General features: G+C 51.5%; 10 protein-coding genes and 2 pseudogenes across 10 annotated transcripts; 6 read left to right on the top strand and 6 right to left on the bottom strand.

Moving 5' to 3' along the window:
• Positions 1-13,502: 13,502 nt before the first annotated feature.
• SAPIO_CDS8146 (uncharacterized protein) lies at positions 13,503-15,225 on the top strand (the record flags this gene model as incomplete). The annotated part of the gene is made up of 2 exons (XM_016789844.1): positions 13,503-13,602; positions 13,661-15,225. The coding sequence occupies 2 exons, from the start codon at positions 13,503-13,505 to the stop codon at positions 15,223-15,225; spliced, it is 1,665 nt and encodes a 554-aa protein (XP_016640107.1).
• An 8,225-nt stretch (positions 15,226-23,450) lies between these two features.
• On the top strand, positions 23,451-24,206 carry SAPIO_CDS8145 (Protein kinase; the record flags this gene model as incomplete). Its single annotated transcript, XM_016789843.1, has 3 exons — positions 23,451-23,732; positions 23,789-23,951; positions 24,016-24,206. 3 exons carry the CDS (start codon positions 23,451-23,453, stop codon positions 24,204-24,206), a joined length of 636 nt encoding a protein of 211 aa, XP_016640106.1.
• A 5,086-nt stretch (positions 24,207-29,292) lies between these two features.
• On the bottom strand, positions 29,293-32,318 carry SAPIO_CDS8144 (uncharacterized protein; the record flags this gene model as incomplete). The annotated part of the gene is made up of 3 exons (XM_016789842.1): positions 29,293-30,280; positions 30,436-30,657; positions 30,721-32,318. 3 exons carry the CDS (start codon positions 32,316-32,318, stop codon positions 29,293-29,295), a joined length of 2,808 nt encoding a protein of 935 aa, XP_016640105.1.
• Positions 32,319-33,257: 939 nt separating this feature from the next.
• SAPIO_CDS8143 (T-complex protein 1 subunit epsilon) lies at positions 33,258-35,176 on the bottom strand (the record flags this gene model as incomplete). Its single annotated transcript, XM_016789841.1, has 5 exons — positions 33,258-33,719; positions 33,794-34,910; positions 34,988-35,036; positions 35,095-35,112; positions 35,167-35,176. The coding sequence occupies 5 exons, from the start codon at positions 35,174-35,176 to the stop codon at positions 33,258-33,260; spliced, it is 1,656 nt and encodes a 551-aa protein (XP_016640104.1).
• A 1,002-nt stretch (positions 35,177-36,178) lies between these two features.
• On the top strand, positions 36,179-38,948 carry SAPIO_CDS8142 (uncharacterized protein; the record flags this gene model as incomplete). Its single annotated transcript, XM_016789840.1, has 3 exons — positions 36,179-37,403; positions 37,460-37,672; positions 37,744-38,948. The coding sequence occupies 3 exons, from the start codon at positions 36,179-36,181 to the stop codon at positions 38,946-38,948; spliced, it is 2,643 nt and encodes an 880-aa protein (XP_016640103.1).
• Positions 38,949-40,047: 1,099 nt separating this feature from the next.
• On the bottom strand, positions 40,048-40,638 carry SAPIO_CDS8141 (annotated as a pseudogene; the record flags this gene model as incomplete).
• A 1,605-nt stretch (positions 40,639-42,243) lies between these two features.
• SAPIO_CDS8140 lies at positions 42,244-43,014 on the top strand (annotated as a pseudogene; the record flags this gene model as incomplete).
• Positions 43,015-45,091: 2,077 nt separating this feature from the next.
• Positions 45,092-47,407, top strand: SAPIO_CDS8139 (78 kDa glucose-regulated protein-like protein; the record flags this gene model as incomplete). Its single annotated transcript, XM_016789839.1, has 5 exons — positions 45,092-45,220; positions 45,312-45,496; positions 45,583-46,047; positions 46,121-46,932; positions 47,004-47,407. The coding sequence occupies 5 exons, from the start codon at positions 45,092-45,094 to the stop codon at positions 47,405-47,407; spliced, it is 1,995 nt and encodes a 664-aa protein (XP_016640102.1).
• An 867-nt stretch (positions 47,408-48,274) lies between these two features.
• On the bottom strand, positions 48,275-50,844 carry SAPIO_CDS8138 (AMP-binding enzyme; the record flags this gene model as incomplete). Its single annotated transcript, XM_016789838.1, has 4 exons — positions 48,275-48,370; positions 48,466-49,589; positions 49,790-50,220; positions 50,405-50,844. The coding sequence occupies 4 exons, from the start codon at positions 50,842-50,844 to the stop codon at positions 48,275-48,277; spliced, it is 2,091 nt and encodes a 696-aa protein (XP_016640101.1).
• Positions 50,845-55,825: 4,981 nt separating this feature from the next.
• On the bottom strand, positions 55,826-59,170 carry SAPIO_CDS8137 (Ubiquitin c-terminal hydrolase domain-containing protein; the record flags this gene model as incomplete). The annotated part of the gene is made up of 2 exons (XM_016789837.1): positions 55,826-56,713; positions 56,936-59,170. The coding sequence occupies 2 exons, from the start codon at positions 59,168-59,170 to the stop codon at positions 55,826-55,828; spliced, it is 3,123 nt and encodes a 1,040-aa protein (XP_016640100.1).
• Positions 59,171-61,293: 2,123 nt separating this feature from the next.
• SAPIO_CDS8136 (Vacuolar protein sorting-associated protein 27) lies at positions 61,294-63,839 on the top strand (the record flags this gene model as incomplete). Its single annotated transcript, XM_016789836.1, has 5 exons — positions 61,294-61,367; positions 61,436-61,568; positions 61,645-61,929; positions 62,016-62,781; positions 62,854-63,839. The coding sequence occupies 5 exons, from the start codon at positions 61,294-61,296 to the stop codon at positions 63,837-63,839; spliced, it is 2,244 nt and encodes a 747-aa protein (XP_016640099.1).
• Positions 63,840-66,071: 2,232 nt separating this feature from the next.
• On the bottom strand, positions 66,072-69,191 carry SAPIO_CDS8135 (Serine/threonine-protein kinase MST20; the record flags this gene model as incomplete). The annotated part of the gene is made up of 4 exons (XM_016789835.1): positions 66,072-66,176; positions 66,241-66,575; positions 66,794-68,180; positions 68,418-69,191. 4 exons carry the CDS (start codon positions 69,189-69,191, stop codon positions 66,072-66,074), a joined length of 2,601 nt encoding a protein of 866 aa, XP_016640098.1.
• Between the last annotated feature and the right edge of the window lie 314 nt (positions 69,192-69,505).

The following is a 69,505-nucleotide window of genomic DNA, read 5'->3' as shown; positions in this document are numbered from 1 at the left end:
GCAGGAGGAATGTCAGAGAGACCAAGAAGAAAACCCCAGTTTTTCATCGTCAAGACGCCCGCTGAGCAAAGCTCACGATGGTACTCGACTCTGTTTTACGCATACGCCCCTTCATCATCATCCAATTTTTCTCCTTCTCCAAAGCCGGCTTTGCATCCGAATGCCGTCGGCTTCGGTTTGGGGAATGTGACAATGGCAGTTCGCTCCTAGTGGGAAGAAGACAGGGCCATCTGAGCCTAACCCATATTTGCAGTTTCGCCTCATGTACGATAATAATTAGGGACTAGTTTCTTCTATTCTCACGAGACCATCCCCTTGCCGCTTCCTTCATACCAGGGAGACGTAACCTCGGGCATGCTGGCGCCGAATTCCTGGATACGCAGGCCCTTGTCATCGATCATGGTTTTCACGACGGAGTCATCGTAGTTTACTTCGTACACGACGCTATTACTCGGCATTGGAGCATCGAAATCATCGAGGGAGCGTGTGGGGCCCTCTCAAGGCTGGGCCTGGCCTTGGCGTGCGAGTTCTCCCGAAGAGACCCACGATGGTCAAGAAAAAAAAAAAAAAAAAAAAAAGGGCAACGTCGCGTCCGCTACCCATTTCATACCGAAGGGCCGGGTTCGAGATTAATGCGGAGGAGAGGAGGCTGGTTCCCCATTTCGCTCTAGTCTGTAACAATGCTTCTGGGGTTTATGTTCACGCCTCGGGAATGAAATTCCACTTGGAATCAATGCCGGTGGGTTGAGCTGATGAGTTGTCCTGCTCCGTGACCCTTGATCGTGACTCTTCATGCTGCAGCTGTATGTACCTGCTGCGTAATCAGCCTGGACTCAGAAGGCCGAGGCTCACGCCAGTAACCCCTGGACTCGTATGTGCCTGGAATTAAGGAAGCAGCAAAAAAAAGTGCCATTTGATCCATCCTTCAGCTCGGGGTTTACGTTTCCTTCTCAATGCAGGAAGATTCGAAACGGTGATTCCTGGATTGGATCTTGAGAATCCGGGGGGTCTTGGCGAATTTAGTTTCCCTCTTGATGGGCCCCCCGGCTTCCGATACTAGATTAAGCAAAAGCTTTTTTCTGCTGCTCACAGGACGAGGGGAAAACAGGCGAAGGATCAACTAGTGGCTGGGCCATCAGCCTTGAGTATTATCATATGCTTTGTTGATAGAAAGCAACTGGAGCCGTTTGGACTGAGGCTCAACTCCGCAGCGGCAAATCAGTGTTAGTGTCAAAAAGGGTCGCAGCATCAAATCCTTTAGTCTCGTCTCGTGGTCAATCCTCCGCATGTTTGTTGGTAACTGTGTCGTTTAGTTTAGTTCTCTTCCCCGAAGGTCATGTGGGAATCCCTCCGACGTGGAGTTATCACGGCACTGAAAATGGGAACGTGAAGAGAGGGGAAAATCGCCACCCCGTTCCGACGAGATCGTAAAACTCGGCCTTTTCCTCATTCCTTGCGGCTCAATTCAGGAACGCTGGGTTGAATACGGAGGGGTAAGGGAAAGAGGCGAATGCAAACCCTTAGACGATCGCGATCACGCGGTCTTGCCCAGTTTAAGGCGATATGTCCCGATTCAAATCGCCAGAACGGGATGGACCAGATCTCTCCCTCGTCCTCTGTCCCACCCCCTCCTTTGGTGCGGTCGCCACTTTGAAGACGGGCCTTTTACGGATAATAACCCCTCTCCAGGGCTGCGAGGGATCCCCAGGTCAGGCAACGCAGCCTTAAACAAGCGAAACGTTTTATTCTGCTGGAATTCTTGTTCCCCTTTCGTCGAGATCATGTGGGCACGTCCATTCTCGGATCTAAGGCCCGAGAGCAGCCAAAAAGAAAACGCGGGGCAACCGCCTCCCTTCTTTTTGCCGCTCTTCCCATTTGTACCGCCCCCCCGCCTCCCTTGGATCGTCAAACCAGAACCGCACATGGACACACACACACTCGCACATGCACAGCACACACACACCAGGGGGGCGTCGTCATAGCCAGGCAAACACTGCCGGTAAGCGCTGGGTTCGATGTTCGAATTGAGATGTCAATTGCCGCCATCTAATAGGACAGGGTCCCAGAATAGGTGTATTCCCCAGCCCGGCGGTGGCGGAGGGTGTGGCCCGACAAAGACGTCAAGTGACCGATGAGCTGGCAGGCTGAAACGCAACCACCCATTTGCTCTGGCTGGTATTTAAAGTTTCTCCCTGCGGGATGAGGAATATAAAAAGGACAACAAATGAGGCGGTGCACGGCGTAAGAGAGGAGCAGCCGCAACGGCGCAGTGGCTCGACGGGCGGATGAATTGCCTTATTGTTGAGTCGATGATGACGAGTTTTCTGTGATCCCGTGATGAATTTCTGCTGGGGTCATCCCCTTCGCTTCGCTGTCACCCGTACAAGTCGTTTCTCGAAAGGCTCCCTCCGTAAGAGAATGCGCCTCTGTATTTCCTAAAGGGATGCATCGTTACGAAGGTTCGAATAAGGGCCGAAAATAACGTTGCAGGGAAAAGAAATCGCTGCTCAGAAAAACCGAGGCCAGAATTTACCAAGCCTGTGCAATCGACGAGGAGTAAACTCTTTATAGGATCAAGAAAGTTGACCAACAACTTCAGTTTGGGGAAAAAAGGTGTGGCAAACCCGATGCTGCATCGACAGGGGTTCAGGTGCCGGCGTGTTTGCTTCTTCTAAGCACCTAACCCACGCTACCCATCGACCACGACATATCATGAAGTTGTGAGCCGCCCCGGTCTGGGGAGCAAACCTCACCCGCCTGAGACTTGTAGGACATGTGTGAACTATCCAACAAACGCTATAACGACCCGGTGGCACAATAGTCAAATAGTTGTTGACACATTTTGTCCGAGAGGGGGGTTCCGATGAGGGGGGAAGAACCCGCAATGGCTTTTGAGTTCCTGGAAATGACTGGGGGGCGTATAGACAATGGCCGGCACTCAGGCCGTCGCCCCATCCACTTGTCTCTGATATCTCCGTATCTCCATTGATGTCTTGGGAATGTAAGTAATTGAGGGGAGGCTGTCACCTGTAGGAGCTTCGATCGCTGCGACTCATGGGTCAAAACGCAATAAAAGGAAATAAAAAGCACTTGCCATCATCTCAAAGGTCAGCTTCGTGGGCGCTGGGCGCAGTCAGATGACTGTTGTCCAATTCAGCGGCGGCGGAGATGGGCCCTTTATCAGTTTTCATGATTCAACATAGTTCCTCACTATACTCACTAATGAGTTCAACATGAAGCAAATTGTTTTGGATTTCTCTTGGTTGTATCCGAAGTAAACTATCTAATTAACACCTGCGATGCCTGCCGGCAGTCGTGAGATACGCCGCCAAGCGGCTGGGAGAGAAACCAAGACTTGCACTGGCCAAGTAATCGTCAAATGGAATATCTTGCCGTTGGATTAATTCCCGCTTGGCTGTATATTCGACCGCCTTTTCGGGGCTGCCCTCAGCTCGATATATCATGCGCCTTATCATTACATCGAGTCCCGCAATACACTACAACTGGGAGGAAGGCCTCGAAAAAGCAACAGAAACCTGCTTCACGCGAGTGCGGAGGCTGCTTCTTGAAATTGAGAGGCACGACCCCGTCCTGGAGATATCGGGGATACTATTCAAACAGGGAATAATGATAGTAATAGTTGTTGTAAACGGCGTTATTATCACACAAGAATGCTCAGCAAGCAATAACAACCTGATAAATGAGGTGGCGCTGGGGATGGTGGTGGCCTTCAGTGTTGTCTTTGCTTCTTCGGTATGCACGACAGGGTGGCTTGTGATCAGATCAAAACCGGTTTCTTGACTCTGCTTTTTTTTTTTTTTTTTTTTTTTTTTTTTTTTTGCGAAGACGGTTTAATTCGCCCTAGAGGAGTGTAAATTCGGGAAGTATAAAAATAAAATAACGTCAAGTTGAGGCTTGCTCCTTGGTTGAGTTGATGGCTTCAATGGCTTGCTGAGAAAAAGGAGGACAGTCATCCATACTTCGCGTAACCTTAACCCTAACAGGCGCGTAGCAAAATCAAACCCCGAGACTTGCATAAGGCAAGGCATCAACACCCAGCCCAAAAACTGCATCAGCAACGAGGGGATAAGCAGGAGACTAAGAAGGATCGGAATCGGTATGCTCTAGATCTGAGACAGGCCTGGCAGTCGATCATCGAATTTGTGCTCGGATTCGCAAAGGCCCAGAGAACTAATGAGGTCGCTTAGAGCATGCTGTTTTAAAGAAGCAATTGCTCCCCCGCCGAACCCCATCACGGGTGTGCAAGTGTCCAAAAAAAGAAGGGAAAAAGTAACTAAAGAAAGCCACAAAATACCAATGTGAACAGCGTCAGCGGCTTAAGCCAGCCGAACCCGTACGCATCGGCTGCAGGACGTCTAAACTACTAGTGGAACTGCGTTTGAAAGAGGGGTGTAGATTTCGTCGAGTGTCCAAAAAAGAAACAAACGAAAAAGCAATCACAGTCATAATTGTCTTGAAGCTCGGGCTTCCCCGTGCCTTTAGCGAGGCGTTCGCGCAGGCGTGGGGTTTGTATTACTTCGCCGAGTCAGGATATGTGATCTCCGTTCCCATTGCTCTGAGGAGAGGGCTGGAACATGGCGTCGCTTATTGACAAACGGCGATCATACGGAGGATTCCAGCATCGTTTCTTGCGACGGTCGGTGATGAGATTGTGTGTTCATGTTTACGACGTGGTCGAGTTTACAAGTACGGCTGGTGTATGACGGTCGGTCGGTGGACGAAGCAGGAGATGTGTGGGTAGTCCAACTTCAAAGAACCCCATGACGTTTTACATCTAACCGCCCAACGTCTATTTCGTTCCCCTGTCCCCGATGAGGATTCGCGGCTCCTCCCCCGTACGCCTCGATGTCGCGAGATTATTATGAAGTGCCAGCTGAAGCCCCAGAGGCCAACGGTGTTTGCTCCAAAAGGAAAATCCCAATGTGATAACTGTCCGTTTTACGTACAACGTACCCCCATCTAACAGCCACCCATCGACCCCACGAAGAATTCAGAGCCACACACCTGTGAACCCACCCCAGCGAGATTTGTGTGAGAAACTAATCCCCCCACCAAAAGCCCTTGCTGGATTGAGCACTGCGTGCCAACCCTCGTAAGCCCCCCTGGTCCAACGACCCTAGTCCACCGGGGAAAGCTCTCAACTTGACCCGGCCCCACCTATTCCCCATTGACGGTACGTACCTCATACACAGTTACCGGGATGAAGACACTCTTCTACCATCCAGCTTTGGCACACACAATTCATTGCTGCGGTCGCTCTGCTGCGATTGGCAGGTGTCGACAGGGGTCATTGAAGAGAAAGGTCCAGACGGTCCAAGGGTTGGCAGATAGACACTGGCACGTGTTCTCTCCCTTGGGCGAAGGAGAACGTGACCCGTGCTCTCTGTGGGTGGGTTTCGCGATTTTGGTTTCGAAGAGAGAAGGACTTCGTCTCGCTTTCCTTGTTCCCTCACCGAGGGCATCATGGAACGTCTGGAAGAAGGCAAATCCCCCATCCCCCCAACCGGTATTTAAAACTACAAAAATAGGCTACCCCAGCTGGAGCGAATGAAAGCTACACGTGACGAGCCGTTTCTCCAGACTCTGCTAGCGAAAAGCCACGACCTGTTGAGTGCGGACGGGTGAACGGAGAACTCCGTTTGGCGTTGACGAACTAAACCCGACCTGGTTGGAGGAACGCGGCAGCAGGAAGCTAACAAACTGCTTTACGACATACGAAGTCCATTGTTAGGTTGGGTAAATGAGTAAATTATACCGAGTTATATCTTGCTCATCACTTCTCTTTCCTGATCGACAAGACATTCTCCAGATTATCAATAAAATGACACCTCTAATTTTCCTCACATCTGCGCATCTTTTTTTCGAACCCCTTTTTTACGACCACGCGAATTTCATCGAGTGATTAATTGTGTCCCTCCCCACACCGAGCTGGAAGGACGCATTGTTTGCGGTTTACAGGCCCCTGTCGGATCCTCGCTCCCAGAAACCAGGGTGAGCGGTCATGTGCGTTTCGGGTTATTTCGCGTGGGGGTTTCTCGATTCCGATTCTAGGAGCCAAGCGATAATCCCAAATGAACAGAGAGAATCTCCTCGTCCTCCCTGACAGGAAGCAGCACATGCAAAAGGTGTGGCTGGAATCATTATCTTAATTGGATGTCGGGGTGCGAAACCCACGCCCCTTTGTTTGAGCACCAAGCGATATCTTTTTTTGTCTCTCTGTATTTCGTATGAAGCGTGTGGGGGTTTGTAACTATCTCAGTCGATGCTGTGGTGTACGAAGAAGGGGACACGGAAACGAGAGATGCGAAACATTGGGGATGCTGAGAAGGACACAAGTGAATCGGCATCTTGCAGTCTGTCCGATCTTTGAGATCTCTTGGGTGCTTTTTCTAGTTTATCTCGATTTCGTACGATCGGATTTCAAGAGACACGCAGGACTGAGTCAGCAAGAAGCTGTTGTGTTACCAGTCGGTAGATGAGATTTGGACTGCACTGAGTTGAAGAAAGAGGACAGAGAACCTGGTTTGGGGGACGGACGGATGAGGTGGGTGGGTTGCCAGCCGGAACCACCCTGACGGGTCTCACATTGATCCTCCAGGATAGACCCGCAGCTGTACTCCGTACTTTGACGTGATATATTCTGCCCAATCCTATCTGGCTACTTTGCACCAGGACTCGTGGAGTAAGAAGCCAATATTAACTTCGTACGGAGTACACTATTAGGAGACAACGATGAACGGTCACCGAGCAAGGGTGCCCGATTCTTCCTCCGTCCTTCATCAATATTCTCTCGCAGTGGGATATGGTGGTAGCACACACCCACCCCCTTCTCCGACGTAACGGCGAAGAAACACAGCTCGCGAGTCTCAGGCAGGAAGAAAGCCACTTGCAAGGGCTCCGGTGACCGGTTGTCAAGCACTTTCTAGGTGGATCGATATCCTGGGCCTGGTGGGGGGGCAAGGAATGGGGGGGAAGGAGATCAACCACAATGACGGGATGGACTAAGATACCGATGGCCGCAACTAGTGAAGTCTATTGTAACAGTATATCAAGATACTGCGCCATTGCCAATATCTGCCCCCGGTGGCAGTTTCCCCCGAAGACGGCATCATTTTGCCCCCAAGATGGCGGATGGCGTGCGAATACTAAACATGCTACGAGCACTATAAAAGTCACGCGAGAACCGGGGCCCTCTCTGGTGGGGGTTTTTTCGCCTGACGGTAGAGGGGTAGGGAAGGATCAATTGATGAACATTGTCCTTTCTTGGTTCGAATGAGGAGGTGTCGTATTGCATGTCCCCGTCGACGCGATTTCCAATAACCTCAGTGTCGGGAATGTGATTGATCATTTTGAGCACCGAGAAAATCCAAGTGGGCCCACCGACTCGGCGAGGATCATCGCGACTCGGCGCCTGACGAAAGAGGCCTGCTGCACCACCCTCTTTTCGACCCCTTAAAAAATATGAGACGGAAAAGCGAATAAGCGACACCCGCTCGTAAACCCTTAGCGTACACTACCGTGATGGCGTTTCTGATCAAAGAGGGAAATGGGAAAGGAAGGAAAAAAAGGCCCTGGCATGGGAGTATCGGCATGGGGCCCTTGCAACCCGGAAGCACAATCCCTTACTTGCCGGACCTGCCCAACGCACTGGGTCATGCACCCGAACGAACGCTAGCAATTAGCCTCCCTCCTCCCTGAGGCTCCTTCCCCCCGAGATCTCCCGCTCCATCCCCGTCTCTCTTTCGGCATCTCGAATTTTCTCGCTTCGGCTCGTAGTAAGTCCACCGAGACCTCGTACTTGGGCCCGGTATCCGAGCTAACTTCGTGAGTGATTGAGCAATTTCCACTCTAGATCGTTTTACCAGCCAGAGAGCAAGGACAAGTACATGGTAAAGAACTGCGGCGGTTCCCTTTGTGGAGTCTGGGGGAGGAGAGACGGTTCCTGCCGCTTCTCTCCACATATCGCGAGACTGTCAATGATATGGGGAATCTGTAACGGGATGAGACATGCATTTTTGGTGATGGGAAGTTTGCCGTGTCTCCTATGAAACCTTTTTGCCTGCCTCTGCTTCTGCCCAGAGACTGCCACATTACCACATAGTTCCCGCTTATGACCTGCCTAAAGTGAGGGCAGAAAAATGACCAAATTCTCCTATAAATCACATACATTATGCGGCTGAAGAATAATACTGTGCATTAAATATGAGAACATACAGAATCAAGCATCACCTTCCACCGGCAACTTGACCCCAGGACTCGAACAGGGACCATCATGTTCAGGTTTTCAGCTAGCCGTCTGTCCCAGACCTCCGGGTCCTGGCCCCAACCCCAGCTCCGGAATCGTGTTCGCAGCACGACCTTACCGTACCTTACAGTTCTAGTCCTGCAAAGATCCGGAGGCAGGAGGAAGGGGGTTACGGAAGAGAGTTGAAAAGAGGCAAAGCGCGGACCTTCAAATTAATCGATAACGCAGGAGTCGCTTAAACACTTCCAAGCATGTACAAATTACGAAGTACAGAGGGGCCAGCCAAGAATCCGTCACCAGAGACCCGGGAGCAGCCAAGCCTGCATTGTTAGGCGGGGAACAGGGGAGCCCAGACCCGGACCCAGCAGCTGGGAAATTTGGAAACGAATCCAAACTGCCACACCCCTTGCAAAAAAAAAAAAAGAGCCATCTTGATGGTCGTCAATGAGAAGGGGAGATCCCGGTCTCGTTTTGAAGGGGAACCTGGACTTGCCAAAGCGAAAGCGAAAAAAAAGGGTGCTCTTACGACAGGTCTCCACATGCCGAGGATTGGAGATCCGACCAGGTCTTTCGGGTCAGAGCTTTCAGAGTCGGCAATGTGGGACGGCATTGCGGAAGGAGGAGAGGGATTGTATTCAATTCGACAAGATTCGCGTCTTAAGACCTAATACGACACACTTTTTAATATTGATGGTTGCAAATAATCCTCTAAGGATTGGAGGTGGTGTCGAGATCGGCACTTCATTTTTTTTTACTGTTCGCGTGAGGAGGGCCGGAGGCGGACGAAAGCTCATGATATATCCAGTCGGCAGATTTAGACCAAGCCTCGTAAGAAGATGATGCGCACCTTAGCCTCTCCAGAGTGAACCGCCCCAGCGTCTCTTTACTCCGTACATGCATGGGGTGGATCCGGGAAATAGGAAATTTCGACAAGTCAGAAACAAAGAGGCAACAGCACTGACTTCGGGCCTGCCCAGCTGAGGAGTGTATCATAACAGCACAATCGTACGAAGCGCGACGTCGTTTACAAAGTAGCGTGCTCCGTAGTCCCAATTGGTTAGGACTACAAGTACGGAGTAGAACATGCACGAATATCAACGGGCCTCTCCGGGGTTAACTGCAAGTACGAAGTGGTCATCCAGAAGATGAGGGGCAGAAAAAAGGAAACATCAATTAAATCAGATGTTGGCATCAGATGCAATGCTGGGAATCCCGCCTCGCGCTACCACTTGCTCCGTTCGCCTTGTGCTAAAATTCTTGGGGTTTCTTTTTCCATTCGGTAAGCGAGGGTCCGTTTCTGAGACAGATGCTCACCAATGATTTGCTGAGACGCTCATAGACAAGTTGGTGCTGCTTGATGACGAAAAGGGAGCGTTTAGTTCGTTTGCCGATTGCTGTGGCGTACAGTTAATCTGGGGACCCGTCTCTGACTCGAAATTACACGAACTCAGTTGTCATTATGAATAGTTACTAGCAAACGTACAGCAAGCATTGATATAGCAATCAGCAGGGAGCTGCTGTCGGATCGTTGGTTCCGTCATGAAGAGGCGCATCGAACCGACGTTGGAAGCAGGCTGCCAACCAACGGCAGTGAGTGATTGCCAGGTGACAAGGCAGAAGAGTCAGCTGCAGCTGTGCATGAAGGGCGAAGCCATCCAGAGCCATTGAAAGCCATCCGAAGCCATGCAAACGCCAGAACGTGAGTTGGCAAACATGACATTTTGGTAATATGATCAGTCAAGCCTTCCAATCGAACTCAATTCAACCCCCACGTCTATTTTTTTGTTCATCGCTTGCCTGCTCCCAGCAAGCGAAGAAAGCAGTGGGGGGACCGTTTCCAGCAAAGCCGATTGGGGCCTTCAGAGAACCTCTCCGAACAATGCCTAGTGTTTCCAGGAGTCAATCGGGGACTAACATCGTCACTCACAATCATCTGACCCTTCTTAGTAGTCGCTGGCGATTGTCTCTGGAATAAGCGCCTCGTCTAGTTTCTGATCCGCCGTACCTGTAATACAAGCCATCGTTCAATCTCGATCGGGTCTTACACTTGGAGCACCTGAGCTGGAGTGGGTACGCTGTATCCAGTGCAACCTCTGCCTGTCTTCAAGCTTATTGTCCTAGCCATGATCCCTTAGTACCGGGGGAAGATAAGGAACAGAATGAATACACAGATAGTCATGTTTTGTTTGCGAGAACAAAATCCTAGTACTTCGCAACCCTCCTCAACATCTTGTACCTGTTCATAACGCGGGTGAGATTGAGGGGTCAAGCCACCATAACGACCTGGCAGCCAATCGATATTCTCTGGGGTCTCCAGCCACTGAGGTTGAGCGGTTCGGAGGGTTCGGAGCTCGGGCGATTGAGTACCGGGGGCACTGGTCCACAACTTCTGTCTGGGGTCTCAGGGCGGTGGCATCAGCGAGAGGTCAGGTGCTGACATAGCAGCGAATCACTGGTAGTCGCATGAGAGGAGACCCATTGATGTGCAGGCTCAGCACTGATGTAAACAGACGATAGCGCGATATTGCCTATTTCACTGGTTGATAATCACCGGGAACTGTAGGCAGCAACAAGGTTGGCCCCTACTAAGTTGATGGGGAAAAAAGGGCTTGACCATCAAGCTTATCCCCCAAGCTCGCGCTCCTTGACATAGATGCTTACGAAGTACAAGGGCAGGGCGACAAGAGGCAAGGAGGGAGTGGCTGGTAGTAATGTCACTACCGTATCACGAGGTCGTCTCTTGACCGCTGATGTCGACCACGCACGTCTCAATATCGAGGATGGACGGGATGAGAAACTGGCCCATCTGATTCGATCGCAATTGAGACTCGCCAGCAAATCACCGCTATTAAACACATTCATAGGTGATCAGGGCCGTGTCTGCGAGGGCTCATCTGCACCGAGATGACAGGAAATGGAGCAATCATCATCGCAATGCCATCCGATCACTTGCCAATTTGCAGGTGCTGGGAGGGTTGGGAAAAAGGAATAATATCCAATAGCTCTTTTGTTTCTTTTCATTCCCGTTCATCGATTTCGCCGTCTATTCCGTCGAGTCACGTTCTCTTTCCTCGCCCACAAGAATGAGCATAATGGGCAGATCGTTTCGTAGTTGGACCCCGTGATCTTCTCAACTTGTGGGACTCGGCCCTTATAGCAGGGGAAAATATAGTTTAGATTCAACGACCGTTTACTCCCGGGTCAACGGGGTCGTTGAACCAAGGGATCTCTTGATTCACTCATTCCTCCAGATTGAAGATATTTGGACGTTTGCGGGAAGACGGGACCGTCAACCACGACAAGGCCCTCGATCTTCCCCAATCGTGACCTGTTAATCAATGGGGAGTGGGAAGGTAGTCACGATTAATAAATACCCTGACTGAGGAGGGCTCAATTACGGTATAACCAACTACCCCAGACTTTGTTTGCTTGAGGCCTGGTTCTCCTCATCAGTTTCCCATACACTATTGACGACGGTGTTGTTTCTTCGCTCATTAACCAAATTACTTGGTCCTCTTTTCTCCATCACCTGCGCACCTAAACCGATGGTTAGGGCTCCGAGAGGCTTGTGCCACAGCGCCGGCGCAATTTGCTGTTTCGTCCCGCGTCCCGTGATGAGCCTTGCCTTTTCCTCCGGCCCAAGTGGTATCGATGAGAAATCCGTTCATGCCCAACTGGGAAGGGCTCAACTTTACCAAGTACGGAGTACTAAAGTGACGCGGCTGCTTTGGGTCGTAGGACCGTTTTCCGACAATCAGGAAAATAACGGTTTCGGCTGCGGGACCACCTTGTCAGGCTTGGTACCTCCTCGCCCAAGTTGGCAGCAAGTGGTTACCAAAAGAGTTGACAAACTATCGTAAACTAGTCCGAATTTGGAAACCCCCGTCAAGCGAGGTCGGTTGTTCTCCTCTTCGGCTCTTTCTTTCTCCTAAGTGAGAATAACGGTGCATTGGCTATCCTCCCTCAGCCGCGCTCAGGACCTCATCGCTTGCTTCCCCGAACCAGAGTTTGACTCGCTTTCCTTTTGCAAAGCAATACTTCGTACCCGGTATCTTCTTCCCCTCCTCCTCATACCATTACGACTTCGCGGTGAAGTATGGTTGTCGCCCCCCATCAACCCGAAAAGTTCCGCTGCGAGTCTGGGGGGAAAAAGAAGTAAAAAAAGCTCGTGTCAAAGTCCCGTTAGTCTAGTAGTAGGGCAGTTCAATTGATTCGGTTGGCTCCCCTACAAAATACTCCATACAAATATGTCCCAGCCGATCAATTCGTTTCCATTTCCTTTTTTTTGCCTTTACGGAGTTCGACAATACTACCGAGGCCCATAGCTCCACTGTTCCGAGAGATGAAGGCCCTTTAAATTTTGCAGTATCCACGTGCTTGGAGAACGGAGATACCGCCACCCAATCCGAGCATAGGTATTATCACAAGGACCACACAAACGTATTACCGTCGGGAATACTCTGGCCTAATCCCTGGAGGGGGCGTGACTCTTCAGCGTCCCACCCCGTTCTCCACCCCACCTTACGAAAAAGCCACCCCCTTCCTTTTCGACACCCCCATCCACATCCACCCCCCATCATTTCGCACACCCTACGTGTCGACATACACCCCACACACCTCCACCCCCTGTACGAAGTAGTGGGATACGGAGTTGCTAGTGACTTCCCCCTCTCCAGCACACCGCGTCTTTTCACTTCCACTCCGCCGCCCACACACCCCAGAAATAGTGGGTTCAGCTTCTGCTAGCAGATCCCCAAGATAGATAACTACCTTCCACCCCCATCTCGTTCCATATTCTTCTCCCCTCAACCCGCATACACCCAAACCACCACCTCGCTCGCGACTTGGCCAAACTGCGAAATACACATCTTTCGACATTCCCAGTCACATTCGTCGGACGATAGCATCGAATAGAGGAGCAATTCAAACTCACCGACGTGGACCCGTACCCTAATTCACTTACAACACTGGCCCTCTCTCTCCCCCTCACTACCCGCCGGACAACACAAGCGCACGACCAAGACATCGTCAGCCATTTCCCGAGATCAATCTCGAACTCTTACACTTCGCTCCGGTGCCGATATTCCCTCTGTGGAAAACGCTGCGTGATCGTTCATAACTCGATCACCTACTCACCCTTGCCTTCGAAGCGCACTCTCAATCCCAAACCACCATCACATCACCTGAAAAGCGTGCGCCTTCTGCTCGGTTGTTCGAGCAGTCTCATATCGGCAACATGCCTTTCCAATTAGATACCCCCGTCCTCACTGTGGATACAGGAATAATACACAAGGTTGACGCCGGAAACCCACAAACTCTCTACGACATGTGGATTGGTGAGTATATTAGCCCCAATGGTTAAAGTGTCATTTATATGCTAATCCATTACCACAGTTTTCTCCAGATGTGCCGACTCAGTTCAGAACGGCAGGAGATTGGAATACATGTGCTGGCGCTACTGGAACAGGGCAACCATGCTTCACCGACCTGAGCTTGCCCCGGCTGGCGTTTCCCAGAGCGCTCCCCAACCCATCCCCTCAGTCTCGTCAGTCCCCGACATGCCTCAACTGTCTAAGAGTGTCGATTCGGCACCCGATGACGAGGCTAGTGACTTCACAGCACAATCTTCCCCCGTCGACATCCGACCAAGGATATCTCGACAGGACTCTTGCGGCAGCAGGCGAGACAGGACTCCCAGATCGGAAGAGTTTGAGAAGCTCTTCGTCTCGATTATCAAGGAACAGGAGCTTCCCCTCCGCCAGAACGCACCTTCTCGGCTGCCACCAGCGGCAGCTCTCGAGCGATCGGGATCTACCACTACCGAGGAGGCGGCTTCACAAGCCTCGGAGGACGCCATCTCCGAATCCTCTCCGCAGACTTCACCCGACACATCCTTCCACACCACCACCGTTACTCGTGGCTTCCACCCAGCGACCAGCATAACGTTCGAGCAACCCAGCAGCGTTCCCCAGAGCTCACCTAGCTCAGTAATGGAGCCCACTTCGGTGCCTCACAGGAAGCACGTCGGCGCCACCTTCACCTGCGGTGCCTCTAGCTCTTCGAGCGAACACCAAAGCCTCCCCATCAGGAAGACATTGCCCAAGCCGAGGCAGCCCGTATCCTTCCAGATCGGAACTTCGGGTTCCTCTGAGGAGGAGAGTTCTCTGACCACGGCTCTTCAAAAATCCCGCTCCGGTGCCCTCTCGGGCCTGAAGAAGCAGGCTACCGTCCAACACTTCCCTAGGACTCATGAATCGAGCGCTATTGAGGATGACGATACCGAGTGCGACGACGTTGACGAGAGCGCCATCGATGATGACGAGGACGACTCTGATTGGGAAGATTCCGACGAAGTGAGTGGCAAATCGAGCATCGATGACAAGACGTATTTCAAGCGAGTAGACTCCACTGCCCAGCTCGTCTCTCGCCGCTCGCTCATTACCCTTGGTCTCGAGGCCACCGAGCGGCAAAGGCGGCTTGGCAACCCCGCGTCCCAGTCGACCTCGGCACTCCATCGCTCTCGCGGACCCCAGGCTGGCCAATGTACCATGGGATCCCCCAACGACTCCGACGAGTCCCCCTTGATGATGAAGAGGGGCAGCCGCGTCAATCAGCTCAAGCCCATCAGGGAAATCCCCAGGACGGGTGCGCAGCCCATCGTGGCTCCCCCCGCTCAGAACCACTTCCCCGCCGCCCTCTCCCCCCGAACCACCCGACGACACATGCTCGCCACCGAGTTGACTGAGTCTCTCCGCCGACACCTTCTCTGGGAACGACAACAGAAGTCGTCGACCGCTAATGCCGTGCTCAAGCGGAGGCACACATCTCACGACGTGGCGAACCTCAAGCAATACCCCGAGAAGGCCTACATGGACAAGTCGGAGGATGCGAACTCCAGCAGCTGGAACCAGTACTTCACGAAGGAGGCCTTCAACGGATACCACTCGAAGGGCTGGTAAATTTGCGCCTAATTTTCTCGCCCTCTTCTGGTCATGCCTTAAAGAGCCATGACCGTGTACATTTTCTCACGAGATGACGGGCCACGTTCCTCGATATTCCTCGAACATGCATACTCTACAGTTTAGCGTTGCATCTACTTTTATGGCGAGGCTGCATTTCAGCGACATTTTTTTTTTCCCCATTATTTTATTGGTCGTTTGGTTTTCTGTTTTTATTCGCACCTAGGTGGCGTTTATTCTTTTACCACTCTCATATGATACCACGGTCTGGGGTCTTCATGGTTTTCTTTTGCGTATCATGTTTCTTCTTTCTTTTTACCAAAGCTCAGGTCTATACGAAAGGGTCAAAGTCATTGTCTGGGGCGACATTGACAGTTGTGTCTTATTATGTGTCTTTTTTTACAAAAGAGGAAGACGGGTCATACCATCGAGGGCGACCTCGTTGCTTTTTTTCGACGAGATGGAGGATGCGTACGGAAGGGGAAAAAAGCAAATGAGGAAAAGAAAAGAGGCAAGAAAGAGGGCTTAGAGTCAGTGGATGATTCAAGAGGCAGAAAGAAAAGCGAGGAAGATACAGGGATGATGGTGATGATGATGAACCGAAGAAGAAGAAGGAAGAGGAAAAGAAAAAAAAGAAAAAGAAAAACGAACTTAAAACAAAAACCCGCCTAAAGATCAAAAAAGCCCTGAGCCCAAAAAACAATGGAAAAATGACCTAAAGAGCTATCAAAAACATGAATAAAACAATGATAAAAAGAATGTGTGCCTGCCTTCCTGCTTGTGAAGTGAAGTTAAGTGCTGACTGCAAGGACATGACGGATGAGCCAACTACAATTGTAATCACGAGGCCAGAATACAAAGGAGTCGGATTCCAGTATCCAGGGGATTTTTACATATCGGTCTGCCCTGAAATTAGTTTACAGTATAATAGTCAATTATAATTATTCTTTTTCAGTAGGCCACATGCTCCTGTCACGCCCATTCCTCTCCTTCGCAGGCGGCGGAACTCAGGACCGAAAACAGCGAAAGGATCATGGGAAGGGGAGGGGGGTGGCGGAAACTTGGGGGCGACCAAACCCCGGAGAAGGGACACGATTGAGGGGGAGGTGGATTAAGATCTTCCTTCTCCCTGGTTTCGGTAGATGATATATTGGAAGGGGGGGGGGGGGGGGGGGGGGAAAGAGGCGGGACGGGGAAAGGAAGACGACATCAATCAATTCTTGAGGGCGTGTATTAACTGCCGCGGGTGTAATATTATGGTTAAGGCGTCTTAAGAGAGGGGCAGGGAAAGGAAGGCATTTTTCGGCGCATTGCCGGGGACGGCATTGGGGGCCAAAGAATAGGCGAGGCAGAGGATTTTCCTTAGCTTCCGTCCTTTGTTTTTTGGTGGAGGCTTCTTTTTTCTGGGCGGCTTGTTAGTGAGAGGGGTGAACTGTTGGAAAGGGTGTAAGAGATGACTGTCAGGCGCGGATCCGGAATCAGGGGGACTCTGGGGAAAGCAAAGGCTCCGGCGTGAGAGCATTGCAGTGTTACTTTGGAATTTACTGAATCAATTCGATGGTCTCTTGTTTGCACGACATTTCTTCAGAGATTCAAGTCGAAGCGGATTGGTGGGAATTGATTGTGGCATCTCTGGAGATCAACGGAGTCTACTTGGGTGGTTTACAAGTACGAAGTTACACTTCCCTGAAGAGAAGGATGTCCTCGAGGCGGTTTGGGGAATGGTTGTGTCCGAATAAGGCAAAGCTGGTTGTTTCTCGCTTTTGCTCGCATCTTCCTTCTTGTTCTTCTTTTTCTTTCCTTTTCCTTGCATCTTCCTCTCTCTTGCTTTTTTCTCGTCGGATTAGGAACATGACATGACCCTGCGGACCTGCACGTCGGCTTACAGATCATCTGGGGCAAAAAAAGGCGGGCGGGAACCGGCCGGTCGCACAAGACTCGGGATCGTCCTTTGGGCTTCTCACACGTCATTGCTCACGCAATGTTAGCATAACGAGACTTCAATGCTCGGAGGTTTCCTGGGCCCCGTATGTCTTGTACGGAACGAGAGGAGACCTAGAGGTATCGGATTTGATGGGAAGGATCAAGTGGTGAGAGAATTGGCGGGATTTAGAGTACGTGCTAAGATATCACTGATGCCAAATGCAAAACAACCTCATCCCACACACCTTTACACCACGAGGTGTCTCGAGGGTTCGACCGGGGAAGAAGCAAGATGCAGCAGTGTGACGTAACGATCAACAATTAATCCCAGCTCTATCGTATTTTAGATAAACTCGATGGGTGGATGAAGGGATGCGTAGATTAGTTTAGATGGATAGACCACCACTGAGACCATGTTGGGCTTTGATGATGAAGAGAGACCCAATTGCTTACGGGCTCACGTCATAGTTTGGTTAAGATGTCGATTTAGACTCAGATGTTTCATCGGACGACCTCGAGAGACACCGAGACCCAGCGTAAGGCAAGATGGATAGCTTGAGAAAAGAGGGGACAGAGACACGCATTTGATGGTACGAAAAGCAACGACGTCGCTTCTTGTCGGATATGCAGCACTAGCCACCAATCCGCCCAGGCGAGTCGAAGTGGATGGATGGATGGATGGTTTACTTACAAGCACAGGCGAAGGCACGATGACGAAAGGTGGTGATGATAATGATGATGACAGGTGAAACCAAGGGGATTGTTTCTACGCTGCATGTGTATGTATCCCTAAGCAAAAGACAGAAAAAGCAAAGATCCGATGGCGGGCCAATTGAGCGATATGGATGGACAGCATGAATCTTCCAGGTGTTTACTTCTTCGGAGGTAAGTGTGTGTGATGATGTGTGGTGGATGGTGGATGGTGGATGGTGGATGGTGGATGGGAAAGGCCAGTTTCAGCAGCCTCGGATTGCTGATTGACATCACATTGAGCCTCGAATGCAACAAATCTTGGTCACACAGGGAGGGGATACACAGTCAGAACATGACCATTACGCCCCGTATTCCCTCTGCCTTGTTCCAGATGGCGGTGGTGATCTCATTTTGGACGGTTCCTGAATTCACTGACGCACACAAAACACAAAAACACACGCAGCGCCACGTTCCCAACCTCCGAGGAAAGTCTTAAGAGTATGTCGCACCCCTCCCCCAGTGAGCCGAAGAGGGCAATGATCAGACTGAAAATTCCAGAGAATATTCCTACACCCTCATCGTATGCATCATATGTATCATGAGGACAGATGACGACTCAATGGCATTCGTATCATGGTTCCACGTTCCTCGGGGGCGGGAAGGGGAAAAATAAAAAGAAAAATAGACAAATGCAGATTGCTCTTTCTCAGCAGATCATGTCGGCCTCTGCGTAACAGTCGACTTAAATGGGAGAGCGGCTGATTGATCACCCCAATGCAAGTGCCGTTTCCGTCCCATCTCTGGGTTGATCCTGTTCTGTCCTTGCCAGAGTTACCTCTGATCCGACAAGAAGGCAGAGGAGGGAAAATAACGACATCTCGCCACTTATCACCAGTCACAGGGATTACGTTTTGCGCGAACCAGAAAAAAAAAAAAAAAAGAATAACTCTATGCCGTCCCGCGTGAGCAAGAGCAGCCTTCAAACGTCAATGCAAACAACGGCTTTTGTTGAGAGCCACATGTTGGAAACTGATCCCGTGGTTGTGGTTGAGCCTTTTGGTTGTTGGTTTACGCCTCAGCCTAACAAATCGAGAGGGAACTAGCCAGAGGGAACAAGCCAGAGGGAACAGGCCAGGGCGAACACACCAGTGCGCAATCAACGGTACGGTCTGTCCAGCCACGGCGTGTCCTCCCCGTGGGGAAAGGGCTTTGACGAACGGGCCTCTTTCTGAACTTGGTAATGGACCGCACATTTCCACAGCCAGAAACCAGACCCATGGTCAAAAAAGCATCCAAAATAGGAGGGCCCCTGGATCGCTGGCATGGTCCATTTCCTTGATCCTCGACAAGTCCCGCCCGTTCCCCGCGCCTTGGAGGAGTCACGAGGTGGCAGATCTCCTGCCGGGGTCTGGTCTGAAGCGGTTCCAACGCGATTTTTGCTTTGCCCTGATACCGACCACCGTTTCCTTCCCCTGCCGTCTGTTCTTTTACCTCAGCTGCTTATTTATTTCGTGCCCCGGAAAAAGGAACAAGAATGCACCTTGAATGGTTTTTTGCATGTGTTTGTTCTGTCCTTGGGAGTGGTTAGTGTTTGTCACCGTTTTATATTTCGTTACTTTTTTCAATGTGACAATCGGGATTGCATCAGTGTGCCTAGGTCGCGTCGCTGCAGGGCGGTTGCGCTGTCTTCGTTCCCCTTTCCCTTTGCTGTATTGTTCGTCTCTCCTTTGCCTGAGCTGGAGTTGGCGTCAACCTGATACCTTAGTAGGGCTGGGGATGCTGAGTTGTACGCTCAACTACTTCGTACAAGGTGCAATCAACTCTTCATCACACTTCACACCATACACCCCGCACAGCTAGGCGCGGGAAGACATATACATCGTGGCAGATTGGGCGTCTACACGCCCATGATAGATAGGGCTGTGGTCACCGGCGGACACAAACTTGACGGGAGGCCAGAATGTGAAGCCAGCAAAAAATGATTGATCGAGTAAATGCCACACCCACACCCCCTCTGTATCAAGAACAGCAGAGCGGTGGGGGGGAGAAAACCACAGGACGACGTTGCTTTATCCAGAAGACCCAAGATACAGGAGTATCATCACCTGGCCAGTTGATTTTTTTCGCCTTTTTTTTCGCCTTCCTTTCCCCTCTCTTCAACACAAGAATGGAGTGGAAATATGCACACTACACTAGGGTAAGTGTACACTCAGTCCAGCATTCCGCACTGCGTCGGCATATGCGGGTCCAAGCTGGACGCAAATCCAATGCAGTGGTTAGCTGATGATGATCATTTGTGCGAAGCTATTCCCTTATCACCCACTGCGGAGCGAGAAAGTATGCACACTACTCCCCTCCAGTTCACATTTGTCATAGGGCCAAGTCATCAATCGTTGAGCGCGGCAAACAGCACTCATTCGCCCTTCCTTGATTCCCAATCTATGCCATAGCATCATCTTCACCAGTGACCAGGCTCTCAAGAATGTGTCTTCAGGCCTCACCCCCTTCCTCGAACTGACGCCCATCGATCCAAATTCTTCTTCCCACATGGCTGCCAAATTCCCGCCCGTCTCACCGCCTTCAGCCCCCCCAAAAGCGGGAGGCGGACGAGGCCATCATAGCGGGGTGGCGTAGGGGGCGTGTGCGTCTACAATGTCCAAGAACGATGGAGAAAAGCCTCAGAACGCCCCATCTTCAGCGGGTCCTTCTTCCAGAATCCTCAAGCCCCCTCAACCCCCCTCTCTCATCTTCATTGTTGTTACGTGGGAGATTTCGGAAGGCGGGGACTTTTTTTGGTTAATTTCTCGTCTGTGGCGGCGCACATGGCAATAAATTTTTGGGGTTGACGCATCTTTGATGCCTCACAGTGAAGGCAGCGATATTTTTTTTGTTCTTTTCCTTTTATCTTGCTTGGCCCTGGCAACCCCGCGTCGAGCAGGCGGGGAGAGACTGCAGCACGGGGAAAATAACGGGAACGCCGAAGGGAGGCGTCCAACGTCCAACTGCTTTCCCCCGTTTTACGTTTCGACACAGGTTTTACGTTTGGAGTTATTTTTGGCATCAGCTCCCTTACAGCCTGGAAAAAGCCTCCTGCTCCGTTGTCCCTAGTGTGCGCCACCTCTTCTTCATCTCAACTTGTCAAAGCGAGTTAAACTTACCACACAGCATTTTTTGAGTTTCGAGCTCCCTTCCCAGTCGTAGAGCTTAGTTCTCCACCACCGGTCAGCTCCGTTGCTTGTCAAGGATGAGCTAAGCCTAAGTACAAGGTAGAGGGCCACTTTGCTGGAACGAAAAGAAGAAAGACACAAGAACAATCCTTAACCGCGCCTCCGTAACTCCCCCAAGGGCACCGTTCCCGAGGTGCTCGAAACTTTTGGGTACCTACGAACGCTCTGATACGGTGCACCGACCGTCTGTTCTCACCCGCCCCCGTCCACGGGAACAGGAAAAAAAAAAAAGGCACGGGATTGATGCGAATTGATGCCGAGCGTTTCCATTTCTTCTTGCGGCAAAGAAGAAACAACGCATAAGAAAAGAACGTCTGTGAAAGAGGGGCCCTGTGGAAGGAGGTGCATCGTGGATGACTCACGAGGACTGCGCAAAGCGCTGGTTGTTTCGATGCCGAGGCGCCAGCACTGCAAGGTCTTTTCCGCATGGCTTCTAGATCTCTCTGATGGGTGTTCCTTTGTGTTAGTCCCAGAGGGGTGAGCTGAAGGGAGGGGTTTCGGCCTTGGGATGCCTGATGTGAAGTGTCATATGTAAGTGCATCTCTGAGGGGAAATGTAAGAAATATTCCAATATCCCGCCCTCTCTCCTTCGAATGAAGAGAGATTGGATAGGATATCAGGCAATCGAGTAAACGGGGCTTGAATTTAGGTCATTTGTGCCCAGATTTCCATCCATGGGATCCATTGGCATGCATTGGGTGCGATCGAGCAGAACCTGCAGGTACTCTCACACTGATCGATGAAAAATGGCTGGATAATCGAATCGCTCATGCCTCACACGCCCCTCCAAGGAATTGAAAAAAAGCCCAAGAGCAGTCGTTCATACTCCCCAGCTTGTACGAGGTATTACTTGTACCAGTAGGAATCTGTCCGCCTCCCCCTCCGCGGTCCCCCGCCAGGTCACGCAGCGGGCAGAAAAAGTGAAGGCGCTTCTCCATGTCTGTGGGCTGCCCGTTTTCTCCCGCTTTCATACCCTTCGACACGCCCCCTCCTTATTTTTTTTCCATTTCGCTCCAGCTGCAACGGACACGTCCACGTCGCCAATGTTAGGTGTTCACCGCTTTTTGTGAGTTATATTTGGTCGAGGGCGGCGGCGTGCGCTTCTGCCTTATGCTGTTGCCATGATTGTTCTCAGTGATTTGTAACAGTCTAAGATGGGTGACCACCGGTCGTTAATATACACAAGATCGGCGCCGAGAGTTCTTGTGACAGCGGAGCCGGAGGGCAAACGGAGTGGAGAGGATGCTAGACGCGGTTCCGCATAACCTGCCATATCTCAAAATTTAGAAACTGGATAGTGCTCATTCCCAGGTCGCGAAAAGTCTTGGAGCTCAATGGCCTTGATTGATACATGAATTCAATTTTTGAAGGCGGCGATATGCTTCCCGCATTACCATCAATTGATGTTCACTGCGGGGACTTTCAAGACCAAATTATAGAATTTATTGAGCGTTCAAGTTCAGGTGGGGGCTGAAGACACGACAAGGATCGATCAATTGATTAATACAAAGTGGTTCCAAACGCGCGGCTGATAAAGATCTCCAGCATCAAAATCGAATCACATTCAATACACGTTCAACGCTCGTAGCGCTTTGGCAAACCCGCCCACTCAGCGTCTTTTCTTTTTTATGTTACGGCCATTCCTCACATGGCCTCTCTCCTGCGATTTGTTTCTCGGCTCGGCCGTCGTCCATTACCACCGCGTGCATTCTCAAGCCAAGGCTTCGAACGCATCCCTCCCAGTATAAGAGTCGAGGAAGAGACGCCCCCAGACTATCTCGCTGCGCGATATTATCCAATTCGCATCGGCGAGGTCTTGGCATCTAGGTACCAAGTGGTAGGGAAGCTGGGCTACGGAGCTACTTCGACCGTGTGGCTTGCACGCGACTTGAAGTGAGTCCAGTCCTTCCACTGGCGCGGAGAAGCTATTCGTTTATTTACATTCAAATGTTGACAAATAGCACCCACGATCACGTCGCCTTGAAAGTTTTCATACGTTCAAAGTCTCTCGGAAGCCAAACGGACCATGAGCTGAACATCTACAAGAAGATGCATAATGCGCCGTCTAGGCATCCCGGCGCGACATGCGTTCGAACGCTTCTAGACTCATTTTGGATATCAGGGCCTGACGGAGAGCATCGATGCCTCGTACACCCTCCTCTGTGGGATAGCGTGAGGACATTACTTGCCCGGAACCCAATTGGTCGGCTTCCCGTACCTGTTCTCGGCATAGTTCTGAAGCGTCTGTTCCTTGCCTTGGACTTTCTGCACAGTGAATGCCAGCTTATCCACACAGGTATTGATCACTTCGGAAGGGGGCTTTACACTCTAGTGCTCTTTCAACTGACAAACCCCGTTTTAGACATCAAGGCCGACAATATCATGTTCGGCATCAAAGACGATACCGTCTTCGAAGAGTTTGAGGAAGAGGAATTGCGAAACCCGTGCCCCAGGAAAGAGGTTGAAGGAAGATGGATCTATACGTCCCGGGAACTTAGGCGTCCTAAACGTTACGGCCCTCCAGTGCTCTGTGATTTCGGCTCTACGGTCAGCGGTGAGAAAGAACGCCTGGGAGACGTTCAGCCGGACATTTATCGGTCGCCGGAGGTGATTCTCCAAGCACCGTGGCAGTACAAGATTGATATCTGGAACGCGGGCTGCTTGGTAAGCGTCGCATGGATCCTTCAGGCCATGCCGGAAGCTAAACTGTCCTGCAATAGATCTGGGACATTTTTGAAGGCGGGCATTTATTCTATGGAACGGACCCCGAGCATAAGTACCGGAGTCGGGCGCATCTTGCCGAGATAATGGCGCTACTGGGCCCACCTCCGCCGAAGCTACTTGCCGGTGGCACAATAACCGGGAAATTCTTCGCAGAGGACGGTAGGAAACGCCTCAGCTACAGAAGAAGAAAAACCGAGCTTTAATTCGCTGACTTATTACCTAGGAACATTCCAAGTCGGAATCGATCCACCGCCATCGGTCTCTCTCGAAGAGCTGGAGACCAACCTGGAAGGAGCCGAGAAGGAAAGGTTCATGATGCTGATGAGGAAGATGTTGCAGTGGTTGCCGCAAAATCGTAGCACGGCAAAGGAGCTGGCGGATGACCCTTGGATCAACGGAATACTTGGTGGTTGAGTTATTCGGCGTCGGCACGTCAAGCAGTTGACGGAGCATCTAGATGTAAAATACTGTATGTACAATGTTACGAACCCAGACGGGCATTAACTTGGTACTCTTCTCACATCCCGGCAACTTCTAAAAATAGTATCCGTCGAGACATATTGTACACGGCATCGGGGCTGTTCACGTATCAACCGTTAACATTTTAGACCGAAGCCGAAGCCGACCGTATGAGATGCCGATTACGACGTAGCATTTGGAGTCGGTCAGACCGTTTCTCGTACGAAAGCCTAAACGCCCCGAGATATCTCCAGACGCCACCCATCCGTAACCCGAGGATCAACGGTGTGCTTTGCAAACTGTATTACAGCACAAAATGACATCAATAGATAATCAGCGCCAGGTCTTACTTACCGAGTTTACCACAGGGCAGTGCTAGGGTTACACCATGTGGTTGATGGGTCCCTAGTCCATCAAGATCATCCACCCCCTGGACTAGAAGGGTTAGAAGGGCCATGCCTGCTACGGATGGTTCCCCGAGAGCAGCATTTTGGTGGGTGAAAAGATCACTGCCTACTGTAGAGACTTAAACGAAGTCGACCTAGTTCCGCCTCTAACCAGCCACTGAGAGGGAGCCCAATGATGGGGATTTGGAGCCATGAGTTTAGTTGAGTTTAGCAGTGGAGATGAGAGCCAGGATTCCCTGGAAGCTGCGTCTTCTTTCCTTACCAATACTAAACTTATAAGCACACCCTCTGTAAGACTGTTCGGCTCTCTAATACCAAGCCGGTTAGTTTGTCAAGGAGTCCACGAGCGCTGCTCCACTGCCACGGTAATCTATTAAGATTAGTGTAGTGGTGTACACTACTCCATAGTGTAGTGCAGTGAAGTGAAGGAAACTGAGTGCGAGACTTCCACGAGATGACCTGCAATGCAACGTCTTAACTGGCCCGCGTGCTTTTTAGCTAGCCATAGTGCCTAAGTAAACTAGTCTATAGTATACGTAGTTGGTGTAGTGCTGTTAATGCCTACTTTGTGGATGTCGGAGTCGATAACTCCGTTGTGGTGCTAACGGCCGAGCCAATCCATCACCGTTGCCGATATTGGCCGAAGGTTCCGAGATGTCCCGAGGCGAGAACCGACCCCGTCCAGACTTCCGGCTCCGGCTTTCTTTTTGCCAGCAATTTCTTCATTCACAGTCTCCTCTTGCCTTCCCCGCCTTTCATGGAGTCAGAGAATAGGCATCAATGATGCATACTTCGTAGTCTGCACTACTCGAGTCGGACCGGCAGAGAGGGGTGGTTGTAGAAAAGGGCTGGCACGCATTCTGGTCGTTTGCCGGCTCGACTGTCGAGGCTTCGTTTCTTCCTTCCTCAGGCGCACCACTTAGATGGACGTATCAGTCGTTATGGAACTGACATTTGCCGATGGTCTCATTGGCGCGCAAACCGAATATCCAATGAACAAGACTGGATCAACGATGACACGCCTTGCTACGATGAAAGAGGTCGCCATCTTGCGGGACTCTTAAGATGGCGGCAATAACGAACAACGACGATCCTTTTGCCTTCTTGCTCTCTCGAATCAACCATCTCGTACGTATTAGCAGGTGAGGCGTTGATGCCTCGTAGTTCCGTGCATATCCCGAAAACGGAGATCAGAGTTCTTTCCAATTTCTCCGGAGAAAACTACCCACCGTCTTCTCCGCTGCTAGTCTGGGCAGCGCCTCGCTTCGTCTTTTCCCCTGTCACTCCCCACAAAAACGCTGTGCTTGGAGAGGCAAGAATAACACGGCAATACCGATCGAAGCCTTGCAGCGTCGTAATGGTATCGAAATATCGCCGTGAGGCTATCCATGCCATCGGACCTACTCCAACACCTTCTATATTTGCCTCCCCCAGCCCTCGCAAAACCGAGATTTTGACTGACCAAAGACATCCTTGATCGGTCCTACTGGGGTGGGCTCTCGCTTCTCCAAAAAAAGGGCCTCTCCAAAAAATGCCCCGACCAGGGCCTGAATTGGAGCGCATCCACATTCCCGAAGAGAGTCCGGGCCCAGCACGCCTCCCCCCCCTTCGATGTTACGAAGTAAAGCCGAGGAGGGAAACGGCGGGATTAAGTGGATATCCCCGACCTCTCACAGCCCTTCCTTTCCCTCGCATTTTGGAGTCACCTCGGTGGGGACATCTTCTGCGCTGCGGGGATTTTGATCATTTCCCCTTTTGGGCAACGTGCATACCCTTCCTGGCAGGGTCTAGCGTAGGAAGGGTTTCGGACTTCAACAGGCTTCTAGAAGGCATTGGTTGTTCGAAAAGGGGGGTCAGATGAGGAGAGAGAGTTTTCCTTCCTTTCGGTCTGCTGCATGACGCTACGAGCATTTGCGAGGTGTGACATCTCGCGCATTAAAGTTTCAAAGGGGGATTTGATGAGAAAGACTCCTTCGGAGATGTGGAAGGAAAAATGATGTTATAATAAATGGCGTCTAGGCGTCGATGGCCTCCTTAGTGCACCTTCGGAACTACAAACAATAAGCGGGAGGTGTGAACCAGGTTAGCTTGATTGAGGCATCAATCCATCTGGACCCTAGCCCTAGTGCCATCAACTTCTGAAAAAAAACTCAAAAGCGCCTCAGTTTTAGACTCAACTCCTACCGTTTGGGCACCTGTCAATGGATAGGTGGATGGCCCTGGCCTGGCTGATGGTTGAGATTGATCGATGCAGGTGTTTTTGCCAAGAAGCTCCCCTCACAAAGGCCAAAACTCTAATGGAGCAATCCCCAGAGTCACGAGGCCATGGCTGCTCGGAGGTAAACTCCCAGGCCGGTTAACCCTGGTTCCAGGTGGCAAAGTGACGTTTGACAAAGTACGGAAGTTACTGACAAAATGGACTTCGACACCGAGCCACCTCGGTGAAGGAAGAACGAAGGATAGAATGGAAAGAATTGATGGGGAGGCAACTTGCTCCGAAGGAGGACCCGTTTTTTTGACTTGCCCCTCCCAGACCGACGGAGAAACTGGGAAGGCCCGATCGATACGGTTTTCTTTGTATGTTCATCTCAACCTCTACGAAGCGCGCCCTCGTGGCAGGAATCCACCCCTTAGCTCGAAGTTTAATGCCCCGGAGATGGGCGTAATACGGGCAAAGCCTCATTCGTTCGGGGTCCCTTTCCCTCCTTGTTACGCATACACCATGAGGGCAAAAGGAGATCTCGTTGGAGAATCAAAGGAGGGTGTCGATGTAATGATCCTCAGCTTCGGATATCGTGCGACTGCTCCCAGAGTATTACGTGTTTCTCCGTCCTCGCTGAGCTTCGGACCCTAGTTTTTTTTAGGATTCATACCAAGATTGCCAACGCATAGGAGAGAGATCAAATGACAAGGGCCGGGGGCAAAAAGACCCCAGAGAATATGGGGAAGTGGTCAGTGTTGACTCGTCCGCTATCTGATACTACGAAGTAATACGCATACACATCCCCGAAGGGCTTGGCTTCAACAGGCATGGAAATCCTTCGAAGTACGGGGTAATTAATTCGTGCGGATTCCCCGCAAAATAGCGCGGTGTTGAATTTATCGCTTGCCAGGGGGAGGGAGGGCACCGTGGCGGAAAGTCTCAATGTAAACCTCCTGGCTCAATCCTGCCATGCCATTTTGACACAGGTGAAGTCTAACTTTTACTTGCCGCGTACGGATCCGCAGCTCTGCTCGGAACCGCGGCGTTGGAGCTAAGCGAAATATCACAAGCTCTGTCGGAGAAGTGTGTGGGAGGGAAGGAGCATAGCAATATATACTTTGTAGTAATATAGTAGTAATAAGCACATGCATGTACCTTGCATGGATTTACTCTCACTTCTTCCCTTTCCGGGGATCGGCATGTGATCTAAGGCTGCATTTGATAGATCAATGTGGTACAAGTATTTCCGGGGAAGCGGGTACCGGGTGATTGGAGGAAAGGCAGGAGGTGTGCAAGACATCGACCCAAAGGGGAGGGAAGGACCCTTGGCAAACGTTTTTTTTTTTTTTTTTTTTTTTTTTTTTTTTTCGGGTGAGGGGAGCAATGAGAGAGGCGGAGGGGAAGGGTGGGATGAGATGGGATTTACTTCGTATGAGATTGATTTTAATGAGAATTCTGGCTTCTGTTATTGGCCTTCACCGGAGTTTTGTGGCTTGGAGATGTAACGTGTTGATCTGGCAGGAATCTGGGGTAAGAGAAAAGAAAGAAAGTTAAATATCAAAGTTGCACGAAGTACGTTCGATTCTCGACCGAGAGGGTGGTATACACTCCCTCCAAGTACGGCGTAGCCCGAATGGAAACTCTGAGGGATTTGATGAGAGAAAAAAACGTGGGAAAGCCACTGTGCCATGGAGAGGAGGGGGGGTGTCAAAAGAAGTCGAAAGGTGCCAGACCCTTTCCAATTGCCAGGGTCTTCGAGGCCATGCCCACTTCCCGAAAGCGAGAGCGAGCGTTCGTACACCCGACGGCCGATGATGTAGATGGCGTACACTGCTTCCTAACACTCCAAGACCGTATCCGATGCCGAACGGGTACGGGGCTTTTCTTTCTTCATGGAAGGAAAAAAGCAAGTTGCATTTTTTTTGTCCGATCTTTTTCCGACCATTCTTCGGTCTAAAGGACTTTACAAGTAACTCTATGGATTACACATTGCTGACCTTGGTCGATCGTTCCTGCATCTGCAAGCATGCATGTCATGTGCTCTATTATTCCGACGAAAGTCGTCAGACTACAAGGTGGAAAAGTAGTGTACACTACGAGGCATGTATCATTATTATTGACTGGCTGCTTTCGTGGCGTTCCTTTGGATATAATCATCGCACGATACTTGAGGACGGCTCGGCCGACTCTTACGGTAGACTTGCGCTGGACTTGTTCGGCAGGAAAAACGGGGGAAACAACCGTTCTCTTCTTCGGAGATGCGACACAGAGAAATCGTAACTAATGTGGAAATACACTTGCCCATATCGTGATCACCATCGTAATCGAGGTTGTTCGTGCGAATAAACTAATTGCAGGGCCGGGAACAGAGAAAAAAAAAAAAAAAAAAAAAAAAAAAAAAAAGAGGAGAAGAAGTAAAAAAACGCCGTCCTCATAGCCGGAGTCTCTGGGTAAGCCGCTCCAGATCTCCATCATCACCATCGTCTCTAGACCGCTTATTCCCCGCGGTTCCCATCACTCGGTCCCTCTGCCAGCGCATCTCGTTCATGAGGATGTATTTCCCGTACGCCTCGTCACCGAGAATTTCCCGCATCTGTTCTCCCTTGAAATTTTCCACCCTGGCCTCCCACTTGGCAAACTTCTCGTCCTCCTCACGTCTCAGGGCCTCATGCTGTTTGCCGAGCTTGGTTACGACGAGCGTATGAGGCGAACTGCGGACCTCAATGCTGCACTTGAACAGATTGGGCGGTAGTTGTTTCCGGAGGTGAGCGCGTCGATTCTTCTCCATGGGGAAGCGGCCAACCTGTTGGGTCTCGGACCCAAGGAACTGGTTGAGAGAGCCGCAATCCTCGCAGTCGCCGTTGGGGCAAGGAATGGATCGATGCGCCCAGCCGACCGGTTTCTCCGCGTAGGTTGGTGGCTCGGGAAGTATGTAGTCCAAGAGCATAGACGTAGCAAACTTTCTCAGGGATAGCGTCGTTGGCCTCTTATACAGCTTCAAGGGCTTAAGAAGGAAAACGAGAAGGGCTTTGTAGATTCTCCAAGTGTCCCACTGGCCGTCGTCGCTCCTGTGCTCCTTCGAGGGGATGGGTTCCTCCTTGAGAAAACGATCGCAGCTGGCGTCTATAAGCTTGGTAAATTCCTCAACGAGGCCGAGCTCGAGGCCCTTCTCGACAAAGCGGGCGAACTGATCCCAACACGTCTCCGCCAGGTAGAGTGCATCCTCCGGTGATTCGTTCGTCTCGTTGGCCAAACATATCGAGCTTGGAAGCATGAGCTTCTTGCTCCTCTGATTGAGAAAGTATTGGAACATAGTCACGGCTCCGGCAAACTCAGGTTCCGTTCGTTCTTCAGCTACCGTTTCCAGAAACACATAGAGCAGGTCACGCGAGGCTCGTGATTTAAGGGTTGGTAGAAGACTAAAGACGCCCAGCGAGTTAGAGAGAACCGAGATATTCCTCGGGGATATTGGGAAATAGTCACAGTCCGGCTCCCAGTTCAAAGACCGTGAGATATGGACGGAGGCAAGATGTACTGGGAATAAGTCACCGCGGAATAAGAGGAGATCACGTACACATCATCGATCCAGCCGCTTTCGTCGTACCGTTGACGCACCATGTCAAGGACGAAGTCGAGATCCTGAAGTCCGAGCTTGGGGCGGTATTGAAAAGCCTTGTCTAACGCCCAAGTTGTGAAATTATCGAAAGACTCCCAAGTATAGCCGTCTTCTATGAGTGTTGAGACATATTCGAGGTCTTCCCTCGGCGAGAGCGATGCCGACACAACTCCACCAAACCTAGAGGTGTAGCCAATTAGTCCTTGTCACTGGCAGCATAGAGGTAGAAAGAAAATAACATACCACTTTTCCCAATCGAAGTGTTCCTCCTCGTCCGATTGGTAACGTATTTCCACAATATTCCAGAGTTTTTCTAGTAGTGGCTTCCGAGTACTCCAGTTAGTGATGCCCTTGGTAACTGCTGCCATGAAAACGTCATGTCTGCCGAGTTCCACAGCCTGGTATGCAATTACGCCGGCCGCGTTCCATGCCGTACCGGTACTAATCGCATCGAGAGCATCCAGGAAAAAGTCTAGGATGATGGACGTCGTACGCTGAGAGCAGGAGGGACTATTGATCTTGTCACAGGCTAACGACACGAGACGGTCAATACGGGTATCGGCGTCCGGGTAGTCAAGTAGAGAGCTGAGGCCCTCCACGCGCACAATGATGATAGCTGGGTCGCGGTAACGGAAGGTATCTGGCCTGCTCGTGTTCTCGGTGGATTCGCTTTCGTCCATATTGTCGAGCTCTTGCTCTAGGAAACGATCGACCCCGAGAATCTCAGAATCGTCGAGTGTAAGCCTGCTCATGACAAAATCTCTGGAGCAGGTCAAAACCTCGTTGGCAACCGTGTTGGTTTCTTCTAACCGACCCTCGTCAACGTCCATGTTGGTGCGCGTCATGTTTGCAAGAAGCATGATAAATCCATCCAAGGCACAAGCTCTGCGCAGGGTTACGGCAACATTGCGGTTGCGGCCAGTCAGATCTTCAAAGGATAGGTACCCGTCATCTTTGAGCACGCGGGATAGTGGATAGGCGATCTTGGTAGGGCCCGTTGGCCATGCCAAAAGTTGGCGGCGTACTATTTGCACATCCTCTGTTATAAGTTCTATATCGGCCATTCGTTGGCGTTCGGCGGTCTCAATTTGGAAAAGGTCATAGACCAAGATGAGGCGGTAACCCTGCGTCAAAGGTTTGATTTCGTGAGTAGCGTCGACGTGCCAGGCCAGCACCGTAATGTCGGACTCGGACCCCAAGGTAGTGCGAAGGACAACCTTCTGGTCGCCAGAAGACAGATGAAAGTCTCCATCGCTATGCTGAGACGGAAAGCAGACGGCCAGAGTGCCTAGAATACGACTGCTTGGCCAATCTATTTGACTCTCGGAGAAAGACCCCTCCCCGTGGAGGAGAAGCTTTTGCAGCACAGCTCTAACGTCCCATAGATCTAGTTGCTGAGCGATGCGGGGAACAATGGTGTTTCCCAGAAATCCTTCCCAGTCTGGGTTCGCCAATTCGAAACGGCGACGGTCCAGCTCCCAACTTTTCTTCTGCAAATTGTGACCGATAGGCCCCACCTTTGCAGACCTCCAAGTCTCCGTGTTCCACCTCAGGCCCTCCCAATCGTCTAGCTCCTGTGCGTTTCGGTGGAGTGCCTCGTTCCCTCTTTCAACGGGAGCTGGGCTGCAAAAACGCCTGATAAGTTCGACGTCATCTTGGCCAAGAGGAAGAGAGACTCGTTGGCCTCCGAGCTCGAGCCAAGGATCGACGAAACCCTTGAATTTCTCGGACGTGGCAAACTTGTTGGTACTTCCGACTTGGTTCAGGTAGCCGAGCAAAGTTGAGCTCCAGGTTTGGAAGTCTCCGGGGCTGTCATCATTGGCATCTTGGTCGATATCCATCTTCTGGAGCTTGGCTTGGGTCCGCTGGGGTGGGTTATTCTTTTCTAGAAATCACAAATGAGGAGATAGATTATAGGATCTAGCCTGGGAGCAAATTAGAAGTAGAGAGTTCAGCAGAGTTGTCCCAAGATGCCGTGTCACGTAAGAAGGCTTTGTGATGTTGATATTTTCATTCTGGACCCTGACATGTGAGCGGAGAAGGTTGCTCTTTCCCCCTTGTTGCTTCTGGTCTGTGGTGACTTTTGACTTGAAGAATAAGGTAACTTACTTGTTTCGTTCTTTCCCTTTTGGAGTGCCTGCAAGTCATGCTTAAGAGTGACTAGAATTGTAAAGCAAATTCTGGACTGACCCTGCAGACTTGGGAGAGGTCGACATGTTTTAGGAAGATAAAACACCTTGGATATAAGATACACGGGTGTTGAAACAGAGGATGGTGATTGATAGGATTGGTAGGGACAAACTCCCTCCCTGCCGCTGAGTCTGGAGATAGCACTGAAGGATATTTGGTTAACAGACCTGATCCTTTCCCTTCCTATAAGGCAACGGAGCCCTCGGGATGGAAATAGCACATACCTCAACCTCGCCAGCGAACCACCACTGTTGCCGCCGAAAAACGAGTGCCGGGGAGGGTCATGAAATTACTAGCATCTCGATTTCCACCGCCAAAGAGTCGCGCCGATTTCGACAGACGAAAGCATTGATATATCCTTGGAGCAAATGTCACTCGGCAGCTCCGGATCTCGCACTCGCACCGCCAGCCTTCCGAAAGAACAAGAGTCCCTTTTACATTGATTCATCATCTATCTCTTTTTCTACACCCCATATCCGGCGCCTCCTCCCATGAATGGTATAAGATTCTCCATGATCAAACATGTCCAAGTTCCTCTTTTTCCCACATCCCCCCTTTCCCTCCACGCTTCTTTTTCATTGTCCTTTATTTTAAAAGTCATTCTCATCCACACCCGACACAATAACATTATTAACCTTGAGAACCATGCGACATAGCTGCGTCGCGAGCTGAAGCTGCTGCTTCTTGCCGATGAGGGGATCGATAACGAATGCGTCCTTCATGTCGTTGTTGCCCCGGCTCATGCAGTCGACACCGTACTTTCCGCGGGCGGAGGGGCCGCCCGTGGCTTGCTGGCTCTTCACCTCGGCGAGCGTCGCGATGGGGTGGAGACCGCTGTTCCCGGCGAGGGCCATCGGGATGGCATCTAGCGCCTCGGCAAAGGCGCGCATGGCGTATTGCTCGAGACCAGGCGTCTTGACGGCGGCATCCTCTACGGCGAGGGAGCAGGCGATTTCAGCGGCACCGCCACCGTAGACGACCCTATTGTCGCGGACAAGGTTCCTTACGACGCAGAGAGCATCGTGGAGAGATCGCTTAGCCTCATCAACAAGCTAGAAAGTGTAGTGTCAGCAGATACCCCAGAATAGAGCGCAGAAAGTAGGGGGAGCAGGTAGAGAGTACATACCATCTTGTTGCTGCCACGGACAAATACAGTCACCGCACGAGTGTTTGCGCACTCCTCAATAACGAGCATCTTCTCCCTCGTTGTACCGAAAGACATCTCTCTTACAATACCAGCGGTGCCGAGCTTCTCGGGGGTCAAATCTTCGAAACGCGGAACGATACGTCCGTTGGTGGCAATAGCAATCAGCTCAATCTCGGGGCCACCGACCCATCGCACAGCCGGTAGGTGGTTCTGGAGGAGAAGATGGTTGGCCTCGTCGTCAAAGCCCCACTGGCAAATAGCAAGATTGGCACCGGTATCCTTGATTTGCTGGATCATCTCGATAAACTTTTCCTTCTCGTAGTTTTGAAGCTTCTTGAATTCCTCAACGCTTGTGATGTCGAGATGGTGTTTCGTCTTAGGCTTCGGGGGCTCGAAAGGACAGGTAAGGATCGCAATCTTAGCGTCCTTGACTTCGGAGGGCATCTGGGGATGAGAGAAGTCCTTGTCGACAATGACACCCTTGACAAGCAGGGAATCCTCTAGAGAACCGCCAACCTTTCCATCAACCTTGATCAGCTCGAAATCGACGTCCTTGCGTTCTAGATCAGCGACGGACAGCACAGCATCGACGGCGATGTTGGCGAACTGGTCGTGAGCCTTGGAAACAATCTTGCTACCCAAACTCGTCCGCGCCACCTTGACAAGGTTTGTGGTCTCCTCCTTTGTGAACTCGATAACGTCCGAAATCTTGTCGAGCTCCGCCACTGCGATGTCGCAAGCATGATCATAACCGTCGGCGATACGGATAGGGTGGATGCCCTTGTCGATGAGCTCCGCGGCTTGCTCGAGGAGGGCGCCCGCGAGCACTACGACGCCCGTGGTCCCATCTCCTATCTCCTCATCTTGCGACTTGGATAGCTCGACGAGAAGCTTCGCTACGTGGTTCGTGATTTCCATCTGTTGCAATATAGTAGCGCCATCGTTTGTTACGGTGATGTCGCCGTCTGGAGAAATGAGGATCTTGTCGAGGCCGCGGGGGCCGAGGGAGGTCTTGATGATGTTCGCAACTGTGCGGGCGGCAAGGATGTGGGACTTGACAGCTTCGGTTCCGAACTGGCGCTTCTTCTTGCCTTGGCTAAGTGGGTGTTAGGGGACTCCAGCTCCAGATCATGAAAGGGGAGGCGGGGCCGAGGAGGAGAAAGGGAGACATACTCTCGGACAACAATAAAGGGACGACCTTGGTCATCCTTCATCAACGTCGCTAGAGTCACAAAAACGTTAATCGGAAGCTTTGACTCGGGGTCGACGCTCGTTCATACCATTCGACAAGTCTAGGTCTGCAAAGGATGTTAGCGGGGCTCATGGAAGACAAGAGAAGAATGCGGACTCACTCATCGCCATCTTCTCGACTATAAGAGCTTGGGAGCTCTAGACTACTCTATTGAACGGAATCTCCTCCAAGAATAACTGGGCGGACTACCTAGAGGCAATTGTGAAGCTCGAGGTTGGGATCTTAAGGGGGCGGGGTGATCGGAAACGTGAGGTCGTGGTTGATGATTTTTTGCAGTTGCCTGCTCTGGACTTTGGGGCGCCGTTGGTAGCTGGTGGCCAATCGATACTGAGCACTGAGGAGGATATTAGCGGTGTACTGCTGCTATGTCAGCTAAAATTTGGCGGTCGTCGCCACTGTCCAAGTCACGTGATATAGAAACTGGTACTTGGCGGGAGAGGCATGAGAAGTTAGCACGACTTCAAGAATAGCGCAACAACTTGTCGATTTCTAGAGATATTTTTTTTCCGTTTGCGATCAGATGCACTTGAGATATTGCGACGTAATTCAAACTAGCTATATATCCCATAATATGCCGTAAATAAAGCCCGTACCTGCAAAGGGGAAATTCTACACTACCGCCTCCATCGCGACGATTAATGACTTCATCTTCAGCCCACACCAAGAATTGCCCCTCCCCCACCTTCACGCGTCGAGGTACTTGGATCAATTCCAGCTCGTTACCCCGCCATCAAACATTGAACCTCTAGCACAGCATCAGCCATCATCACAACGGATCACACAGCTTGAGCCACACCAGATCACATCAACACCTCTTACTCATTCAGATCGGCTTATTTAGTAGCGCACATCATCGCCCAGGTTTTGGCCCGTGAAGCTTTTCTGGCGCCTTCCGGTTCAGTACTTTGAAAGCTAGGACTAAAGTAGTCCCGAAACCCACGAGGTACGCAGTGCCATCCACATGGGTGAACCAGGAGCTTTTGCCACGGCTTGTGCCCAACTAACGTCTATTTCGGGAGACCAGAATTTCGAGCGCACAAGACAAAAGACCTCTGTCTCATCTGCTTCGCTGATCAGTCTCCACCAAACAAACTTCATTTCATCCACCAAAAATGTCTCGCCATCGTGTTATGGCAGGACTCGACTACCGAGAGGAACTCTCGGATGCGGAACCCGATGACGAAGTCCCTTTCGATGATGAGGTAGACCAGGTGGCCATGCGCGAGGGAAAGGCAAAGGTCATAACGGCCCTTGGAGAAATCGCCGACCTGATCCCGCCTTCGGAGATCGAGCAAGCGCTATGGGACAACTACTACGACGTTGACAAGTCAGTGGCTGTACTTTCCGAAAACTATGAGCAGGAAATCCACAAGCTGGGCGATGCGACGGTAGAAGTCCTGGCGCGACTTGGCGAGAGCTCCGAAAAGGTTACCCCGAAACAGATCAAAGATGCACTCTGGCATTACTACTTTGATATCGACAAGACTGTCGCCTACTTAGACAGGACGTACATAAACCCCCCCGAGAAGCCTAAACCCAAAGCCAAAGCAACCCCGGCTGAATGTAAGTACATTTCGAATTATTTGTACCTGAGTCATCATAACCGCACCGAAGCTTCGCGGAGGGACAAAGAGCGTCGGGTAAGCGGTGGTGAGCGCGACGGAATGGAGCCCAAAAACGACCCTGTGAGGACCTACGACCTCGCACCACGGATGCACGTCCCGGCAGAATGGCACTTCTACGGAGTCAAGTGGACAAATGGCTTATGCGGACCCCAAACTACATTCATCGAGCCGCCAAGGTACGGCGGTCTCTTGGGCGGTTCGGGAAAGCCATCCAAGCTCCAAGCGCTTGCCGCTGCCCGAAAGAATAAAAGAGCAGCTGAAAATTCTCAACCTGGACACACCGGGCCGGGGAAGTCCACTGCGCCAACTTCCAGTACCCCAGCATCATCAACCACAAACAAGGAGAACATCAAACTAGACATACGCCTTCTATCCAAACGCCGTCGGGATGGGTCAAAGGTGGATCTAGAGGCTACGCCGCCTGCCAGCGGCCTACTAGGTCAGGGTAATCCTGGCGCTCTCCGGCCATCACCCAGCAAGGATGGGGACTGTGCCCCCGAAGAAAATCTTGCTGCCGAAAACCAGGTCTACACCCTGCATAGGGCCGCCCAGCCCTCTGCCTTTGCCTCGACGCTCTTTGGAACCTCTTCGAACGCAACGGCTCACCAGGCTGAGGCCTATCCTTTCCCTTATACCGCATCCCCGTCGTACTCTGCCAAGCCTTTCCTCGAGCCGAGTCCCGACGATATCGTGCTGGCTGCACAGGCCAAAGGTTCGCGCTTTTCGGGTAAAAAGTGACAGACTAATCCTGACCAAATTTCTTACCAGCGGGCAAAAAGATCGCCGCACCAACGCCGAAGAAAGGACCTAAAGGCAACTCTACGGCTACCCCTTCGAACAGCAATGTCGAGGCTGTTGCTGAGCAGATGGGGAAGCTCACCACGAAGCACGAGCCCCGACCTAAGAGCAAGCAGCTTAATGTTATACAGGAGTATGAGAATGCAAAGAAGGACAAGAAGTCGGCGAGTTTCGTCGTCGTTGGTATGTTCATCCTACGGTCAATAATTGGGCCTTTTTTTTCTCGACCTGAGTACTAATTTTGCTCGTTGCAGGCCATGTTGATGCGGGGAAGAGTACGTTGATGGGGCGCCTTCTCTTGGAGCTCAAATTTGTCGACAAGGCCGTCGTCGACAGATACAGGAGGCAAGCAGAGAAGATTGGAAAGCAGTCATTCGCACTTGCCTGGGTGATGGATCAGAGAGAAGAGGAGCGCGACCGAGGAGTTACCATCGACATCGCAACCAACAATTTTGAAACCGACAAGGGAAAGTACACGATCCTCGACGCACCAGGACACAAGGACTTCATTCCCAACATGATAGCAGGCGCCAGCCAGGCTGACTTTGCTATCCTTGTCGTGGATGCAAGTACCGGTGCTTTTGAGAAGGGACTCAAAGGGCAAACACGAGAGCACGTCTTGCTACTAAGGGCTTTAGGAGTTCATAAAATCATCGTTGCGGTCAATAAGATGGACATGGTGGACTGGTCCAAAGCTCGGTTCGACGAGATATCCGACCAGATCATGGGATTCCTCTCAGCGAAGGGATTCTTGGCGAAGAACATTACCTTCATCCCCCTTTCGGGGTTCAACGGAGACAACCTAACACGCAGATCAGAAGCGACTGCGTCGTCATGGTACACAGGGCCCACACTCATCGAATCACTAGATAGCGCTGAAGCCATCAGGCCCTCTCTCCGTAAACCCTTCCGCATGGCTATCTCGGAGATATGGAAATCCCCGCTAGGCCACGTCACAGTCTCTGGACGGATAGACACGGGAACGACGCAAATTGGTGACGTCCTTATCGTGCAGCCCAGCGGCGAAGAAGCGTGCGTCAAGACCATCATGGTGGACGCCGACATCCGTGACTGGGCTGTGGCAGGAGAGAGCGTCAACATCTTCCTCACGGGCATCGACCCAAACCACCTCCGTGTCGGCGACATCATGTGCGCGGCGACGTCGCCCATCGGAGTCAGCGACACGCTCAAGATGAAGGCCATGGCGTTCGAGCACGTCATGCCCATGCCCATCGATCTGCACCGCGGAAGGCTGCACTCGGCGGGTCAGATCCTCGCTATGGAGGCCATACTCGATAAGGCTACAGGAGAGGTGCTCAAGAAGAAACCCAAGGTTGTGCAGCCGGGTGAGGTGGCGAGGATTACGGTGAAGTTGCAGTCGAAGATTCCGTTGGAGGCCGGGCAGAGGGTTGTTATTCGGAGTAGTGGCGAGACTGTTGCGGCGGGTCTTGTGGAATAGGGGATAGGGGCGATGGGGAGAAGCAAAGACGGCATGCCGCATGGGCTAGCGGGGGTTGGTGGAGTGTTGTAATGCGCGTGAACCGGGAATGGGTTGGTCCATTTTGGTATTTGATGATATAGAGATAGACGGTTTTGACTCAATTTGTGTTCTTCAGTTACAGCCATCCAAGGCGTAAAAAGACGTTACTCGAAACGGTGAGGACTTGGGATATATACTCGTGGTTCAAGTCGCGATGATGAACATGTTGTCCCGGGCGGCCCTTTTATATTCCCCGATGCTGTGCTATCATGTCACATCAAACGAGAAGAGAAGACAATGACCCGGAGATCAAATCTCAAATACACGATGAATTTCTAATTTCGTCCATTGATGTTCACTCCTCGTGCTCTGGCCTGCCCCTAACAATGAAATTCTCTTCGTCTCTCCCGATAGCTGTCAAAGACCCGAGTCAAACTGGGCGATGAGCCTCAAAGGGGTTGCTCAGTTCCAGCGCCAATACCGCTTCTGGTCGTACAATAAGTGTAGACACGCTCCACACTCTGAGGATCGATGAGTCTGGAGGTTATTTGGGCACGACACTCCCGGAACAGAGGAAGTGATAATGGAGCAAGACCTTGCGTGTGTTCCCCAGCCAGAAGACTCTCCCACCCTCGCCTTCTAGGGACATTGTAAAGAGACCCTCCGAACATGAGCCGACTCCCGAGGGCATCTTGCTACACGGGAAAGATGATGAATATGTCTTGATCTGGATTTTCTCACGAACATATTGCTGCGGATGCATCACATATTCTTTACATAACCGACTCCTTCTGCGGAGAGAGCTAAACATCACGAGGGACTCTTCTTTATCACCTTTTAACGCGTGGATGTAGGTAGTTCATCGCCGAGTCCGAACCTGCGAACCCGGGTATTTACTGACTGTTGCATCAATCAGATAAAATGAGCCAAGAAATAGTAATGACAACAACGGCAACAACGGCCCTCTCCCTGAGTAGACACTCCGAATACCCTCGCCGTCAAACAATAGATCACACAAGAACTGCCAGAGAAAAAACTGCCCAACCCTTCACTTTATCGGCTCCAAGCCACCGCAACACTATACAAATACTGTCACACCGTGCCGACGTATATATTCCGGGTTCACACGATTTCGCAAAACGCCATCCGCCATTTCGCGATTATAGCGCCCTACTCGCCCAATGGCCGTGGCGCCATTCACCAGGCGGTCTCCCTGAGCACAGATGTACTCGTGGATGTGCGTGACAGCGCCGTCCAGCTCATAGCGTCGAACATAGACACCTCTAAGCGTAACGCGGCCGGTATTCCTAGCGAACGTATAGTTCCATTGCGCCGTATAAACGACGACACCGCGCCCTACAGAGACCTTTGCGTTTTGCCTCAATGACTCGCTGGCCGGCTCCCTGTGTATCGGTCCAGGTATCCTTGCCTGAGTTTCGGTATTGAACCAGTCCGTTCTCTGAGCAGGGATGTCCCTCTGGTCATCAGCTGCGACATCGCCCGTCAGGACTCCTGCCTGGTTCGTGAAGTCGGGCCCGAAAATATCGATGCTACGGGCCGTCTCTCGGGATCGAAGGTAGAGTGTGTTCGCGGAGTCTCGGTCGAAGCGGACGTTGATCCGCTGTCTGCGGTTGGTGACGAGCTCGGAGCCGTGTTGAGTGGCCGCCATTATGGTTGCGAGATTGATGTCTCTGGTGGCTTTCTGTACCAAGACGCGATAGTCTTGGGGTGCCGCCGGCTGGGACTGAATGGAAGAAGAGAGAAGGGAGGAAGTTAGGGCGGTATAAAGGCTCGTTGCAGTGCTCGGAGGCGACGAAGGAGTTGAGGCTAAAGTTCCCGTCTACTTAGAGTCTAGATCAGGGAAATGAATCCCACGGTTGGATTTTCAAAGGGCATGGTGTTGAGAACATGAGGGATGAGCTTTCAAGAGCGGTTTTTCGCTCATTTCTATAGTTCATGTTGGCCCCCAATTAACCCAGAGACCAGTTTCTGGGCTGACAGAAACCAAGATTGTGAACCGAGGCGATGGTCTTTCGCATTCTGGGAATATCAATCCTAGATTCTGGATTCTGGATTCTGTATGCTGGGTTTCTCAAAAGTCTCGAACAATACTTTCAATACTTTTCGTGTTCTCTGAACATCAGCCCGGATCCTGGACTCTGGACTTTATATTCTAATTTCTGGTTTCCAGATTCTCTAGGTCCTGGATTCTGGGGTTCTTTGTGGTCTCGAACCAATAGTTTCACGCTCCCTGAATCTCAGTCCCGGATCATGGGTCCTGGACCTGGGTCCTGGATTCTGGAGTTTTCAACGTGTGGATCCAATGACCGCTAGCCGCCAGAGGGTCGAAAGCAAGCTTCCTCATTGGACTGATGGTGAACTCATGATATGCAGGGCGAGTATTTATAGAACGATACTGTCGCATTCTCTGCATGCCAGCCCTGGATCCCGGATTGTGGATTGTGGATTGTAGACTCTGTGTTCTAGATTCTAGAGCCTTCGAGGTCTTGGGCCAATAGTTTTGTATTCTCGGAATACCGAGGTAAACTATCAGTCCTGGATTCTGGATTCTGGAGTTTTCAAGGTGTGGATGCAATATCTTGGCTGCTGCAGGATCCAATGCGAGCTTCCTCATTAGGCCGATGTGAGTATTTATAGAATAATACCATTGTATTCTCTGCATACTGGCCCTGGATCCCGGATTCTGGATTCTGGACTCTAGACTCTGTGTTCTAGACCCTAGATCCTTCGAGGTCTTGAACTAATAGTTTTGCGTTCTCTGAATACCGAGGTAAACTATCAGTCCTGGATCCTGGATTCTGGGTGGAAGCAATATGCTAGCCGCCACTGGATCATAAGCGAGCTTCTTCATTGGATTGAAGCTGAACTTATGATATGAAGTGTGACTATTTATAGGACAACGCTGTCGCATTCTCTGCATACTCCTGGGTCCTGGATTCTGGATTCTGGAGTGTTCGAGGTCTGCAAGCAATATCTTGGCTGCTGCAGGATCCAAAGCGAGCGTCCTCATTGGACTCATGACATGAAGAGCGCGTATTTATAGGACAGGGCGGTAAGAGCGCGGCTATGCTCGGAATTGATTGGCCCTGCTAAAAATAAGTCAGAAGCGCCCACACATTTTCATCCATCCACCGTCCATGGGCCATACTCAATTCCCTAGTAATGACTACGTTACTTTCTTTTCACCTTTGGGCGTCTCCCGAGGGAGATTCATAGCGTTTCGGGCAGTCAATACCAGGCTCTGTCTAGGGGAATGACCGAAAATGCCCAAAATGCCCGGCATCCGCTGACGACCATCAAACTTCGTGGTCATCGTAAACGACGGATCGCCCAAGCAATCCTACAAAAGTATCCGATAAAGCTATCGGATCCCACGGCCAGCTCTCGCGATGTGATCAAGGTGGTCTGCATCTCTGACACGCACAACCACCAACCCGAATTGCCGGCAGGAGACATACTCATCCACGCCGGAGACCTCACTGATAACGGATCTTTCGAAGAGGTTCAGGCGGGTCTTAGATGGCTCTCTTCACAGCCGCATCGATGCAAGATCTTCGCGGCGGGGAACCACGACGTCCTTCTAGATGAGGATTTCCTGAAGAAATACCCAGAGCGCCGCTACGGCGACACCAGGACTAAAGAGGATCTGGTCTGGGGCGATGTTATCTACCTACAAGATTCCCATGTAACACTGGAATTCCCTTCCCGGAAGGAATCCAATCCGGATGCGGCGGTGGAAAGTTCAGGCACCACGCGAAAGCTCACCATCTACGGCAGCCCGTGGACACCGCAATACGGCATCTCGTGCTTCCAATACCCACCGACCAACGAATCGCACTGGTCAGATCGGATCGGCTCACTAAAGCCGGATATCCTCATCACGCACGGCCCGCCAAAATTATACCGCGACAAACGGGATTTTTACCAAGCGGGGTGTGCGTTGGTGAATGCTTCGGTTGTTGCGGGTAGGGGGAATGAGTTGGGGAATGAGTTGAGGAATGCGCCTATTGTCGTGGAGATATGATGCGAACGGTGGCATTGAGGATCGGATAGAACATAGAGGCCACATATACATAGGCTGGGCGATCAATTGGGACGTTGAAGGGGAATCGTGTTCAATAGAACTCGGACGATTTTACAACATCTTGAAGCGTAAATCTTATTAAACTCACTTGGTGTTACGACGTTGTCACATTGTGCTGATTCAGCGAACGCGTCGAAACTAGTCTAGGTTATCAATGGATTGATCAGAGATTATGTCCTCGACTCATCACAAGGCCCACAAACACCATGTCGAGAGTGGTGGATTTTGAGGGTCCCGTCAGACAGAAACGGATCAATTGATTGATCGATCAGTAACATCGGGGTTAAACCTTTGTGGGGAACCTTCTGGAAAGAGGGTGGCGGTGGTTGGTTCAACTGCAACTTGTCCCATTCCCGCCTTCGCCTGACACGCAGAGAACCAGTGTTCACTCACATACCTTGCCACACAGTTCCCAAACAGAGTGGCCAGGTCATTCCGGCGAGTAAATTGCCTGCAGAAGAGGCCACAGTGGCATCCTTATAATAATCTAGTTTACTTCGTAATTTAGACACGCTCTGCAGGTCCACTGTGACTCACGCAGTGGCGAAGGGGAGCTGCCAGATCAATTACCATCTAGGCTGCCCAGGAGGGCGTTTGCAGGTCTCTCCAAACGAGGCTGTAGGGTTCTCTCACGGTGTCCTTTTTCTATTATGTTTTGTCGTAGGGTCCTGTGCGAGGCTCGTTTCTTCATGGTGGCAGACATCGATGGCAAATTCTCAAGCCGTCGAATCAGAATTCTTTGGGTGTCATCAATTCAAGTGATCCTCCGTTGTTTGTTTGCCCCACCCAGTCTGACATCAAAGTGTTATACTGTCTTTCTAGACCCTGGAAGAAAATACCTGTTCAGTTGGAGCTGGCTCCCCATTAGCTTCGTGACTCTGAAAGTATGTGTGTCGATTCGTTCCCGTCATTCCTCTCCCAAAGTAGGATTGATTTGAGGAGGCACAAAGAGAAACGTTTAGACAGATATAATTGCTTTGTACTTCGTTGCTTTCGGATTTGTTAACACTTGTCAAGATACCTATTCGAGGTCAATGTCGTCTTGGCTGCTGTTGGTGATACAGTCCATTCTTGATGATGTCGCTCTCCTTCGCTTGACGGGAGTTTCTCCGCTGCCGCAAGCTTCCCCCCTGCTAGGATTGCTCAGTAGCCCCTGCATTTTCGGCGGGACTAGGAAGCAGGAGGCAGACCGTCTTCGCTGTGGCTGGAAGCTGTGTTTGAAGAACGAGGTACAAGAATATCAAGGGAACTGAGAGAAGAGTACATTGGCTAACAGTGGGAATTAAGTAAATGGCACAGTTAGGATTGGGACGATATTGTATCAAGATTTAGTACCACCGCATGTTTAAGCAGTCCATTCTCCTTCATGTACTCAAAAAGGCTGACTATGACAGTGTTAAGACAATAATTTTGGGGTGGCTACGCGCCGATTTGAGTACACCCAGCGGCTTAAACAAATGTACTCTACAGCGTAAATCACTCGATGAGTACTTCGATACTTTTTGATCTCTTAGTCATCACCCCAACTAGCAAGGCGCAACCGTGGCAGGTCCCATGCCAAGACCGGGCCAGGCCAAGTGCGGGTGCCCTGTTCCTTCTCCTTTGTTCGATCCCCCCTGCTTCAGTACCCGTAGTGGACTTCGGGTGTTCTTAGTGGGCATTGGACAAACGAATGTGGCGGTTGCTTCCCCCAAGCTGAGATCTGGCCTTTTTTGCACCAGCAATTGGACACCTCAACTTTTCTGTCCACTTCTCCCCTTGATAAAGCTAAAATCTCCTCCTGGCCAAACCGAGTCTTGCATTCTCTCCCACTCCCACATCCTCACTTCCTTGGTGATCGATCTCCAGGAGCAACTCGATTCCCTTTCCTCCCATCTGACTCGTAAGACAAAGATCATTTTGTCCTGCGCGCAGAGCTAATTCGTCTTCTCTTTTTCTTCTCCCCCTTCTTATTTTTCCTTTTCCTCATTGTATTTTTTCGAGCGTGGAACTCTTTTCTTTTCGACACACCATCACCATGGCCAGACATCGATCGGGCCTGGCCCTGGGCCTCTTGGCCTTCTTCATCCTTCTATTCTCCCCCCTCGCCTTCGTTCAGACGGCGAACGCGCAGGGTGTTGAGGAGATGGGAACTGTTATTGGTATTGTAAGTTTTCCCAACGGGCCTCAGTCTCCACTCGACTCTCCCAACGACGAGAAAAGACCCGTGGAGCTAACCGCAGTCGAACCACCTCTAGGACTTGGGTACTACATACTCCTGCGTCGGTGTGATGCAGAAGGGCAAGGTCGAGATTCTCGTAAACGACCAAGGAAACCGAATTACCCCCTCTTACGTGGCCTTTACCGAATCTGAGCGTCTCGTCGGTGATGCCGCGAAGAACCAAGCCGCCTCTAACCCCACCAACACCATCTTCGACGTCAAGTAAGCTCCATACCCGGAACCCACACCACAACAGCACTTGTTCTCAAGGAATAAACCAAAAATGCTAACCATTGGCTTGCTGTTAGGCGTCTTATTGGCCGCAAATTTAACGAGAAGGAGGTTCAGTCTGATATCAAGCACTTCCCCTTCAAGGTCGTGAACAAGGATGGCAAGCCCATCGTTCGAGTGGAAGTGGGCGGAGCCGATAAGGACTTCACTCCCGAGGAGATCTCGGCTATGATTTTGGGCAAGATGAAGGACGTCGCCGAGGGCTACCTTGGAAAGAAGGTTACCCACGCCGTCGTCACCGTCCCCGCTTATTTCAACGACAACCAGCGCCAGGCTACCAAGGATGCCGGTGTTATTGCTGGCCTCAACGTTCTCCGTATCGTCAACGAACCCACCGCCGCCGCTATCGCCTACGGTCTTGACAAGACCGACTCCGGCGAGCGCCACATCATTGTCTACGATCTTGGTGGTGGTACTTTCGATGTGTCTCTCCTCTCCATTGACGAGGGTGTCTTCGAGGTTCTTTCCACCGCTGGTGATACGTGAGTTGCCTCTCTTCCAAATTCTTACTCGCTTTGAATCGAGCCGGGCCGCTAACTAATAGCTTCTCTGCAGTCACTTGGGTGGTGAAGACTTCGATCAGCGTATCATCAACCACTTCGCCAAGGCCTTCAACAAGAAGCACAACGTCGATGTTACCAAGAACGCCAAGACCATGGGTAAGCTCAAGCGTGAGGCTGAGAAGTTGAAGCGATCGCTCTCTTCCCAGATGTCCGCCCGCATTGAGATCGAGGCCTTCTTCGACGGCATTGACTTCTCCGAGACCATGACCCGCGCCAAGTTTGAGGAGCTCAACATGGATCTCTTCAAGAAGACTCTCAAGCCCGTTGAGCAGGTTCTTAAGGATGCCAAGGTCAAGAAGGACGAGATTGACGATATTGTCCTTGTCGGTGGTTCCACCCGTATTCCAAAGGTTCAGGCCCTCATTGAGGAGTACTTTGGTGGCAAGAAGGCTTCCAAGGGTATCAACCCCGATGAGGCCGTCGCCTTTGGTGCCGCCGTCCAGGCTGGTGTCCTCTCTGGTGAGAAGGGTACCGAGGACATTGTCCTCATGGACGTCAACCCGTTGACCCTTGGTATTGAGACCACCGGTGGAGTTATGACCAAGCTCATCCCCCGCAACACTCCCATCCCCACTCGCAAGAGCCAGATCTTCTCCACCGCCGCCGATAACCAGCCCGTCGTCCTTATCCAGGTTTACGAGGGTGAGCGTTCCATGACCAAGGACAACAACCTCCTCGGCAAGTTCGAGCTTACTGGCATCCCCCCGGCGCCTCGTGGTGTTCCTCAGATTGAGGTCTCTTTCGACCTTGATGCCAACGGTATTCTCAAGGTGTCTGCCCATGACAAGGGCACTGGCAAGACTGGTAAGTTAAAGAACGCTCCACGGGCCCCCTCCGTAACGGGAAAAGTGCAATGACTAACGATTATATTACAGAGTCTATCACCATCACCAACGACAAGGGTCGTCTCACTCAGGAGGAGATTGACCGCATGGTTGAGGAGGCCGAGAAGTTCGCCGAGGAAGACAAGGCCCAGCGTGAGCGCATCGAGTCCCGAAATGGCCTCGAGAACTACGCCTTCAGCCTCAAGAACCAGGTCGGCGACGAGGATGGTCTCGGTGGCAAGATCGACGACGAGGACAAGGAGGCCATCCTCGACGCTGTCAAGGAGGCTCTCGACTGGCTTGAGGAGAACGGCGCCACCGCCGAGGCCGAGGACTTTGATGAGCAAAAGGAGAAGCTTTCGGGCGTCGCCTACCCCATCACTTCCAAGATTTACGCCGACGGCCCTAGCGGCGCTGGTGATGATGATGAGCCCCCGAGCCACGACGAGTTGTAATTTTAACATGCGGGTTTTCTCTTTTTTTCCTGGTTCTTTTTTTTTTCTTTCTCTTTTCATAGATGACGTTCATATACCACTGGGTGTAAGGTAAAAAAAGAGCAATGCATTGAAATTTTCCCCAAGAGAGAGCTTGTTGCATCGACGTGAATGTGAGGTTTTATTTGGTTTGACTTGTTTCTCGCCATTGATCTTGGACAAGAGGTGCAATACCAACATCTAGGACGAGGGATGGGAAGAATAGGGCTCCTGTTTACCTCTGTAGGTCTCATTGGGACAGCGTCCTCCATCATAGTCTCAGAATCCGTCGGGATGGATCAAGGCACCTACCTCGTTTCATTCACGTCCCCAAGTCAAGAAGCAGGAGAGACAAAATGGCACAAAGGTTATAAAAGCAGAGTGAGACGATACACATACGTAGTACAAACCCAACACCCATCCATCCATCCCCCCAGTTCAATCGTCAGTCAACCAATCCATTTCATTCCATTTCCTTATCCTACCAAACAGTTCCTCCTCTTCCACCGGAGAACAGAAATCATTGAAGCACGAACAAGAAAAAAGAAAACAGGGAAAAAAAAAGAAGATAGGAATAAAAATAACAAAAGGCAAAGAATAAGAAGAGACTAAACTCTTCTTCCTTTTCTCACTCTTTTTTTCACTTTGCTCCGACTCCCCCCCATAAAACGTCGTGGATATCAAAACAGATGGAAAGGTGGTTTGGGGGATTCAGAGGCAGTATTTGTTGTTGGTGTTTTTGTTGCGGGAAACAAAAGACGAGGTGAAACAACCATTAAGAGGTGACAACAAGGATCGTGACCGGCGGCGGCGGGTCGAAGAAGAATCGACAGAGATGTTACGCCGCATCTAAAAGTTTTGCTTGGCGAAGCACTCTTCGATCTCCTTCTTGTACTGTGTCCGGACGACCTTTCGGTTTACCTTTTGCGTGGCAGTGACGAGGCCCTGTTATCGAGAAGACAAGTTAGTTTTAAGAATCTGGACAATGGAATACCAAAATTTGGTTTTCGAGAGAAAGGGAGGGAAAACAAAACACTTACGTTGATGGGGGTCCACTCCTCATCGGTAATGACGAGGCCGGCAATCATCTCGATGGGAGAAAGGTTCGCCTTCCTGGCATGAGCAAGCATGTCCTTGAAGACCCAGTTCACCATGCTGTGGTCGTGATACATGCTATGCTCATCGACACCAAGCTCCTCGGCCTTCTCGGCAAACAGCTTCTCGTTGGGGAAGATGATGGCAATGGGACGGGGGTACTCGCTGTTACCCTCAATCATGATGTTGTGGACGAGGTTGCTGCCTCGGTAGATGGACTCGAGCTTCTCGAGGGCGATGTACTCACCGCCCTGCATCTTGACGAGGTTCTTGACGCGATCGATCACCTTGAGGTGACCGTCGGCATCGAACTCGCCAACGTCACCCGTCTTGAACCAGCCGTCAGCCGTCTTGGCCTTGGCCGTCTCCTCGGGGTTTTCATAGTATTCCTGGAACACAGCGGGGCCCTTGACAAGAATCTCACCCTGGGGAGGGTTCGAGTCGGTGCTGTAGCCAAGCTCGGGAATAGAGACAAGCTTGACGTCGACGGAGGCGGGGATGGGACCGATGGCGTGGGACGTGTACTCCAGAGGCGAGCCGAGCGCTCCGTTGGCGCCGGTCTCAGTCAAGCCATATCCGGTAAGCATGGGGGCGAGGACCATGGACAGGAAGTGCTTCGTGCCATCGGCGATGCCGCTGGCACCATTCATAATGAACCGCAGACGGCCGCCTGTCATATCTCGGACCTTCTTGAAGACGATACCGTCGAGAATGCTGGCAGCGGGGAGACCGTGGGCGGTCATGAAAGACTTGTAACCGAAGGCCCCCCAGAAGAGAGCTCGGACAATGGGGCCAGAACCCTGAACCTTGGACGTGACGCCCTTTCGGACGGTCTCCCAGACCTGGGGCACGCCAACCATGACGGTAGGTCGCAGCTCGCGCATGTCACCAGCGCAGTTCTTCACCGACACGTCCGAGAGAGTCCGGGGGCTGCCATAGCCAAGAGTGCCGCCAATAACGAGCACGAGGTTCTCAAGACAGAGTTCGAAAATGTGGGCTAGCGGGAGGTACGCGAGGATGACTTCATTGTTGCTGACGGTTTCCTCGACACAAGTGTAAAGACCAGCGACTGTTGGAAGGGTGAATCGCAAGGTTAGCTTTAGCTGATTGGATGGCGAATCGGGGCCTCCGTCCCTGCAGAATGACGCAACAACAAAAGGGGAGAGATGCGCGCTACCAACACCGGACCATCCGAGGAGCATCCGTCAAAGGGTCACGGGGACTTGAAAAAAAAAATGGAAAAAAAAAACAGAGAAAACAAATACTTACTAGCAGCAACAATTCCAGCGTGAGTCATGGGGACACCCTTGGGCGGGCCAGTAGAGCCCGATGTGTACATGAGGCAGTACAGGTCTTCGGGTTGAGGGAGAACGGTGTCGACGGGGTTCTTCTGGCCAAGCTCGCGAAGCTCGGAAATACTATAGACGGTGAGGTTGGGGTTTTCCTTCTTGAAGTCGTCGACTTCGGAGTGGTCTGGCTTGGCGAAGATGGACTTGTCATTGTAGACGACGGTCGTAATATGAGGGGCGGCCTTGAGAGCAGAAGACATGGTCTTGAGGAGCTGAGGATCGACGTAAATAGCGCTGACCTTGGACTGGACGAGAGTGTGTTCGACGCCGGCGGAACCCAAAGAGTCGTAGGCGGTGACAATGGCGATAGACTGAGAAGAGGAAGCGTGGGACATGGCGAGCCAGTTGTAGCTGCGGAGCGCGACAGGGTTAGCCTCTCGGATTTAAGCGGGCAGTCGTGACTTGCGCTCAGAACAAGATAATTGGTGAGCAGCATCACATTCGACGCAAAGCAAGAAGTCACAAAATACGCTTTTGAAGCAGGGGAATGCGAGAAACGTAGATCAATACAGCACTGGAGGAGATGTGAACATACCTGGTGGCAGCATAGAAATGCAGCCTATCGCCGGGGTTAAGGCCAACCTTCCTCAGACCAGCACCAAGGTCGAGAATGTACTGCATATATTCCTTATAGGTCAGGAAAGTGTAGGGACTGAGCTCAAATAGGTTCCATTTCTTGTCGACTTCGGTAACCTCGCCGTCAACGATCTTTTGGACCCTCTTGGTCTCGGTGTGCATCTGGATGAGGTCGCGGCTACCGACGGCGTTGCCCTCAGGCCAGAGGGAAGCGCTGCGCTTGATAATGTCGAAGACGGTATGGACGCCTTCGGCGGGGTTGGTGATGAGGCCATCCTTGGCCTTGGGATGGCGACGGGGGAGGGTCTCGCCTGGGACGGGTTCGTAGCCGGGGGCCTCGATGGTGAAGGGAGGCTTCCTGACCTGCTTCAGAGGCATAATTCCCGAGGTGTACGTCATCTTGACGGTGTTGTCAATGGGTATCCTTGGTCGAGATGGTGTGGTTCAATGGGTGGGTGCGGAGATCGAGCTCTCGTTTCTCGCTCGCGGGCGCGCGGGCTGAATGACGTTGGGAGTGGTTGCGGTTGCGGGAGGGTTTTCGGGGAGAAGGAAGGGAGAGGAAAGAGGAGATCTTAGCAAGCTTTGTATTCGTGGAGAGGAGCAAAAACTAGATAAAAGGAGGGAGAGGGTATCGCAGAAGAGAGGACAAGGCAAGAAAAAGAAAACAGAACACAGAAAGCGATAATGTCTGATGGATGATGGCAAAAGGAAGAATGGGTATGATGAGGACACCCAGACAGAGGTTGAGTCGAGGTGAGAAGATTTGAGGGAAACGGTTGGAGCTTCCTCGTGCAGTGTTTCTCCGAGGGAGGTGGGTGGCAGTAATAAAAGGATGATTGACAGAAGGGAAAAAGGCCGAGAGGAGCTAAACAAGCCAAGGAGTCAAGGACAGGTTGAACTGCAGGCGAAGGATCGAAAGGCAGGAGAAGACAAGTACGCCGGAACAATGAAAGGCTAGTCGCACCTGCTCGGTTGCTTGGTTGCTTGGTTGCTTGGTGCTCAGACAAAGCTGGCAAAGTAAGCTTTCCTGGGGGAAATTATTGGTGTTTATTGGTGGCTGCGGCTACGACAGGGTGGACTGGGTGGGCTGGGTGGAGATCCCCAAGATGCCGATACCTCGGGGTACAAGCTAGCCGGGGCTGGACGGTACCATTGGAAACGGACTAGGGGGCGAAGTGCGCTGGAGAGCGGGATAGTGGGACAAAAGTATCAGCACAACTGGTGTACTCGGTAGTGCACACATACATTCCACATTCCCCTAAGTAAACTACAAGTAAACTACCTTGGGGGGATAAGGGCGATGATGAGGGTGGCTACAAAGGTTGTGCAGTGCTGTTCTGGTTGGTTGCCCCCAGCCAGGCAACAGTTGAACCACCCACTAAGATTGATCCAAGACCTCCTGCTGCCACAGCACAGGTCCTGCAGCCTACGTATGCACTACAAAATACAAAATACAAACCTAAGTTTACAATTTGATACACTTCGATGGCATGTACGTACATCTCGTACATCGACTCGCGTACATCAATGTAGAATAGGTAATCACCTCAACGATTTGAGCGAAGCTTCCCAAGGTTGACATCGGTTGGGGCCAGCCAGGGTTCGCAACATTTGAGCTTAGCCTGGGATTTGTGTCTCACCGGGGCTCTCTCGTTGGCCTGGCCAGGCACGCCACCTGCTTAACGCCTAAAAGTCCCCACGTTGGATATTGCAGAGAATTTACTTTGTAGAATATATCCCGCAGATATCAAGGAATGCCAAGAACAATTTGAAGGGCTTAGGAACACCATCATTTGTCGTCCACCGAGAAAGCGACATTAACAAAGCTACTGGTTGGGGCCCTGGCCTTCCTTCCCTGCGTTCCGGACAAGGCCAGTGGAATTCGAGTTATTTTGGGGGGGGATATTTCAACGTTTCTCTATCCTGAGCCCAGGCCAAGACGGTCAGGTGGGTGGGTGACTGGTAACTATCGCCTGCGACCCAAGCCCGAATCTCACCATCTCCCCAAACAGCGCCGGTTAGTCTCATCTCCTCGGCATGCAGCCAAGACTGCTGGATGCATCAATGATCAGCTTGCAACCCTGCAGGTCCTGCATTTGGAACGAAACAGGTACAAGTAGTGTACTGAGTAGTCTACAAAGGTAGATTCACCCTCGTCATCACCACCTGTTGTTCGAGGGGAGCACATTTGAGTCTGCACTTTCCGCTGTGGTTTCGGTCACCTCGTCTGTCTTCTCGCCGTTGAAAGGAATTCAGCATATTTCAGTTTTGGTGTGTGGAGGGCTGCGCCACTGCCACGATGGAGCGGGACACTGGCAGGTACCAAGTGTACTTTCCCAGTCTAGCGTCCTGCATTTATTAGGACCTGCCACTGTACTGGGGAACCTCTTTGACATTTTTTCTTAGCATACGAAGTAGTTCGAGCTCTTTATTGATTGATGGTCGGTAACTTGCTAAACCCCGAAACCTAAGAAAGCTCCAAGTCTGAACACCGCTACATCGACCCGTTTGTCGAACACAACCTTTGCAGTTCAGGACCATTGCTCTTGTCGAGATCATCCCTCACTCGGAAACTCTGGAAGATGTGGCACTTCGGAATGTATCCACATCGGTCCCCGAACAATGAAGGCCGATCGTCGATATTCGCCTCTCGGTATGCCCAGTCTCCCGAGCCCGTCAAACATCATCATACAGTTCAACATTTTCCCGGCACTGCCGCTGTTCGTCGTCATGAACATTCTATTATCTTGCGGGCCCGAAACACGAGTTAATCAATATCTTCGCTCGCCCACAGACAACATTCGACCCGCTGGCAACAACCATGGGTACCATCGAGGCCCCAAGCCCTCCAACATTGGAAACGTCCTGCGCCAAGCTCCCCGAACGCGCTTAGGCTGCATTTTAGTGGTACAATGGTGTCCTTTGGGGGTGCGGGGCAGTGAGAGAGAGTCCGTCCTCGAGACCTCGACCGCTCACGACTTCGCTGGGCGCGCAATCTTACCCATGATCCATCCAAGTCGCATCGTCCAGATTCGGGGAATTGATGTGACTACACAGCGTACGAAGTAAACTATTATCTGCCTGGTTTTGATTCCTCCAACTCCTCGTCGCCACATCTTAATTTATCTTCCAGCGCACATTGGTCCAAGGCAAGGGCTACTCCGGACACCAGACCCCAGTCGCGCACCCTATGACGAGGTCAGTCGTCGTCCCTCCATTTCAGCCGCCTGGTCTGGTCGTATGGCTCCCGAACTGCATCTGCAGATATCAAGCAGAGAGAAATATGCGTACTTCAGGGTTTGGTTTTTGCCCAGAAATCCCCTATTCTCGCAGCTGTGATGCTACGGAGCAGATTAGATATCCATCCCGCCCCCATCTCGCCTAGCACACTTCAATCAACCTCCAACACACCGGAGCTCCATTGCCCTTTTTAGTAGGCCTTACATGGTAATAATACCACCCTCCGAGGCTCCGACCAACCCCATAACCCCCTTTCCCTCCCTGTCCCCCGGCCCCCCATCGACGATTCCATTTTGATTCTGTCTTCCGAAAAGACGAGCACCATCCTTGAATCTAGCTCCAAACCTGTCCTTTCCCCTCCTCGTCCCCCTCCAATCACCCACCATGGTCTCCCCGCATCCCCATCGAACCACCAGGATAGCAATCGCATGGTTTCCGTTAGGGGAGTGAATACCTGGATCTTTCCCGTCCTCGTACCTTGTCTGTACGTGGCAAAGTGCCCCTACGGAGGTATCCTATCCTATCCCATTCCGCACTATTACTCGATGCCCACGAGGGTTCTTGCCTTCTCCTTGCCCCAAGCAAACCCCACATCTTTTACCCCAGATTTGCGATTTGCCCCCACCAAGCACCTGTTCGCACCCCCAAAACGCGATAGCTCAACTTATCCAGACACGAGCACGGACATCTCGTTCCCTTTCGCGGAAACAGAGAATCGCGAGATGCGGTTTTGCTTCGCTTTGGCTAAGAGAAACAGCTCACATGTCTAGCTCGAGATCAGATGACCTTTTTGGCGTGATGCTTCTTTTGGGATGACTTGTTTCCCAGCGGAGGAAATACGGGATATAATGTCTGTTACTAAAAAAGAAAATAGAAATACACAAATAAATGCAGAGTATAGAAACAAGAAAATACTAGAGGCTCGCCGGACTGAGTCCCCGGTCTGGCCCATCCCGGCCCGACCTGGAAAGAAAATAAACAGGAAACCTTAAAAAAAAAAAAAAATCCGGCCCATGTAACGGCGGAAATGCTATTCTTAGCTTTCGTCCGATCTTCCGCAGGACTCCAATTTCAAATCCTAGAAAATAGGAAGGTCGTCGGGAACGAAAGAGTGGAAAAGGATAGAAAATAAACATGTGCTTAACGCGGGAACTCGGTATCCAGATTCCGAGGCTCGCCCCTTGTACGACCCGGGATACATGTGGGTGCGGGCGTTGGGGACGGGACGGGACCCGGGGTGTTAGTTGGAAATGCCAATCCTGATAGTTCCACAAAGCGAGGACCCTAGAGAAGCAGGCTTACCGAGACGGGACGGAGATCCACCGTTCCTCGGCGGAGTCGAGTGTGTGAGATATCGAATCCCCTTATGATCCGAGATGCCTCGGGGCCAAGAGACGCTCGAGACCAACAGAACCGCAGTTTCATGGCCTCGTGAAGGGCCGGTGTTGATTCAACCAAGGACATCCGGTCCTCGCAAGATTCAATAATGTATGCTTGGCCTCATCTCCTTCATAGACTAGGGGAAAATATCACGGCAAGCAAGGAAGCTCGAAAAAGGATGGAGAAAAGGGAGAGATGAAAGAATCATAAGGTGTTCTCTGCTAGACACACAGGGAATCCAACACATACACCACAAGACTATACAAACTCCAAAACACCAGCAGGCCATGATCGCCCTTTCAACCCGTCCAGGTAGTTGTCTACATACACCAAGAGCATCTCCCCTCCCCATGCTACTTCAGCATTGCTGCTCTTTCACGCCTCACGGAAAGGAACAAACAAAGGAAACGAAAATGAAGGGCACCTTGGGTATAACTTTGTCAAAGCTCCATGGGTATTTCTCAAAACACACAAAATGAAGAAGATGTAGTGTGGGGGAGAAAAAAAAAAGGAGAAAAAAAAAGAGGAAAAGGCCCACGAGAACCAGGATATCCATCTGCCCATATGAACCCTTAACATGCTCTCTCTACTTCAACCGAGAAAAAACAATTCCTTCCAACCAGTCATTAAAGAAAAGGAAAACAAAACTTCTGGCTCCATCTATTAGAAGATACCAGAAAGCAGGGATATAACCCTTCTCCCTCCTCTTTCCCCAAGCATCTTCTTTACCTGCATTCACACTGACCAAGCACAACACGCCTTACTTTGATTGTTCTTTCACTCGCTGTAAAAACAGCACGTACGGAACCCTATCGCCGTTCTTCCACACGTCCCGTAAATACCTCTTGGTAAACTCGGAGTCTGTACCAAGCCGCCTCACCCTGGCATCATTAAATTCATACCATACAGGCGTCCCCTTCTCAGGGTCCGCCCTCCGGACAAAGGACCAGTAATGTCCCGAATCCGCGGTGTTGCCCATGTGAACTACAATGCCGTAGATCCGGTATTTGAATCGTTGTCCCCAGGCGGAATCTTCCGGCGACTCGGTCCCAAAAGAGCGTTCGTTGGTGGGGATGTAGAATGGTTCGAAGTCCAACTCTTCTATGGCGAATTCGATCCGCTGTGTCATCTTCTTGGTAGCTTTATCCTCCACGCGGAACCGGAGGAGTTGAATGATGATAACCTCGGGGAGTCGACCAATCCACGTTGTCCGCGTCGAGGTTCCGGTGGCCGAGCACCCGTCGCATTTATAACTATCGAGAATCTCTGATCTGTAATTGAGCTGCAGCAAGTCATTGAGCGTCCTCGTGCTCTCCGTGATGGCGAGTGAAAGGAAGAGAAAGGGATTCACGGTGACTTGGGCCATGCCACATTTGCAAAGCGTCCTGACCACCTCCATGCCTCTAAAGTACCTGTCGACGATGGTGTCTGATGTTTCGCGGTAGTGATTCCAATCGCGTATCACCGCTTCTTGTAGTGACTGATTCTTTTTGGGATCCAACTTTGCGCTCTGCCCTCTCTTCGGTCTCCTATTGGTTTCGCTGTCCATCGCCGTGAAAACGACGTGCATGTACTCGGCAGTGTCTTGCTGAGTATTGTTATCGCCGAATTTAATACGGTCAGTATCCGTTATGTGGCCAAGATAGTCCTATATGAAGAAGCCCAAGGGCCTATAGTCAGTTAACTGGGACCCTTCCCGGTGGGGGACGAGAAGATATAAGCCAGGTGATTGACGGGATGCAGGACCATATTAAGAGTCCGTGTGTGGAAGAACTATCAATCCTGCTTTCACACTTCTAGTCGAATTTGGGAAAGGGGTCAAGGGGGAGAAGAAAAAAAAAATGGGGGGGGGGGGGGGGACAATCCTTACCATGAGCGTCTGGGCCTTCATAACCTTAAAACAGCCCTGGTTCATCCACTGGAACAGATTTCCAATAATGTTCATTAGGAGTTGCGGCGGCTTATCGTCACCGGGTGGCATCCATTGGTTTCCATTTCCTTGCCTCCAGCCTGCTAGCTCATCTCCAAAGCCGGCCGTGAAGCGCCATACCTGTAGAATGCTATTCGAGTAACACCAAGTGCCTCTATTATAGAGCCCCGTTACGTGGGCTCCATGCGCATCGCTCCCTTCGGGGAGAGGCAATGTCTGCGTTAGCATAACAGTAGGGGTCCCCTGGTCATCATGGGAACTTAGACCACTATAGCTGGGCCGCGGGATGGCCGGCGCTGGACGTGTTGGCGGTGCTGGGAGGTCGTCATACTTGGAAAGTTGGTAGTCTACCGAACCCTGTGGCAAGTCGAGGGGGTAAGGAGATCCAGAAGTCATCGACTCCTGCTCCACCGTGACAGGTGGGAACCTCCGGAGGAAGTCTTCAGTTGAACGTACAAAATTTGGTGAGTGGGCCACGTCCATGTCCTCTTTTTTCAAGGTCTCCTGCCATTGCTTCACCTCCTCGGGCTTCAACGGCTTCACGTTGTATGTAGATAGGTGCTGAGCACTAAAATGCCTTCCCTTCAGCCCGGCACGATCGGCTTCCTGCGCCGACACTGTCACCGACATTCTTGTAGAGCGTCTAGTATTGGAGGATGAAGCCTGGAGTGAGTTGGGCCCCATGAGATCGGTCCAGGCCTCGAGGCCACCTGAAAGGAGCTTCGGGGGATTTCGCAATTCACGACCATAGTTGAAGTCTACCAGGGCCCTCCGTAACGAGACGAGGGCCTTTCCAGCATCGGAGGACGGGATATACGGGGTGGTATCGGAGTCATTATCATAAAAGACAACAAGCTCGAATTTGTTTCGACGTTCAAACTCCAGTTGCTCTTCGGCCGGTGCTAGAACGTTGCTCTCGCTTATCTCCGCTGCAGAGATACTGTCTCTAAGGAGAACGGATGGCTCGATGCAGATGGTATGTTGGGATAGGATATGGCCGCTTTCAAACTCATCGCGGGGTCGAACGTCAATCAACAAAATGTCGCCACTCCTGGACCTCATCAAGTCGCAGAGCTGCTGGGGCGTCAAAGTGTCTGTGGTGGGGATGGGCATCGGAGACGTCGATTCCGTGGATCCGCGTGCACTCCGCGTGCCATTCGTCGCGGGTTGATGTAACACTGATGCTGTGGCAGATCCGCTACGAACGCTAGAAATGGGGTTGCTCGAACCCACGAGGCCAAAATGGCCCCGGGTTGTACTTGACGATAGTTGCGAATCTTCAGTGATCACCGTGCCTCTTGCTGGGCTGTATATGGCGTCAGGCACTTTTGGGAGGTTGGGAACGGAGACTTCGGCAGTAATCTTCGAAGCGCGGGACCGTGACCCTCTCGGTGCCGGGGGTGGAGGAGGAACGAGAGGATGGGTCTTTATCCGCGGGTCCTGTTGTTGTTGCTGTTGCTGCTGCTGCTGCTGTTGTTGTTGGTGCAGCGACAGCTGCTGTGCTTGTGACGTTGACCCTCTCAAGTTTGCGAATCGGGCGTTTAGGTCACTCGAGTCTGTTCGATGATGGCCCGACCCAGGTCGTATCGCATTGCCATGGAGAGCTTGGGGTTTTGGGTGAATAGTCGGTTTCTGTCTTGGTGAAGATTCACCAATGGGACCATCCCCATTGCTCCGAGATCCACTTGCGCTTGGCGTATAGTTCGAAGAAGCGGCGTCCCGTGAAGTCGCGGGCCTGGGAACTCCTTTCTGAGTCGGCTGCACACCAGTCCTTTCATTATCCGCCTTGATATCCTCTTTTATCTTCTCGAAGGTGGGGCTCGCCGAGATGACTTTGTGCTGGAGCGCTTCGTAGAGTCGACCTAGGCCACTTCTGTCGCTGCGAAGCGACACGTATTCCTTGTGGTGGGGGATTATCTGGATGGCGATGATGCAGCCACGGATATACTCTTGGAGAGCAAGATCGGGCCGGTTGAAGGTGACCCAAGTGTCGGCTTGGCGTATGCACCCATCGCCGGCCTCGAGAAGCTTCCGGATTGGGAGATTATGGTCAACGCCAGCGGATACCGACGTTAGGTCGCTGATATGAGGAAGAGGGCCCCTTGAGGGGGTATTCCCCCCAGAAAGCTTGCCACCGCTGGCGAAGCCATTTGCATCGTTCCTCGCCACGAACATAAGGGTCTTATATGGGAAGCGGGCCAGAAACTAAGCTACCTAGACAGCGAAGTTGGATCGGGTTGCCGTATTGCCTTGCTTATCGTTGTCGATCACGGGTAGGACGGTGGGGTCGGCAAAGGAGCCGAGTATTTTCGTAGGCGGAGGGTTCGAGATCGGACGAGAGATGTCGTCGGGGAGGGGGGAAAAGAGAAAGGAAAGTAGGATGGGAACGAGGCTAAGTATCGGTGGAGCTGAGAAGAGAGAGGGCTTTCATTTCGCTGTTATTGAATCCAAGACCTGCTTCGTGGTGATGGAGTGGGTGCGCTTCGCATTCGAGAGAGAGAGGGAATGTTCTCGGGCAGGGTTAACAAGGATAATGGGCGTGGGGTGGCAAGAAGGGGCAAGCTGGAGTGTGAAGCGGTTCTGGGGTACTGAAAGCATCAGCGGCAGCAAAAGAGATTGTTCTGCAAACAAGGTGAGAGGGTGTGGTTGTGGTGTGCAGGACCATGGACTGGAATTTTGTCACATTCTTGGATCTTGCTGGAGCGGATAGCCAGATTTGTCTGGTTCTGGTTGTAGAATGACGAGGCTCGCTTGGAGACAAAGGCGGACGTTGACGAGGATTGCGGTTGCTGTTGCGGGACTCTATCCAGGGTCTGGGTTCTAGTGGATAATTGGACTTGATTTGCTGTCCAAGTCACCGCCAGGTACATTAGCCATTTGTCAGGATACTTTTCTCCCGCCTAACATTTTAGCTGCCAGCATGGTAACTTAGAGCGCCCCGCTTGTACTAGTCGGACCTGCCTTGCCCAGCTGCGTGGTTCTGGCATCAATCGGGGGGTCCAGATCAATTTGTTAAGTAGAGATCTACGATGCAGCTGGCGATACGAAGGCAGAGTTGAGGACAGTGCAGCCCCGAACGAAACACTCAATACTTGCACTCAATTAATAGCGCAGCGCTCTTTTGGACTGGCCTGGCCCTGGGCTGGCCAGCTCAGCCATCACTGGAACCACCGGCCACTTTTCGCTCTTTGGAATCTCTCGTGCCATACCTTTATACATACCACGGAGTTGTATCCGACGAAATAATTATCCTACTTGGCACCTACAAAGTAAGAGAACACTCGGATAGTAGAGAACTGCGACTCCGGGTTTGCAGCGCCCTGCCTAGCCCAGTCCTCTTAGATTGGTGAGGCGGCATTGTTCGGAGTTGAGCGGCTAGGAGCGCTGCCCGGGGGCCCAAGGGAAAAGTGAGCGGGAAAGCCTCAAAGTGGAACTTCATGGCAAGGCAGCCATATTGTCGATTCCCGGATCGAAGGGTTTGGAAAATAATGACGAAAGATCCAGTTACCTACGCTCGTAGTAGACGATGCCCAGTTCCGGTCGCATAAATCAAAATACGCAGAACCACCCCCATCGAACATATCAAATCGAGTCGAATGGATCAAATGGATTGAGGTTCAATCTAACAACCGTTGCAGATTGGACTGTTCGAGCCTTCTTCAGTTCTTACAGCTCTTACAGCAGGGGTATTACCGGGGCAGGCTCACTCCACAGTTTCTCAGCACAGTTGCACAGTACACGGATGGTGGAGAAGTACTAAATACATCCATATGTGATGTGAGCTGCTCAGGCATGTCCTTGTGCTATGTTAGTTTCTGACACCAATGAGCAATACCTGTACTTCGTAGACTGTGTTGTTCTGTACAAGTATAAATGTACTTGGTACAATTGTACTAATTAATGGGGATGTCCACAGTCCAGTGCTCATTACCCTGCCTCACCAAGCTTGCACGTGAATGAGCCAGACAACGTCAGCTCCCTGGCAGGAAGTGGCCGCTATAGCCATCACCATCACGAAAGCAACCAAGGCTGCCACTTTATTATCCTCACCTTCATGCCCCGCTACAACTGTGCATAGTTTTCCTTTTCTCCAGATCCTGCAGCCTCACCTGTTACTGTTGCCGGCATTCTCTGTCCATTTAATATTTCCGATTTCGTTTTGCACAGTCTGACTGCTCAATCCAGAGTCACCGTCTCGTTTCTAGTTCCCTTTCAGTACCTCCCCTTACTGGGCACTACCCTCCTATCAACCACACGTCTGTTCGCCTCCTCCTACCGGGGCAAAACGCAAATACAAGATGATGAGCTGGTGGTCATCATCGGCCAATACGGCTTTGGACGAACAAATTGATAAAGCGACTAGCAGCAGCTTGTATGGAGCTCTCCCTCCTCCTATCGCAGACCCCCGACCTTCGCTCCTAACCCAACTTGCCTATCTAGGGAGGATATCGCGTTGAACCTCGAAATCTCCGATGAAATCAGATCGAAAACTGTGCAGCCTACCGAGGCCATGCGATCGCTCAAGAAGCGCATCGGCAACAGGAACCCCAATGTCCAGCTGAGCGCGCTCAACGTATGATAATCCGGGAAATCCGCCCCCGACTTCCGAAGCTGACCGACCTTGCTAACGCTTTGGATGGGTGATATAGCTCACGGATACCTGTGTAAAGAATGGCGGGGACCACTTTTTGAAGGAAATCGCATCGCGCGAGTTCATGGATAATCTTACCTCTCTTCTACAAGCCGTTGGCCCGGCCGCCGTGAATCTCGAGGTCCGAGCGAAGATACTCGAATACATTCAGTCGTGGGCGACCGCCACCGAGGGGCGACATGAACTATCCTACATCAATCAGGTATATAGCAACCTGAAGCGAGAAGGATACCAGTTTCCACCCAAAACTACCATCTCGAGTAATATGATCGACTCCAGCGCTGTATGTTATCCTAAATTATCCCGATATCTACCCCTCCTGTGGTCGTCGCCCTCGTCGACTAACACGTCTCTCTACTTTGACTATAGCCCCCTGAATGGATAGACTCCGATGTCTGCATGCGATGCCGTACGGCCTTTACGTTCACGAACCGGAAACATCACTGCCGCAACTGTGGAAACTGCTTCGACCAACAGTGCTCTAGCAAGACGCTACCTCTTCCCCACCTCGGAATCAAGACGCCCGTCCGAGTTGATGATGGATGCTATGCTAAGCTCACGACCAAACCCGCTCCTGTCGACAGGACCCCGACCTACCCACACAAGACCCGAAGCACGTCTGCGATGCAGCCCAGAAGTGCCCGTGTCGATGATGTCATTGACGACGACCTTCGAAGAGCGCTTGAGATGAGTCTAGAGGAGGTCAAGAGCTATTCTCGCGGATACGCCGAGCCGAGCAAGAATGGATCCGCCACCACGGCACGTGTTAATGGCACTTCCCAGCCCTCCAAGCCCGCCGCCGAGGAAGAGGAGGACGAGGACCTGAAGCGAGCTATCGCGGCGTCCCTTGCCGACATGGAGGAACAGAAGCAGAAACACTCGGCCGCTCTGAAGGAGCAGACCCACGGGCCCGCTACTTCATCATCGGTACCCTTGACGCTCCCCAAGAACGATTACGAGCTCACCCCGATCGAGGCCGAGAATATCAATCTGTTTGCGACTCTTGTCGATCGACTGCAGACGCAGCCTCCTGGAACCATTCTGAGGGAGCCACAAATCCAGGAGCTTTATGACAGCATCGGTGCTTTGCGACCGAAGCTAGCGCGTACCTATGGCGAAACTATGAGCAAGCATGGTAAGGATCCTAACAAAGTCGCACAAGCAAATTCTTGTACCGGAAGACCTTTCGACTAACTGAGGGTCACAGATACGTTGCTAGATCTCCATGCAAAACTATCAACGGTGGTGCGCTACTACGATAGGATGCTCGAGGAGCGTCTTTCCAAGGCGTACGGACAGCACGGGTTTGGCGGATATAACCCAGGCCTCACCCGCCACCCCACCGGTCCCTATCCTACCCTCCAGACAGGCGGCGCTAGTGCGCCGGGCCCGGCCGAGAACTTTTACACAGGAGAGCAACGTCAGGACTACGGACGGCCACCTCAACAGCAATACCCGGGGCACCCACAGCCAACGGCGCAGGCTCCGTATGTCGGATACGATAAGAACACAACTGGCTCTATCCCGCCCCAAAGCTACCCTGTGCAGCCGCAAAGGGCTGATAGCTGGCAACAACCCACTCCGACTTCGGGGGCACTGGATGGACAGTACCAGCAGCAGCCGCCTCAGCAGCAACAATACCCGCCGAGTGATGCGCAGCAGCAGCAACAACAACAGCCACAGCAAAGGCACCCCAGCATCGCCAACCAGCCGACACCAACCCCATCCGCTCCCCCAACTCAACCTGATACCAATTATTACTATACCCAGCAACAACAAGCGCAGCCACAGCAGCAACCACAACAACAACCCCAGCAACCTAGCCAGCCCATGCCGCCTCCCGGAGCTGCTCCACTAGACCCATCCCAGTCCCCATATCCCAATCTTCAGCAGCCCCTCCAGCAATATCAGCAGACTCCCCAGCCCCTGCCGGCGCAACCTGCCCAACCGATCCAGTCGCCGCAGCCGACTCCTCAGATCCAGCACCAGCAGCTCCCGCCGCAGCAGAACCCGTACTGGCAACCTTCAGTTCCTCAGCAACAGCACCACCAGGCGCCGCCTCCGCAATCTCAGGTGCAGCAGCAGCCTCCCCAGCAGCAATGGCAGCCCCCTCCTGCGCAGGGGTACGGCGGGTATCAGCAGGAGCTTCCGAAGCAGCAGCCTATAGTGGAGGAGAGCCTAATAGAGTTGTAAGAGAGAGAGAAAGAGAAGAGGCTAGGGAGGCTATCGAATTGTCATGGGTTAGTTAGGGCGTGGACATTGTGGAGTTTGGGCTTGTTTTCTTTTTACGTCCGTTTTTTTTCTTCTTTGAGGGGAAAGGGTGGGGGCTAAGGAAATGTATTTTAGAATGACGAAGAGGTCCCTTAGCCTCAGAATACCCGGAAACGGTATACAGGATGGGTGGTGAGTGAGTGGAGGGTGAGTATGGAATGTAGTGGTTGATCGGCGGGGTATGCTATTGATATCCAGATCCAGGCTTAGCCCCATTTCACCAATTCTTCTCCCATTACGAATCCGTGCCTTGACTCGACGTCTTTGATATCCAGCCTGGTGGGAAAAACTTTTGTGAAATGCATATACACTCTGTAAACGAAGGGGTTCCTTAAGCTTGCCTTCTCACATCCTTGCTCTATGTTCCCCATTTCGGCTCTATATCGCACTTCTCTTGAACTCTCTATCTGATTCCGGACCTGACAAGGAATGAGCAAACCCGAGCCTTGTTTATCCAACGCACATCTAGGAACTCAAGATGGAACCGCGAACGGAAGATTTTCGATGGTTACACATTCCGATGCTTCGTTTCTAACATACTTCTTCATCGAACCATCTCACAAGGAATGACGATAGCTAGTAGTACTTTCCATGCCTCTTCTCCATCCTGGCTTCGGGGTATCACCACTCCCAATGCCAGTGCCTGAGGTTGTTCCTATTTCGGATTTAGCTTATTCGATTAGCCCTATTAGAAACATAGTTATCTTAAGAATGTGGAAAAAGGGGGGGTGGAGGGTAAGGAAGAAATATCGACGCGGTTATACATGACATCTCCAAAAGGCGAATCTATCAAAGAGCGTGGATTATTTCTAGCACTAAGAAGTAATCGGGGCATCTGACATGGAAAAGGGCCCTAACCGCCTTCACCGAGTTTCTCGGCCGCCATTGTTTTTCTGTTTGTTTTTTTTTCCTTTCACGACTTCCCTCTCCTATTGTCGAGCCAAGAGTTTGAGCTCCTCGGTTATCAAAAACAGTCCTCCCGCAGCAAGCAAAAGCAGGAACCAGCCAACCAACCAAAAAATACATAGTACATACAGGGGATATAAAAAAGTTGATTCGTTTTTCGGTTTCCAAAACACGCAGGAAGAGAGGCGGAAAAAAACACACACCTGTAAAAGAATAGATACGAGCCTTGAAGGGCGAGGGGTGCGATGTGTCGATGATCGGGGAGCAAGTGATCGGCAACTTCGCGGGCACAGGAGAGACGAGGAAGTGAGCAAGTGGAACTTTTCCTTGTTTTGGGGACACACGACACAAACAAGACGTGGTAGTCGAAGAAAAAACAGAAGAAAAAGAAAGGCAAAAAAAAAAAAGAAAAAAAGAAAAAAAAAAGCATATGTGGTCCTGTCCTAATGTTCGTTGCCTCCTCATAACTGCTTTCATGTCCTGGTTCCCCCCAAAAAGAGGGTAAAAACAAAAAAAAAAAAAAAAAGAAGAAAGCAGAGAAAGAATAGAGAAACAAGCAATATAATGAGGAGTAAAAACCTATTGGTACCCTCATTATCCCACGCTATATCATGTCTTCCTAATACACTCCTTTCTTTCGCCCTTCCTACCCCAGTATCATGCCGTTCCTATCCGGGTGCATCACCAATTCCGATGATATGCTGTATGCTACTTGCGATACCGCAAGCAAAGGACCGAAAAGCAAGCTACAGGGGCGCATGTCTGGCTTGCATCTAAAATCATGTATCAACCCCGCCTCGAGTGTCTGATAGAAATTAAACGGAAGAGCAGCACCAGGTAGCCATTCTCTAGAAAACTCCCCTCCCCCGCCTCCTGCGTCGTTGCCCGATAATTCTTGCAGAATGTACGATCGTGGCTGTGGCTGCTGCCAGCTCTGAGGAAGCTTCGTCGAGGAGTATACGCTAACTCTGCCAAAGGTCAGCCGCACAGGTAATCTGGAACGCAATGTTCCAGATCATCCTTAGCCATGCTTGGCACCGCTGAGCCTGGTCACAGCTTATTTCTCCACTTCTTCTCGCACTCCAGGTCTTCGTAATGGCGCCATATCTAGTGTAGGCAGGACAAGTAAAAGCTGACTCTCGGCTCTGGGTGGAGGAACAACCATCGTCAATTCGAACGACCCCTTTCGGCGTACGAGAGGAGTAGCGTGACCTCGTCGGTTTAGGTTCAATAAAAAGTAGAGCGACCCTACTGCCCTCCTTTCCGAGCCTTCTCCTGCGCGCGTGCTTCACGCGCAGCCTTGACTAGCGGTGCAAGATGTTTCAAGTCGACACATTGCTTCATGAAATCGTGCTGGAGTGATGATTAGCGACGAAGTTCCAGGCACGTGCGTGCAATCAAAAAATCCTCGACTTACTCGTAACAGATCGTTGGCGCTGGCTCGTCTCTCGGGGTCCACCTTAAGGGCCCAGTACAGGAAATCCCTAAACACGTCGGACATGTTCTGTTCGTCCTTGATTTGTGGCGTCCCGTTAGTAGCGATGAGCCACAGTGCGCGGAGAGGAGATTCCGTAAGGTATGGTGGTTCGCCCTCAATCATCTCGATGGCCATGATGCCAAGTGACCAGATGTCGACCTTTTGTCCGTATTCCTTTCGTGTCACTACCTCGGGTGCCATCCAGTACGGAGTGCCAACCATTGTAGTTCGCTTGTTTTGCGCATCGTTGATGGTTGCGCAGAAACCGAAATCAGCTGTAGAGAACGTCACCGTGTTAGCGCCAATTGAGGGGGAAGTAAAGAAAAATTTCTCGTCTCTTTTTGGAGAAGTTCAAGGAAGAGTTGCGACATCACGGTCATCGTTGCAAGAAATAAATTAAAAAAAAAAAATAGAAAAAAATAAAAAAGAGGGAAAAAAAAGGTGCCAAAGGGGTAGTGGGGTGAATGCGAATGAGAGATGAAGAGTTACGTACTCAGCTTGATATTTCCTTCCATGGACAGGAGGATATTGTCAGACTTGATGTCTCGGTGGATGACGCCCTTCGAATGTAGATGCAGCAGACCCTTGAGTGTCTCGCGGCATACAGACGCAATCATGCCCTCCGTCATCATATTGAACGTAACAACATCCGTTAGACTACCACCTTCCATAAACTCCATGACAACCCAGAGCTCGCCTCCACACAAATAACTGTTGATGAAGTTGACTATGTTGGGGTGCGAGCTGTCCTTCATAACTAAGATTTCGTTAATAATGAGGTCCTTCTTGGGTTGCTGCTCTAGGTTCATCTGCTTTATAGCAACCAGACGATTAGTCCCCCTCTCGTGACCCGTGTAGACTCCGCCAGATGCTCCCTGTCCGATCTTATTGAATCCCCGATATATGTCTCGCGGATCATCCTCGGAGCAGATACGCCTGAGTGCCGCGATAACATCGATGCCACTGCTTTGGCGGGGGCGTTGTCGTGGCCGTGCGGCTGGCGGTTGCGATACTCCTACGGGAGCTTGAGGAGGCCGCATCGCACCGGCTGCGTCCGGCGTTCGGCCATACTGATGCTGTGACGTAGGAGGTGTAGGCTGCTGCGGGGCGGGCTGCCTCTTGCTGGGAGCTCGGCCGATCTGTCCTGAGGACATAGCCTGGGCCTGTGCTAAAGCCTGTTCATGCTGCTGAAGCAACTGTTGCTGATACGCTGCGGCCTGGGCATTCTGCGTCGTTTGAGGTGCTGGGCCTGCGCCTTGCGGCATGTACGGTGACGTGCCATTGACACGCGAGTTGGACCGGGATCGGAGTTCCTCAGGAAGCATGGGTACGTTATCCTTCGGAGGCACATAGGAGACCGGGGGAAGCACATCGCCAGTTTGAGACATGCCAATCCCCGAGTCCTTGGTTGGGTACGGCTGTTGACCGACGCTTCTCGGCTGCTGCAAGTTGCTTGTTGGCGGTTTCGGTGCTGGGCGGGTAGGGACGAGGTTGGGATCCTTCGCGGGAGGCACAGGACCGGCGCCTTTCATCGGTACGGGAGGGGGTGCTCGAGGATTTTCAAAACTTCCTTCATGATTGACTGTCGGAAACCTGGGACTCGCGGGAGGGCTGAGCATGGGGGACATGCCTAGGTAATTCTGCTGCTGGTAGTGGGATGGGGACAAGGGATAAGGCGGCGGGGGTGCGCCATTGTACTGGCGCATCTCTGGGGACGCAGCAACATGGTGGAATTTCTCGAGAACCTGATCTTCTTTTGGTTTCTCCGTGGTTTCCTTGTAGAACTGAAGGATGTCCACCATGGTTTGCGGGTTCGCCTGCCTCTCCTTCTCGGGGATGCCGCTTTCGTTGATTAATCGCTGCCATGCTTTCGGGAGACCCTATCATAGTCGAAAAAACATCAGTAGCCAATTCAAACATTGGAAAGCCACAACTTAGGCAGATGGCAACAGAAGAAGGGAGTTCATGGAAGACAAGACTTGGTAACTTTTGGCTGTAAAGACAGATATTTGTTTCCACAAAATATGTGGCATAGAAAAAGAAGAGAATAGGGAAAACAAAGACGGAAAGGAAAAGAGACGCACCGTAAATTGTCCCGTATTACTATCATATCCTACATGGGTGACATGAACTGGGTTCTCTGGTGCTGAAATGATGGGTTTCTTTGGCGAGCCAACGAGGCCACTGACGAAACCGGAAAACCCAGACTTTTTCCTGAGAACTGCAACTCTTGGCTCCTTTGCCTCGTCCGAAAACCTCTTAGAGCCCGACACGTCGATCACCTTTGCGTCCTGTGTCTTGTCGGCGGCGCTCGGGTCGGCCGACACGAATGTCGCCGAGTGGGGGACGATCGGACTCATGATAAGGGTATCGGTGTTCGATTTGACCAACGGAGGAGGGAAGGAAGGCTTATTCGCCGAAGGAGAAGAAAGTTTCGAAGCGTCGAGGCGGTTAAGAATGGCCGCACCGTCGAAAGGAGCGCCGACAAAGTCGTCTGTATTGTTGTGGAGGAGGGGCTTCTGGTGACTCTGCGGATCAGAGAGTCTGCCACTTCGAGGCGGGGAGGGCGCGGCCGTCGTAGGCGGCGGGGGATAATTTTGGAAAGACGGGGAGAATTCGGAAGAGCCAAGGAGAGGCGATGGGTTTGATCGCACAAGGGAGGGGGGATATCTGGGAGACGAGTTGTTTGACGCGTCCGGATTTGCCCTCGCGGGCGGAGCGCTTGGGGTGCGCTTCAGACTCTGGGTGCTGCGTTTGCTCTGGAGGGAGAGGTTGTCGAAGCCGAAGCTAGCATCGACGCCGGATGAGGATCGGTTATGATGAGAAGGAGGTTTCTTTGTGAGTTTTCGACGTTGAGAATTGCCGTTCAGGTTGGTGTTGGAACTATCCATGATCCATCCAAATCTGGAGGAAGTGGAGACAGAAAAGGTGAGGGTGCTTTGTTTGCTGGAACTGGGCTTGCAGCAATAGCGGCGGCGACGGCGGCGGGCGGCGAGACGAGGTCGCAAAAAGCAGGGGAGTAGTTTTTAATGGGTTACCCTTTTACCCTTTACCCTGCCTGGCTGTGTGGCTCTGGTAACTGTACACTGCTCGGGAGAGGAGTGTACGAAAGTACGTGCTGTTTTAAGGTGTGGAGATGCGCCAACGTGCCGTACGTGGGTCGAAGAGAGGGGCGACAATTGTGATAATTGGCACAATCAATTGA

The sequence above is a fragment of the Scedosporium apiospermum genome, assembly GCF_000732125.1.
Source record: "Scedosporium apiospermum strain IHEM 14462 chromosome Unknown SEQ_SAPIO_0121, whole genome shotgun sequence".
Classification (NCBI taxonomy): domain Eukaryota; kingdom Fungi; phylum Ascomycota; class Sordariomycetes; order Microascales; family Microascaceae; genus Scedosporium; species Scedosporium apiospermum.
Note: the sequence above shows the minus strand (reverse complement) of the source record. Positions and strands in the feature narration are given on the sequence as shown.